Source organism: Ostrinia furnacalis, unplaced genomic scaffold, assembly GCF_004193835.3.
Source record: "Ostrinia furnacalis isolate ACB-3 unplaced genomic scaffold, ASM419383v2 OfSCF5055, whole genome shotgun sequence".
Classification (NCBI taxonomy): Eukaryota; Metazoa; Arthropoda; class Insecta; order Lepidoptera; family Crambidae; genus Ostrinia; species Ostrinia furnacalis.
This window is the reverse complement of record NW_021135294.1, coordinates 47,520-119,608: the sequence shown is the minus strand read 5'-3', so window position 1 is coordinate 119,608 and position 72,089 is coordinate 47,520. Positions and strand designations below refer to the sequence as shown.

Here is a 72,089-nt window from a genome sequence, read left to right as displayed (position 1 = left end):
AAAATATTTATACAGAAGAATAATAATGATTTCATGCTTTAGAAGATTTTGTTTGTCTTGGTAAATAGAAAATAGTGTAGGCAGGTATTTGACCACAGTCGCACTTGATGTTCAGTGGGATGCAGTCTAGGATGGTATGTCTGTCAGTCTGTGAGTGCCTATATTCACTCTCGCCCTGAAAAGGCCCGTATTATAGTCTAATTAGAAATATTTCAAATAGACATTTCTTTACATTCGATTTACACTCTTAACATTCGTTAGGTCATTTTCCAACATCCAACGGTATTTCAAAGAAACATTATCCTTCCAATTAAGGTGAGATGGTTCCAAAAACAAGTGTCCCCCAAAGATGTTTGCCCCTGATAGTAGTTGCTTAAAACGGACCGGATTATGTTGGTTCCTGGATATTTTTATTGGTATTACTATTGCAAGAATCAAAGGTGAGGCGTTATTATAGTTGGTTAAGGGTTCCGTGACATGAAAAGAAATACCCTTACATAACTTATTATTTAAGTTAATATTTCTTGTCTGTAATTAGGTTTACTAAGTTGAAATTAATATCTACACCTTAGAGATTTATAGAAGCTTCTAAATCACTCTCATACTCATCATCATCATCATCTCAGCCACAGAACGTCCACTGCTGAACATAGGCCTCCCCCAATGCTTTCCATGTTGCCCGGTTGGTAGCGGCTTGCGTCCAGCGCCTCTCTCATACTGCCTAAAGGTAATTCGTATTCTTTTTTCTTTCACCTTACATACAACGCTTGTAAGACCAGATAATAATAAATGAAGTCTGAAAGGATATTTTATTTAGTAAGACTTTCTATCATAATAAATTACTCGTAAAAAGAGATTGAACTTTTACGTAACTAAAATGTCCTCATATAACGTAGTATGGCTTAAGAGATGCGCACATTCGCTTTATAATATTCTACCTAAGTTATGACACACAATGAAATTCAAGGACTTAACTTTGGGTCATAGAGGCTTTATTTCAAAGTTAAAGCGACATAAAATGGATGGAGAGCTATTTCTGTAACTCCACTGCGAAATACAGTTTATTAAATCTAAATACGTACATGACAAAATTGGGAAAGAAATGAAATGTTTTTATCGCTGGTATAGGACGCTCAACAAAAATTGAGGCAAACACGTACTCACACTGTTGTAATATTTGAATACAGAACATAAACGACACATTCAAGTTCAAATATCGAATACACTAGCTACAAAACTCCTGTTATTGTCTGAAAGCGAGACAGACAGCGCTTGTTAGTCCGACTACGCAAGACGTCAGTCCAGACAGCGTATACAGTTACAAATCTATCGCCCGCATTCACAAACGATGCTTGCTTAAGTGAGGCAGAAAATCGAACGCACAGCGTTGAATAGAGCTCTGAGATTGGTTCGTGTGTCACCCTCTACGCGCACTGTAAGACCTCATTGTATTCACCTATGTATACGGGTGTTAGCTTATGTTATGTTATGCCTGGAAGTAAATAGACTTCGGACGCAGGTCGGCCACAGTAAGGATAATATGTTCAGTTGAGGTTTCTTGGATGGCTCAAACTTGGAGTGCAGGTGTGGTTTTGTTCCCCAGTCGACGAAGCACATGATGTCGTACCCTGCGTGCCCAAACAACTGCACGCAGGAAGATTTAATGAAGGCTACTGACAACGCCATTCTTCTGGCAGAGTTCTGGGCCGACGCTGTGTAGGTTTGTTGTCGACACGAAAAGAAGAAGAAGCTTATGCTGATGGCCTCAAGTCTCTTTGCCGACCAATACAAAGCTTAGCATGCTGGAAAAGTATTAACATAACTAATCTCCCAAAATCAAAATAAATACTTAAAAGCTGTAACGGGCAATCGGAAAATAAATCGGTAGATTACCGGGCACGGGTAATAATCCCTGCAACGCGCAACAAGGCTTAACTCGAACCACAAAACGCGAACGGTCTATTAATCCGAATTTAATAAACCTAAAAGCGATGGCAAACCAATTACATTCGTGCCAGATAAAAGAATAATTGCTTAGGCCTGTGTTTACCCAGAAGCGCCGTTTGCCGCCCCGGCGCTCGTCAAAATAAAACCTGTTTGTTAAAGGGTGGGCCGTGGGAATTTTACGGGCAAAAGGTGTGGGATTTGCAACGTTTAAGTTCTAAAAATATCTTGGTAGCATATTTTTGGTTTATCTAATTACGAAAACCAACGATTTTAGTTGATGGTAGATACTGAAAGCAGGATGGAACCTATCATCATCATCATGACATCCACTTCTGAACATAGGCCTCCCTCAATTACTTCCACATCGTCCGGTTAGTAGCGGCCTGCATCCAGCGCCTTCCTGCTACCATTATGAGGTCATCGGTCTACATTGTGGGTCCTAGACTGTGTTTTCCGATAGGTACGTGGCCTCCCCTCCAGAACCTTGCTGCCCCATCAGCCGTCAGTTCTGCGTATTATGTGTAAATAATTTGAATTCATTATGTAGATTTCTGTATTCTTATTCAGAAAATTTCCTTTATATATTGAGCGCCTAAAATCAATTTGCATAGAATACATTAGATTACCTACGTGTTACATTTACTAACACTAGATATTGAATCCCGTAAAATTCACGTTACGCGCTCTATATTAGGGACTCTAGAACTCTCACTTCGACAGGTGACAGTAATGATAGGCATTTTTCCCAAATTCTTTTCCCATTTGAGGAAGAAGAGCTACCTATTTGACTGATGTACCTAATAAACTTCCTTGCTTGACCCTTAGACCACGTGCACATGCTTGGTTAGGCGTAGATCGTACGGCATGAAAAAGCACAGTCTACATAGAACGAACTGCGTGGCGATACCAAATTGGCATGTGCCTAAAACATGAATTTATGCCATCATCATCATGTAACATACATTCGATCTCACAACTTTTTTAGTTCTTTTTTGCTATAGGCAGACAGACGAATAAATAATAAGTAATTGGATCCCTTTAGCACCCTATGGGTGGGTATGGAGCCCTATAAAGAGTTTCGTGAACAACATTTTTGTTCATGTACGCTTTGATACTTTGTGTTACTTTTGATTTTGTCCATTTAACTTCAGCTCGCGCTCCATACATCTATGTGTACACGTTAAGCTAAACACCGTGGAATCTTTTCTGTTGTTTTAGGATTGATTTTGCAACAAAAATGTATACTTTTATATGCTGTCATCTGTACAGTCAGCGTCAATAGTTCGTGACACCCAAAGTGGCCAAAAATTTTAACACAACCTTATTCCAATTGTAACAAAGACGAGTTGCAAACTTTTTGACTACTTTGAGTGGCACGAACTATTTGACGCTGACTGTACATGCACTCGCACTCTCAGTACTTTGTTGAACCAACAATTTCAAACGGCCACGCCACGCCACCTCGGGAAGTGTCGGACGGTTTCGAGCGGTACCAACTTTGTTGATGCACGATAGGAATTTTTCGAGTACGAAAGCAAAGTATGAGCTTTTTGTGTCGTTTGGTGTTTTGTAATGCTGATGAAATTAAACAAAAAACATTGAATATAGTTTTACTGCAAAGCTAATTAATAGAAAATTGACAGAGCTATTTTCCCATTATACATAGGTACTTACATAATTTTGTACTCGTCTTCGTGCCTATTAAGACGTATCAAATGCGTGGAGTGATCTATATATATAAAAATGAAACCCGTTTCGCGTTGTCACGGCATCACGTGTGAACGGCTGAACCGATTTCGATAATTCTTTTTTTTAAATGTTTGTGGAAGTCCAAGGATGGTTCTTACGGAAAAAAATATTAAGAAAATCTCTACGCTAAGGCGGTACGAAGTTCGCCGGGTTAGCTAGTTTATAATATTATTCAAGTCTACAACAAGCCTTTGTACAACTAATCTGTCTGAAGTTTCTACTAGTACCTACCTATTTGTGTGTAAGTATCTCGCTGTGTACTTCTACCGCATTTAGAAGAGAATAACTAAGTAGGTATAACTCTAAAAACTTTCCAAAACCTGTGAAAAAATAACATAATCCAGAAAACGAAGTCTGCAAAAATCAGGGCCTCCTCGTCCCTGTTATTGTAGGGAAGATGTTATTACCCCCTTCTTTCATCCCACCGAGTTTAGTAGGTCACGTGCGGTCACTTGACACGTGGAAGTGGCCTTTATTTTGTAAGCAATAAGACAGACGGTGGCATACAGCGTGGAATGAGCGGTGACATTATTTTACTCTGGGTTGGACGTAGTGTTGTTACTCTAGTCGATATAATGGTGATATAACTTGAAAATGCTAAAATGATATTAGTTAGCTACAATTAATGCTAAAATACATTTAAACGTGTACCTATCCAGTAATACAGATGACAATGAGTATTTCTGAGAGAGAGTATTTCTTATCATCAGCTAGCCCATATGCGACTGTTTTTACCCGACTGCGCTAGAATAAGGGTGATGTTCTTTTACTCCATACTTGACAAATATCACTTTTCAAGGTGTGGTTTTCAATTGAAAAAGCTACATTAAAGCTTTTTTTTTACTTTTAAACCCAAATATTAACATTTTGTGACACCGGACACGGCAACGGCACATTATAACGTTATACAAGGTGTTAGGTAAATGGGTATATGAGCCGACACTAGCCCATGTTAACATATGCATATAAACGGTATGGTGAAGTCAGAAATTTGATATCATAATTTACATTTTTTAAATGTTCATACAAAATAAAATTTATAAAATCAGATTGGTATGAAAATTAAAATAATTAAAATGATGATATAAATTTTCTGACTTCACCATACCATTTATATGCATTTATGTTAACATGGGCTAGTGTCGGCTCATATACCCATTTACCTAACACCCTGTATAACTGACAGCTTTCGAAGAAACTATCGACAGGGCTATCAATAAACAGCGTTGCTTGTTTATCGATTCGATAGAGTATATTCTACATCCCTATAAAACGGCCAGTGGCGCAATCAGGGAGCGTGTAGGCGCTGCGGTAGGATTCAGCTGCTCCGTTACTGCCAACTGTTCAAAAAGAATTAAACTTACATTCCTAATTTGAATTTTGGCATGCGTTCGAATCAAATGTTACCGGTTTTGTAGGAAATTTTAGCGTAGACCTGTGAAATGGTGTACTTTTATTTTTTGTTATTACAAGCTTTATATTGACTTCACTTGTTAGTATGTGTGGGACAAATCTTGCAACTGAATTTAAGACCAGTTCTCCTCAACCGATTGAGCTGAAATTTGGTATACTTATGTAACTACGATGACAATGCAATGTTATGGTACCATTGAGCTGGTCTGATTATGGAGTCAGGAGGTGGCCATAGGAACTCCTAAACGAAAAGGCGGAAACTTATCAAATTTGGGTTCGTTGGATTCGTCTTCTCGAGCACTTTAGTGTTAAATGATCACCAGCGCCCTGAGATTGTGATACAACTAAAAAGTGTAAAATAAAATTATAGTAAAAAAAACTTTTTTAAAAACAAGCTTTAATTCTGATATGCAGTTGTACTAAAACGAAAAAAATAATTGTATGCAAGGTTCAAATAATTTCGAAAGCTTGTAGCGCAAACAGAATAATTATAAGGGGAATAAAATCCATGCGCGATACAAGCTTTCGAAATTATTTGAACCTTGCATACAATTATTTTTTTCGTTTTAGTACAACTGCATATCAGAATTAAAGCTTGTTTTTAAAAAAGTTTTTTTTAAATTTACTAATTCGCCAAAATTGAATTTTTTGCTAATCGATGTGTAATGGCTTGAAATGAATAGTTATTGTTAAAAAATATTTTTTTACTATTTATATTGACATATTATACCCATAAAAAAAACTGTCAGCCACCCGTGCCTGACGCGGCCCGAATGGTATAAATTTCAGTCACAGCGCCATGTCAAGCATTTTGTCAGGCACAACAAAATCACGTTTCTGCGTTTTGGCGGGAACTACCGTGTCGCATCGCTTTTCTCGCTTTAGCCCTCGTGAATACTATCGCTCTGTCCGGTTGCTGTCGGTCAACTGTCAAATTTCGGTCGTGTAAAGTCGAGAAAGACAGCAAGTTATAACTTACTCTCTTCAAAGCCCTAATCAGCCTAATTTTTGTCTATAATGTTTCAATTTTTTACACAAATAATAATTTTAATAATTATGCTTAATAAATTATTCCGAAATATATCGTAAACTTGTGATTTTATTAAGAATTTCAAATATTTGTCGTGTTTTTACTAAAATTTTCATTCAAACCTGTGTTAATTTTTATTTAGGTACAAGAGTTGCAGGCCATGCTGAACATACTTTGTTGGGGGCCACGTCAGTCATTTAAAATAGGAAGTAACGCATTAAACGTGCCAGGCGGCCTACTGCGGTCGTTTGATTTAGATGCTTCAGTGTCAGGCTCCAGTGACTGACATGGCCCGAATAGGTTGCATGTTTGTCAGTCACCGGTGACTGTCATGGCCGCCTACGTGTTAAGTGCTCTACACCTAAACACGACTACGAGATCGTAGCTACGAACTCTCGTAGCAGTGTGTCGGCCAATCGGTTATTCCGTTACCGTTAGGTGCGTACTTTCGGTTCCAATGCACGGAACTACGACACAAGTGGTCCCGGAAGTAATGACGACATCGACTGTACCGGATTGGTTTCGCATGTTTGATGCCATGAATTATGATTGAGATGGTGATCGAATTCTCTAAAAGCCATGATTGGGTTTACTTTAATAAGTAGGTATGTAGGTACTATGTAATATTAATTTTCAGGTCCCTCATAAACTGAAAAACAACTGTTAGTTTGGCCCTAAGGTTGACTGGAAGAGAATGCCAACTGGCATTAAGTCCGCCTTTTGTACAGTGTTATGTGCATGTAAGTTCTAAATTAATAAATCATATTTTCTTGTATTATAGTTATTGCAATATATAGTTGTTGCAATTCACGAAGGCGAGTGAGCTTTACATGTTTGGTGGCTTGCTACTGTTCGTTTTTTAATAAAAGTTTTGATAGACATTCCACTATCGTTATGTGCATGTACACGTACACACACAAGTAAAGCTCACTCGCCTTTGTGAGTTGCAAGAACTATACACCAACATTAATATTTAATTTTGACTTCTTAGGTATAAAAGATCTCTTAACTATCCTGAAATCACGCAGGTATAAAACTAATATCACACCTGGGATGGTATTTTGGTCAATCTATAATTTGTGTGGGCGACACTCGGCTGTATTTCCATTAATCAATAATTAATCATTTTGCCGCATTACTGCTCCGTTTTGCTTGCACGGATGTTTAAATAACAACATTGGGAATTCGACAAATAACGGGACGTATAAAGAAGAATATTAATCATAATTTTCCGCTTATTTGAATCCACCGAACATATCCGTGGAGTAACGAGGGACACAATCCAGTGGATTATAAAGCTTAAATTGCCATAAGCAGGCGAATGGTTCGAATATCCGACAGCCGATGGCAGTACGCTCTCGATTATGTATTACATCCCAACTAATATTATAAATGCGAAAGTAACTCTGTCTGTCTGTCTGTCTGTCTGTCTGTCTGTCTGTCTGTTACGCTTTCCCGCTTAAACCTCGCAACCGATTTTGATGAAATTTGGCATAGAGATAGTTTGAGTCCCGGGAAAGAACAAAGGATAGTTTTTATCCCGGTTTTTGAAACAGGGACGCGCGCGATAAAGTTTTTCTGTGACAGACAAAATTCCACGCGGGCGAAGCCGCGGGCGGAAAGCTAGTTATCAATATAATCACAGTAAAGTGGCCTCTTTCTAGGACCAACACATAGATTAATTAATCTACTATATCGCATTAGGGTAACCTACGAGTATAATGTTAGAGATATGATTCGTTTCGTTTCGTTCCAGCCGCAAGACGTCCACTGCTGGACAAAGGCCTCCCCCAAGGATTTCCACAAAGACCGGTCCTGCGCCGCTCGCATCCAGGTACCTCCCACGACCTTCACCAGATCGTCGGTCCACCTAGTGGGAGGCCTGCCCACGCTACGTCTTCCGGCTCGTGGTCGCCACTCAAGAACTTTCCTGCCCCAGAGATATGATTGTTGTTAATTAAATAAATAAATAAAGATATATATATACATTTTTAGCTCGCGAGTTTCTGGTATAAGTTAAAAAAATCTCTTCAGTAGCTTTTGCGTGATAAGGAAAGAAAGTTGTAAGTGCTTATTTGATTACATAGAGACTTCACAAAACGTTCCCAGGTCTGTTATAGTACCAGATTTTGCTATTTGGGTTGTACTATTATTATCAATCGTAGACAAAACAAAAGCTACATTAATGCAGTCATCATCATCCCAGACAGTAAAACTAAGATGAATTGTTTAATACACAATACAAATTCATAGCTGTCTTGACTGAAAAGACTGCAAAATGATGCAAGACTTTAGACTACGAATAATTTACAGAATGACTGTGACAATGTGCATTAAGCACACACCATTGAGTTAGAACAACGATTGCAGCGATATAATGAAAAGTCACGATTGACCCGCGCACTCGGGTATCACAAAAGGGCTTGATCACCATTAGTAGAGTGCGAAGGCAAGTACCTACAATAATGCACGGGATGACAGGGTTGTCAATACTACATTTTTTTCTATTTAAGATGTTGAAAGTAATGTCATGACGGAAGTTGAAGGTGCTGGCTGAACCCAAGAATGAGTGGAAATTGCTCCACCGATAAGAGAAAATGATTTATGGAGTAAAATTATGAATGAATGATGAAAAAATGCATTACTCATTACCACTAAGAACTTTTTTCATCGTTTCGACGTCTGTCTTCCATTATCATATAACTTTTTATGCAAAATAGAAAATGTATATGTTAGGCAGAATTTCATTTAACTACTTTATAGCTTAGCAGCCAGCAGTTCTACAAGAAGTGTTAACTAAGTTCGTGTTTCCCCATTAAAACATTCCACTTAGTTTACAAAACGGTTCGCCTCTAATAATATGAAAAACACGACAACCCTACAAAGAGTGAGAATTTTAAAACGAATTTTCACACGTGGCGAGCATTTTTTCAGTTGACCTAGTAAACTTCCCAGTAATGCTGAACAAAGCTGAATTTATGACTTTCCATTAGAATCTCTCCTATAAACTAACCTGTTGATGCTCTAATGCATTTTTAATATTAGTATAGNTAGTATATAAATTTTCTGCTTGCTCATAAGCATGAAGTGTATTTCCTTATTATACACTAGCTTTTGCCCGCGGCCTCACCCGCGTGAAATTTAGTTTCTGGGCTATAAACAATAATACTGTAAAGTTTTCATCAAAACCGTTCAGTAGTTTTTGCGTGAAAGAGTAGGTAACAAACATCCAGACATCCAAACTTTCCCATTTATAATATTAGTAGGATCATCGTCGTCTGGTCATTTAGTCTCCACTGCAGGAAGAACGTCTCTTTCTAATTCTAACTCCTCACGCTAGGCAGACGGGTTAGGCACCAGCTGGGTTTGGATCTTATCGACGATTTTAGACGACAAATGTATGGGCTTATCGCGTAAAATCGATAAAATGGCGCGATAACAATAATAATAATAATAATTAATNCCCTAATGCTTTCCATGTTGATCGATTGGTAGCAGCCTGCGTCCAGCGCTTCCCTGCTACCTTTACGATGTTATTATGACAAGAATATTATTATTATCATTTTTAGAATATATTTTGCGTCTGTCTAGAAATTGAATGAAGCCGTTCGGGATGACTAAATAATACAATTTTATTATTAAAAGACAATGAATTTTAATTTTAAATCAAATCAAATCAATAGATTTATTTCAGACACTATAGTCCATACAATAAGGTTAAAGATAATTATTTACTAAACGGTAATTTTCTTTGTATCATTACGATAACTTACAAATAACTTACAAGCTGTTTAAACAAAAGTTTGTAGATAAGAGTATCACATAAAACCAAAAACTGATTCTAGAGATATTGGTACAAAGTGTAGTTAATATTTATGAAATTAACTATCAAATAAATAAAGGCAGCAAGGTTCTGGAATGGAGGCCACGTACCAGAAAACGCAGCGTGGGACGTCCACCCACAAGGTGGACCGATGACCTGATAAAGGTAGCGGGAAGGCGCTGGATGCAGGCCGCTACCAACCGTGCGATGTGGAAGTCATTGGGGGAGGCCTATGTTCAGCAGTGGACGTCCTGTGGCTGAAATGATGAAATAAAGGAAATAATTACCGAAACATTTACCTGTAACTATCTTCAGTTAGCTTTCTATATCTTTTTTTTGTACGCTTATTTTGAAGTCCGACACATAATGACGTTTATCGCAATGCAGCACCAAATCCTTTCTGTTGTGGAAACTCCTTTCGCAATACGGGCATTTGTGCCGCCTCATCCCCGAGTGCACAGACAGATGCACTCTCAATTGCACCGTCGTCGCAAACTCTTTGGGGCAAATTGTGCACTTGTGCGACATATAGTGTCGTTTACATTTATGATATTAGTATCAAATAAATAGAGCAAAAAAATACTGAAACAATTAACTGTAACTATCTATGTTAGCTTTCTACATCTTTCATCTCGCCGCTTATTTGGAAGTCCGACACATAATGACGTTTATCGCAATGCAGCACCAAATCCTTTCGGTTGTGGAAACTCCTTTCGCAATACGGGCATTTGTGCCGCCTCATCCCCGAGTGCACAGACAGATGCACTCTTAATTGCGGCGTCGTCGCAAACTCTTTGGGGCAAATTGTGCACTTGTGCGGCATGAACCCGCTGTGTTTGCGCATATGGATCGTCAACTGGTTTTTAACTTTGTAAGAAGCGTCGCAAATTTCGCATTTGTACGGCCTATCGTCGAAATGCCAAGCCATGTGCCTCTTCAAATGGAAAGGTGTGAAGAACAACTTGGAGCAGACGTGGCATTGGTGCGATTTTTGCTTGGACAATTTGACCATGTGTAAGTCGACGTGCTTCTGGTTTCTGAACACTTTGTTACAGTGTGCACACGTGGCTTGAACTGTGTCGTGCATGGTCTCTTGGTGGAGCTGCGATAGAGAAAGTTAATCATAAAGACAATGCCGGAAATTGGCGTCTTTTTTTTTTCGCGCGGCCATCGACCAAACCTTGTTTTTTGATTACAAAATAGTATAATAAACCAAACTTACTACGACATGTATACCTCTAAACTCAGTCTGAACTGAGTTACGAGCGTTAGAAGTTTGATGATTTACATACTAGATTTGCTTTTTGCGCGCAAGTTTTGTAATAAATTGCAACAAAATAGTGACATTGTATGTTTAAACAAACAATACCATCCATTAAAGGCTCCAGGCATCAGTGTGGAGCAGAATCAGCGCAATAAAAAAATAGCGCAATATTTTGTTGCAATTTCTTACAAAACTTTCGCGCAAAAAGCAAATCTAGTATGTAAATCATCAAACTTCTAACGCTCGTAACTCAGTTCAGACTGAGTTTAGAGGTATACATGTCATAGTAAGTTTGGTTTATTACACTATTTTGTAATCAAAAAACAAAGTTTGGTCGATGGCCGCGCGAAAAAAAAAAGACGCCACCTTCCATACAAAATCTGGCATTGCCATTTGGTGCCTTTTATGAAAATTATCAACTTAGGTACAGTATGTCTAGGCTATAGGTAACCAATAATTGAATTTTTATGAAGTAATTCACTTTTAAGATCGGTTCATACTTAATATCCGCATGAATCACTCATTAATATTTACTATAAATATTACTCTGCGTATAATGCGTTATGCTATAGTCAGATAAAAATAATCAACCCAATTATACAAATTTTAAACCTTCTGTCTGAACGTACCTTAAGGGCTCTAGCCCGTTTAAATCCTTTTCCACAAACATCGCAAATATAGGCATTTTCATTACCAATATCTTGCAAATGAGTTATTATCGTAGCCCTATATAAGAATCTGGAACAAACGTATCAAAATTAATCAATATTCGCTTTCAAGGCAGGGGAGAGATAAGCAGTAATGAAGTTTAAAAATAAAAACTTGAACTTTTTTATACGCAATATTTTTAATTTTTAGTTTTTTTTGTGTTCACGCATTTGAAGTCGGATTTATTTTTTTAAAAGTTAATTATGACTGGTAAAATCCGTTAAAACTTCAGGGTTGCATCATTGCATGTGTTGGCGTAACCCATGCAAAGATGCAACCCTGAAGATTATCACCACTATCACTCACTCCTACACTGACTACCAGAGGTAGGTACTGCCCGTCAGTGTAGGAGTGAGTGATAGTGGTGATAATAATAGTACTTTTTATGAACTTTCCAGGAAAACTATAACGGTTAAGATAGATAGAACAGTTTGTTTAAGAGTAATAGTAGTTTAAGCAGAGTAAATACAAATGATTAGGTCATCTTCATAGAAACGCCCGAGCTGGTTTAAGGTTTAAGTCACATGTATTATAAATTTTCATACCTACTAAAAATTCCTTAGAAGAAAATATTAAAAGTGACTTTAGATGAAGTAATTTCTTGCTTCTGTAATATAATTTGTGTTAACACGGACTACTACGGAACCCTACACTGCGCGTGGCACGACACGCAGTTGTTTAAATAAAAATCCCTGACTTAAATCAATTCCTAAAATGGATTAGTGAAACGCTGGGAGTGCATATTAATCAACTGTAATGTTCGATAGCAATGTTAATATTAGGTGTTAAAGTATTAAATCGCCGTTTGAATTTAGAACTAAAAAAAATATTTTTCTGCAAAATCTAATAAAAAAAAATATTTTAAATTTTCAGACAAAATAAATTTTATAAAATCCGATTTGTATGAAAATTAAAATAATTAAAACGAAGATATCAATTTTCTGACTTCACCATACCATTTATATGCCCATGTTAACATGAGCTAGTGTCGACTCATATACCCATTTACCTAACACCCTGTATATAAATAAAAATAATCACGATTTAAAAAAAATCTGATTTCTTGATTAAAATAAAAAATCATGTTTTTTTTTCCGACCCCGGTTTAAAGTGATAATGGCATCGACCAAAACCACTTAACTGATTTTTGCAGTCAAAAGTTGTTTCGACCGATTATGAGTTTTGACTGTAAAATATTATTTTACTTACGTTTTCCCACAGTGATCACAGATGTATTTTGAAGATCTGTGGTGTCTCTCATGGTCCCTCCACTTTATGTATGTGCGGAATTCCTTATTGCAATAAGAACACCAACCACCGTTCGTTTTGTTCAGGTGCACTGTCCTGTAGTGAAACTGGAGAACTAGGAGAGCACAATGCAATTTGCCACATAAGTGGCAAATATACGATCTAGGACCATCTTTTCGCTGGTGACTAAATCTAAAACAAACTTGCTTATTAGTGATTATAAATAACCACAAATTAACCATAATGCAATTTAAACAATTACTCGTAGTACACGTCTTGGGGGGCACCAAAAATTACTAGCTTTAAGAAAAAATATCAGCGAATTTAATTCCAGTGCGGGCACGGATTTCTTAGGGCAGTGTTTTTCAACCTTTTTCAGAACACGACCCCTTAGTATGAAAAAATATTTTGCGACACCCCGACCGTTCGCTTTTCTTTTTCGTGCATTTTATAATGTTATAAAGATGTTGTAGGGACCGAATTCTTCAATCCATACATTTGTGTACATTTACATAGTTAGATTTCGGAATCTATCTTTAAAACTTCACTGTTTTTTTTACTGAGGTAATTTTTACGACCTCTCGCGACCCCTTTATAGAGGATTCTTTTCGCCGCTACGAAGAATTAAAGACTAACAATATTTATCGCATGAAACGCACTCAAAAACACCAAAAATGTAGGTACTTAGATTATGTGTATAAAGTATGGCAAATGCATCATTTCTCATGTCAGAAACATTTTTAATCGACTCAACCCCTTTTGTTTCCATAACATGTCTCCTGGGTTCCATCTCTATGCCAAAATTCATTCAGTGAAAAATGTGACTTAGATTAACACTCGATATTTTAACTAAAGAGCCTCTTTATTATTACGTACCATCTATCTCTATGCCAAAATTCATTCAGTGAAAAATGTGACTTACATTAACACTCGATATTTTAACTTAAGAGCCTCTTTATTATTACGTACCATCTATCTCTATGCCAAAATTCATTCAGTGAAAAATGTGACTTAGATTAACACTCGATATTTTAACTTAAGAGCCTCTTTATTATTTAGCTTAGGTGGCAGAGGCAAACAAAGGGTTCGATTCGCGCCTTAGGCAATTCGATTATTTCATATTACTTAAAAAAAGGTGACGAACACTCATAACCACACACCACCAGCTGGAATTCGCTGCCTGCTGCTGTATTTCCTGAACACTATAATCCGGGCGTTTTCAAGGCGAGAGTGAATAGGCACTTACAGGGCAGATATGTACCATCCTAGACTGCATCTCACTTAACACCAGGTGCGATTGCGGTCAAATACCTGCCTTGTCTAGCATAAAAATAAAAAAAAAACACAGGCATTTTAGCTAGTTTTTTATACCTGTGCGTCTCCATATCAGCAAAATCTCTGCCAACGTAATCACACAAGCCGCAAGATAAATCATCCTTGGTGCTATGTTCATTTATATGTTTATTTAGTGATTCAGAATCTGGACACCACGTTTCGCATAATCCTGAAATAAATTATATGGATAATTTCCCGTATTTTACCAAATTGACGAAACATACAAGCCANGCGACCCCTTTATAGAGGATTCTTTCCGTGGCTACGCAGAATTAAAGACTAACAATATTTAACGCATGAAACGCACTCAAAAACACCAAAAATGTAGGTACTTAGATAGGGGGCGTCCATTAATTACGTGAGACTTTTAGGGGTGGGGGAGGGGGTCCAGAAAATCCTCACTTAATCTCATGTGGGGGAAAGGGGGGGTGTAGAGAAATATTACGTAATTTTTTTCCACAACAAACAGAGTAAATTCTCCGTCTGCATTTGTGAACACAGGCCCAGTTTTTAAATCCGCAGTTTGCTACCAATGCTTAAATATTAACAAAATGTAAACTAATAATTAAAAATTGTACTAAAAGTAAAAAACTGGGCCTAAGTTGTTTTGTTTTATCATTTCACTTAATTTTTTTACGCAGGTCGGGTTTTTTTTATAAAATCTAATATTTTCGAAGCATGGATTATGTTATTTACATTGCAAATAGGCATTTTGGAAAATTAATGGACGCCCCCTAACGTGTATAAAGTATGGGGAATGCATCATTTCTCATGTCAGAAACATTTTTAATTGACTCAACCCCTTTTGTTTCCATAACATATCCCCTGGGTTCCATCTGTCTCTATGCCAAAATTGATTCAGTGAAAAATATGACTTAGATTAACACTCGATATTTTAACTTAAGAGCCTCTTTATTATTACGTAGGTGGCAGAGGCAAACGAAGGGTTCGATTCGCGCCTCAGGCAATTCGATTATTTCATGTTACTGAAAGGTAACGAACACTCATAACACAGGCATATTTAGCTTGTTTTTTATACCTGTGCGTCTCCATATCAGCGAAATCTCTTCCAATGTAATCACACAAGCCGCAAGATAAATCATCTTTGGTGCTATGTTCATTTATATGTTTATTTAGTGATTCAGAATCTGGACACCACGTTTCGCATAATCCTGAAATAAATTATATGGATAATTTTCCGCATTTTATCAAATTGACGACGCATACAAGCCATGAATTGTGGTGTCTTCATCATCATCATGATTTTAGCCATAGGACGTCCACTGCGCATCATCTATTTTAATCACATACAAGGTAAAATCTCGGTGACATAGCCCGACGGATTAGCAAGCTGAAGTAGCAATCGGCAGGGCACATAGTATGTAGAACTGATATCCGATGGGGCAGCATAGTTCTGGAGTGGAGGCCGCGTACCGGAAAACGCAGCGATGGGATGACTACCCACAAGGTAGACCGACGACATCGTAAAGTTAGAAAGAAGGCGCTGGAGGCAGATCGCTACCAACCGGGCAAAATGGAAAGCATTGGGGGAGGCCTATGTTCAGCAGTGGACATCCTACGGCTGATGTGATGAAGATGATGAAGGTAATATCTAATAAAAAAACTGTTTTAACCGACTCAAATGAAGCCACAGGCAAAAGCTAGTAAATTACAACTTACCACAATATAACTCTTTTTGTTCCACTTTTTTCGGTACTGGTACATCTTTGCAATCAGGTTTCTTCAAATGCTTCTTATAGAATTTCAACCGTTCTGAAAATGTAAAAATTTAAACTACTTTGTTCCACCCATAACACTCAATTTTAATTGTATGTACTGAAAATATATTTTTATAGACAAGCAACTCGCCTTGTTTGCCAACATTGCGGGTACTATGTAGTATATTGTGTATGCTGCATGTAAAACTTGTAACAGAAACACGTTAGTTATTAGTACCTACCTACTTACAAACGTATTTTCACTTAAAATACATGTTTCTGTAACAAGCTCTATTGCGAGTAGTAAATGTAAAAAAAAAGTTTTTTTTTCTTGTAACCTAAAATGGCTTTAAATTCAATTAACAATAGATTAGTCTCAAAGAAATTATATCTGTTAAAATAATTAAATAGTGTGTTTAACTCACTGTACTGCATGTTACATTTTGGACACGTATACACTTTATTTTTTTTATCGTCATTTTTGATTTCTTCCAAATTGTTCGTTTCTTCCAAAATTTCAAATTTCTCAAATTCTGTAAGGTCAAAGTCACTATCCGTTTCCGACTGAACCCCATTAGCAGGGTTTTCTTCTTCCAAAATTTCAAATTTCTCAAGTTCTGTAAGGTCATAGTCACTATCCGTTTCCGACTGAACCCCATTAGCAGGTTTTTCTTCTTTCTTTACTATTAAAATTTCACATGATTCCTTGTCATCTTCAGGCCAAACATCACTATCAGAAGAAATTAAATTTACTTCCTCACATTCTTCTTGTATAGGTAATAAGCTAGATTTGTTCTCAACATCTTGTTGACAATTCTCTATCTAAAATAATAATTTAAATGATTTTACTAGTGGGTGCATTTATGGCAAGTTGATGTTATGTAATACATTCAAAAACAAAAACCCAACTGCGTAAAAATGAACTAAAAAGATAAAAACAAGCCTTTCAGTTTTAAAGACAAAAATTTTTTTTAATATTCAGACAATAATATATTTTTATAGCAAGTGCTGGTAGTTTCTCACTAATGTCTGCAAGCAAACTTGTAGTCTCCGTACTTTTGGTATTGGCACCTTTTTGCTTGTCCGATTAAAAGTCCACGGATAAAAAAAATAGGCAGGGTTGCATTTAATTTTTATTGCATGATTTTTTAAATAAAAATCACTGATTTAAATCAATGTCCGAAAATGGAATTAATGAAACACTGGGAGTGCATTTTAATCAACTGTAATGTTTGAAAATAATGTTAATATTAGGAGTTGAAGTATGAAATTGCTGTATATCTAAACATTTTTGCGAAAATTATAACTTGTCAAAAGATATTCGCATATTTTTAATGGAAACGGACAGAACTTAATAGGACAACCTGTTTTTGACGAATAGTTTTTTTTTGTTTCAGTAAAAATATAACATACCATCATCTTTGCATACATGATTTACTTTTTCTGTGGTGTTCCCAGCACTTTACATCAAAGAAAATAGGTGATTGAGCTTACCACACTCCCTGGTGTAATATTAGCTATTGTTTTCCACAATTTATCAGATTTTTGGGCTTGTAGTTTGAATGTGTTAAAATCTTTCATTTTACCAGCACAAGAATTACATAGTATCCGGGGTACATCCTCGGTAGATATCTAAAACAAATTATTAAATTAGATTGTAACAAAACAGACTATCATGGTTTATTATATTATCATGCATGAATATTTTTAGATATTGAATACCTACTTACTGTATTGTTTGATGAAAAGTCTACTTGGAAAGAAAACTGTCTCTATGTCATTTGTGAGTAAAGTAAGGTAGGTAAGTTTAAGTCATTCATCAATAGTAACACACATAAATAACCCAAAATTGGATACCATGAATTAAGTTCACAAGTTAAGGTAATCATTAAAAACAAAAGAAAATATTTTTGCACTTGATACTGTCATTATTGCAAATACTATACTTTAAGAAGAAGCACCCATATTTAGTAGATGCACAATGTATACGCCATGCCCATCTTACACACTAAATCTCGCAGAGAATAATATGGTACATTTGTAATGTATTCTGCTTTATTTTACACACTTTTGAGAGTATTGTAATTAATTGTTTTCATTTGTTAGAATAAGAAGAATACCCATATAAAAAGTTATTACACAAATCTATAAGAATTTGAAGGTTATTTATTATAACCTAAATTACTTGAACTCACAATTTCAAATATCAGTAACTTCTTGACGAACGAGCTAAGTATTTTAGTGATACACACTAAAATAGTATTTTTTTTATCCTACACCTAAATAATGTGAAAAATTACTTACAGTCAAACCAAAACAAAACTCGTACATTGCTAGCCATCCTCCACTATCGTCAAAGGTCACAAATTTTGAATACTTTGAGTCTTTAACCAGACAGATACGACAAGATTTATAAGGAAAATAATCTTTTGGCATTGCAGCTTCTTTTTAATCTAAGTAATTTAATAATAAACAAACATCCGGACCAACACAAAACAACCAACAACATTCGTTCGTAATTTTTTTGACAATTTGATTGTTTGACAATGACAGTGACAATTTGACTTTTTTTAAGGAAAAAGCAAAGGCATTATGCCATACAGTCTTCAGTTTTTTTATTATTATTAACCTATTTAAGCTTATAGGTTTGTTTTTGTACAAATAATGCACAAAATAAAAAAAGCATTTGTATGTATTTTTATTATTTTTATTAATTAAATAATGTGATTAGCCAATATCTCACTGGAAAGGAAAGGATAATGATTTTAATGTATGATATTATTACGGAACTATTCCCACCTCTCTTTGACCCACGATCAGCGGAAGGTCGCGGGAAGAACGTGGATGCGGGCACAGATAAGACAGATGCGGGCAGCGCAGGATCCTTGGAGGAGGCCTTAGTCCAGCGGTGGACGTCATTTGGCTGAAAATAACGAACGTCGCGTGGCGCTTTGCTAAGACTTCACACGGACTTCTTCTTACTAATATTATAAATGTGAAAGTTTGTGTGGATGTCTGGATGTTTGTTACTCTTTCACGCAAAAACTACTGAATAGATTTTGATAAAACTTTACAGTATTATTGTATAAAGACCAGAATAACATAAACGCTATTTATGACGATCTGTACTACTTTGCCTGGCCCATTCCCATTTTATTTGGGGTCGGCCCTCCGCGTCATGCGTCTCCAGGCGGCTCGGTCCTGGGTTGTCTTACTGTTAACTTGGGCTTCTTTGAGGTCGTTATTGATTACAGACATCCATGTAATTCGGGGTCTTCCTCGTCCGCGGGGCTTAGTTTGGATGTCTAGCACTTTTCTGGTCATATGGTCGGGTGGTCGCCTCATGACGTGTCCGTACCACCGCAAACGGCTCTCCTGCAATTTAGCTGGGATAGGTCTCACTTTAAAGGTGCCTCTTATGTGTGTGTTTCTTACATGGTCCAGCCTAGTTACACCACCTGCCCATCTGAGCATCTTCATCTCAGCGCAGTGCAATTGGTTTTCGTACTGCTTTTTGAGCGGCCAGCATTCGGATCCGTATGTCATGGCTGGTCTGACGGCTGCTCTGTATACTCGTCCCTTTATGCGCACGGGCATTCGGGTATCGCATAGCACGCCGGATAGTTCTCTCCATTTCATCCACCCAGTATTTATGCGATGGGTGACATCAGTGTCTATCGACCCATCTTTACTGATGACTGACCCTAGGTATTTGAAATGGTCCACTTCTTTTAGCTGGGTGTTCTGCAGACAGATGGTGTGTTTGCTGTTGACGCCACTAAAGTTGCAGTGCATGTACTCGGTCTTCTCTCTGCTTATTCGCAGACCAGATGTTTCCAGAGCTTCCCTCCACTTTTCTAAAATCTGCTGTAGGTTGTTCACATCTTCACTGATCATTACGACGTCGTCCGCATATAGGATGTCCCATGGCGGCGCTCGTTGCAGATTTGAGGTGAGATGATTCATAACAACATTAAACAGCAGAGGACTGAGTGCGGAGCCTTGGTGCACCCCAACCTTCACGCCAAATTCTTTGCTTGTTCCGGCTGGACTTCGCACTTTGGTTGATACTTGGTGGTACATATCTTTGACAATCATTATGTAATGCTCGGGCACACTCTGAGCCCTTAGCGCGTGCCAGATTAATTCTCTCGGTACCCGGTCGAAAGCTTTCTCTAGGTCGATGAATATCATGTGCAAGTCTGTCTTGTTGTCTCTGTACTTTTCCATTAGTATTCTGACCGAGTGTATGGCATCAGTTGTGGATCTACCGGCGACGAATCCGCATTGGTTTTCAGTAACGCTAGTTATTTCAAGTAACCTTTTATTAATGACTCTTTCCCATATTTTGAAGGAATGCGAGATTAGCTTTATAGCTCTGTAGTTGCCGCAGAGTCTTATATCGCCTTTATTTTTATAGAAAGGGACGAGAAAGCTCTTTCGCCATTCATCGGGAATTCCATCGACCAAGAACTTGTTGAATAGTTTCGTCAGGAACAGCACGCCGATCTCTCCCATTCGCTTCCAGAATTCAGCAGGGACATCGTCAGGGCCAGAGGCTTTGTTATTTGCCATTCGTTTGATTGCTAGAGTTACCTCTTCAGGCTCTATACATGGGATAGGACCTTCTGTAGCAGGGATATCTTGTAGTGCCTCGCTAGGGAATACCTCATTTAGTAATTCTGTGTAGTATTCTTTCCAACGGTCCCTGATGTCTTCGTTTGATGTTAGCAGTTTTCCTTGCTCGTTTTTGATAAATTTGTTTGTGGCAGTATCCCTACCACTTTGGTGTTTACGTTTCGCCAGCTTGAATATTTCTTTATCGTTTGAGGCAGTCTCAAGTTTGGCATAGAAATCATCCCTGGCGGTTGCCTTGGCCTGTGCGACGGCTCGTTTTGCGATTTTCTTAGCTATTTTATAAGCCTGGTGGTCAACATCGTCTTTTGTCTGTTGCCATAGTTTGAAGAGTGTTTTCTTGGTCTCCAGTTTTTCTCTCACTTCTTCATTCCACCAGCTAGTATCTTTGTTATTATTGATGGCACCTTTAGATACACCCAGATGTTGTTTTGCTTTTTCATTACAGTATAATTGAAAATCTCTCCACATTGCGTCGGCTGTATCATCCTGCTGCTCCTGGAGATGTTGTGCAATGTCTTCACACAGTCTGAGACCTTCTTCACCCTCCAATTTATACCAACGTGTTCTTATGATTTTCTCCTTCTTGACTTTGTATGTTTTTGGTATTTTAAACTCTGCCACTAATATTCTATGTTGTGAGGTAAGAGGTTCCCCGGGTATGACTTTGCAGTCTTTGCATGTCTTTAGTTGTTTTCTATCAGCTAGAATGTAATCAATCTGAGTGCATGCCCCACCACTCTTATAGGTTATTAGATGTTCTACAGGTTTCGTGAAGAAAGTATTAATAATTGCAAGATCGTGTGCCAGTGCCATTTGAAGGATATTCTCTCCCTCCGGGTTGATTTTACCATAACCGAAGTTGCCATGTATTCTCTGGTAAGTGGTAGTTGTCTTACCAACGTGACCGTTCAAGTCGCCGCCGATGAACTTCGACTCACAGTTTGGTATCGACTGCAGCAGATCACTTATTTCTTCCCAGAAAGATTCCTTTTCCGAACTTGGGGTTCCGGACTGGGGAGCGTATGCGCTTATGATGTTCATGCACGTTTGATCGTCCAGGGCAAGTTTGATTGACATTAGTCTTTCGCTTACTCTGTTTACCTCAACTACGCGATCTTGAAAGTGTTTGTCTACTATAATGCCGATTCCATTCTGCGTCCTTGTTCCATGATAAATCAGCTTGTAATCATACCCGATGTTACGCGATTTGGACCCCTTCCATTTCGTCTCCTGGATGCAACAAATGTTGATGCGTCTTCGGTGTAATACTTCGCTGAGTTCTGAGCTGCGTCCTGTCATCGAGCCCACGTTCCAGCTCGCTATGCGCATCGTGGGTGATATCTCGGGTGCTCTGATGACATTAGCGTCGCTTCGGGGGTACGCCCTAGTATTTACTGCATTTCCATCACTGTTATCGTCGCTTGAGGGGGACGCCCTAGTATTGTTTGCCCTTTTCTTAACTGTACTTTTCATGATTTGGANTGAGGGACACAGGGTTAAGGTGAGATTCATCATCATTTCAACCACAGGACGTCCACTGATGAACATAGACTTCCCCCAATGATTTCGAGATTGTGCTTCCTGCTACCATTATGAGGTCGTCTTGTGCATGGACGTCCTACGTTGCGCTTGCTGGTACATGACCCCCACTCCAGAACCTTGCTGTCCCATCGGCCGTCAGTTCTCCGTGCTATTTCAGCTTGTTGCTAACCCCGTTGGTAAAGTAAGAAGATTCACAGAGCAAACTAAAGTTAGAGAGCCCGCTCTTTCGAACTATCCGTTTTTAAAACTAGTGGTTCACTACGCGGAGTTAGCTGCTCCCGTGCCCTCCCCCGTATTAGCGTCAGTAACTCCACCCACAAGTATAGCGTCAGTAAATCCTCACGACGGACATTAATGGCTAAGGTGAGATTCACAGAACAACTATTCTGACTATTCCCACTCCCTTCTCGTTCCCTCCGCTACAACTTCTGTATAGCCAGGATCTACAGCTTGACCGCCAATAAAAACCCATCCAGTGAATGCCAAGTTTGTCCCGGGTTTCACAGAGCAAGTAATTCACACTAATGTACAAAAACAGGCGAAATTTATTGTTTTCAAAATTTGGTTGTACCTACAAACTGTGTGAAGCTGTGTCTTCTAAATTTAATTTATGTTGTAACTACTTACCCAAATATAAATTTCACAAATAACTTTCAAAAAATAAAAAAATATTTTTCAGATGCTCGTAGCTCTTTGCACCGCAGTGAACCTCAGCACCATCTAGCTACCTACAACCACAGACCTGGCATGAATCCCTGAATACCCGACGAAAACTATTTGGCGTCATTTTTCTTGGCCCGATTTGTAAATTTAGACTAGTTATCCCACTAACTCAAATTTTAATTGTATAATGTTGCCTATTTTTAGATTAATTGTCTTTTATTTTTATATTACTGGATTTTCTGTGTTAAATGATTGGCTTATGTAGTTGGTTATATTTTATTTGTTATTGTAATTTATTAAAGTGTGAAGTGTGCTTGCTGTCGATACCTTGTTTTATTTATATCCAAAGATTATGTTCTTAGGAGACTTAGTAAAATCGAATTATGAAAGTTTTCCTAAAAATCAGATTGATGTCACAGTACTAAATGGTTTAACCACGTTTAACGTTAATCACGAAAGACAAATACTCTTTTAAAATGCGAACAGCTAGGGACTGAAATTCGCTGCCTGCTGTCTTTCCGGAACACTATAATCCGGGCCTTTTCAAAGTGAGAGTGAATAGGCACTTAACATCTACAGATATTACCATCCTAGACTGCATCTCACTTAACACCAGGTGCGATTGCGGTCAAATACCTGCCTTGTCTTGCATAAAAAAAAGTTATAGTTTCGGTTAAAGTTAGGTAGTGTAACTTAGCCTATCTTCTTAAAAGACTATAAAATATTGCGCACAATGGGGCCATTGGGCAATCAAGAGGCTAAGTGCGATTCAACTGCCCTGCAAAACTAACTAAGGAGACTAGAAATGGTATTATTCAAAGGTTTATTTGTCAAAAAACTCGTCATCAGACAACCAAGCCATCCCTCCACTTCCTCCTCGAAGGGAACAGCTTCTCGTAGATCAGGTTAACGTCAGAAGGGTGCTGGGACAACTCCGTTTCAACATGGCTCCGGCGCCCTATTGGGATGTAGTCGTAGGGAACCTTGTAGAAGAAAAACATTAATTAAATAACCGTTAGTTTTACCTACCTATTCCTGAAAAGATTTTGATAGCTTGATAAGAATTACTGTCAGTAAGCTACATTTGGTTTCACAGGACTGGGAAGGTTTTGGAATAAATTCCGTTCGATAGAAATCCAAAGAATATAATTTTATAAGAATACACGCATCTAATATTGGTGGATTGAGAAAGTCAAACACTTAGGTAGGTTACAATGAAATTAATCAGATATATTATGAGATGTGGCTAAAGGCATAGATATAATTTGAAGTAGATAACTTAATCCCGTTTTCACCATCAATCCCTAATTTTTAAGTGAGCCCTATGAACACAAAATTCCTGTTAAATGTTACCATAAGGTTCACTTAAAAATTTGGGATTGATGGTGAAAACGGGCGTAAGTCAATTTTCCGAATAGAGGTCAAGTTCACTATCAAAACAAACAATACCTAAGTAGGTCTAGTAACATAACCATTTGTTTACCTGAGGAATAGCATCAACTATCGCCACAAAAATCACAAATAGCAAAAGAAAATTCACTTTTAATCCCGCCATGTCGATGGTTGCTCTGTTATCACATAACTGTTTATAATTAAAAGCACAGCGAAAATTCCGCAATTAACTGCTTCACGGTTTGAAAATTATTAGGTATTTATCACGATGTTACTGTGGTAAAAAATTGTACGCGTGTTTCGGATTAAAACTCACTTTATCATCATCATCACTCAGCTATAAGATGTCCACTGCTGAACATAGACCTCCCCCAATGATTTCCAGATTGGCCGGTTGGCAGCGGCCTGCATCCAGCGCCTTCCTGCTATCTTTATGAGGTCATAATTATCCACCACCTCGTGGGTGAATGTGCCACGCTGCGCTTGCCGGTACGTGAACTTGATTCCAGAATCTATCACTACGGTACTGCTGGAACCATAGTGTTAACTCCACTCTAGGATATGATGGATAGGATTTCCACTCTTCTCGTGGAAATTGTGAGAGGCGACTAAGGGACAAATATTCAAACATCAGGCCTCTCCAACCCGTTTGACCAGTGTGGGAAGTATGGGCCAAATTTTAAGTTTGTTTCTGGTAAATTAGGGAGTCGTGCTCCTGTAGTGGATACTAAATGACCATAATACGATGATAATGACTTCACTGCGGATCAGAGAAAAGATAATTTTATTTTTATCCCTTTCCCCCTCTGCAAATAACTGCTGTCCTATCCCGAAGGACGTCTGGAAGAGGTCGCTAAACTGCTACTTTTGATGTCCCAAACATAGTAGGTACTTAATTTGTTAAACTTTACCCAAAGATTACCATGGTGTGTGATCTAGTAAAGCCTGGTCCGTGAGCACGTAGAATTTTGTCTAATGACCCCAAGCTACCCATCCTTATCGCTCGCGCGTAATTATATTGCTGTCGCGACTGTGCGACGCGCGCCCGCAGTGAGTGTGCGAGCAGGCTTTAGTACCTAATAAGTATGATAAAATAAGTAGGCTTACGATATTTCTATAAGTATTTATAAAAATCCATAAACATAGATTTATGTTTTGTTTTATTCAGCCAAATCAATAAAATTGTAAGTATTTTCATTGTTATCGAAATGTTGAGTAACGCATGCGTGAATAAATTATAGTGAAATGAAAATATTTCATCTGAATCGCTCGTTGCTTGTGTATTATATTTACTTTATTTATAATGCATTATGTGCTGTAAGTATTAATTTGTACCCTATGTAGACCTACTTTGACTACAAAATACAATCATACTTAGGTATAGCCATAGGTACCTACTTCACTAATTAATTACCCTCTGCTCGGGTAAGAAAGCAAAGTCCTTACAACAGCCACCACAAAAAACAGTTTTTCCTTCCTATCCTGTTATCATCATTCTTACAATGGATAACATGAGCTATAAATAAAGCCTACATTACAGCCTCAACAACCAGAAATCAACGACCAGTATGAAAACTCGACCAAAACCGACGTCATCACCATACTACCAGAAGAAAAGCCTATAACAATCGAAGAAAATGAAATAGTAACTCCAATGAACGAATCAAGTCGGCGAGCAGATCTGATTATTGTACCCGAAACACTTACTCAGAAGTTGTGCAAAATAATAACCAAACCTTTCGTTAACTTCGTTGCAACCCCCAAAGTGAACTCTGTCCTTCGGAACATAGGGACGTGCATCGTAAATGGTGCTATGGAATTGATCACCTATTATTTTCCAGCGCCACTTATACCACTTATAGCTACTGCAGCAGGCATGGTGATACCATTCGAACCAGTAGTGATGTTGCGAGAGAAAATGCCCGTGACCAGCTATAGAAGAGCTTTTAGGACAGCTTTGAACAGCTTTTTAAGCACTTTTGATAGGTATAGGCTGGATGATGAGGAAGATGATCCTTATATGACTAGAAGGTTTAATAGGAGACTCATGAACGATTCTGGGGAGAAGACTGTGACTAATAATAAGTTGTGAATCACATTAAAGGTTACAAAATATTTTATACTTTTATTGGAACTGTTGACCGAATAGTTTACAAAATTCTTAAAAACATCTTATGACACAAGGCAAGGTGAAGTTAGAGTGGGCATTATGAATTTAAATAAAAACAAAAAAGGTCTTGTAACAAAATACAGCAAAGCAAAGTAGGAACCAAAGGAATTCCTAATCCCATCTATGATTTTTGGATCACATAGGTTTACAATCAGATGAGTGCTAAGTATTCAATAGCTTTGGTAATACCTACCTATTTAAGTGAAACTTTCGTATAATTTTTAACTTATTTAGTCCAAAAAAGTAGTCATAGTTACAACTCCAAAGAACGGGCAAAAGAATGACGTTTTCGCGATAGTTCGAGTACCATTTGACGCTCTCAAAATATTAGTACTTGGTATAGACTTAAGCCTCTTTCTTCTTTTGGGCAGCCTTTTAGTAACTGTGCTGTTTTGTTTACTAACATTTCTATTTGTTGCTGTAACAATTTCTGTGTCATTCTTCACATCAGATGGTGTTTCTGACTTTCTCAAATTCTTTTCGACTTCTTCAAAACCACTCCAATAATGTCGGAAGCCATTATGGTCAATAAACACCCGTTTTGTCGGAAAATCAGTACTGTCACGTCTCATCATAAAGTTGCGGAAATAGTCTTCGACTTTGTGCAATGTTGGCCTTAGAACGTTGTATTTTTCATGGTTAAATTTGACTTCTCCGACCTTTTGGAGGTCGATGTGTTGCGGGAATTGTGCTGATATTAAGTGTAACTGGAAATCAAAAATGTATCGATAAAGGTTTTGACTTAATTTTAATATACCAAGAGTAAAAAAAAGATGTAATAAATACCTTGGACAATAGAAAAGGAAGAAGAAATGCAATCATTTCTCACAAGCTACAAACATTTTATGCATGAAAAAAGGTATGTTATTTCAATCAAAGATTAATCTTCAGAGTTAATTGAGCAAATAGAAAACTGATCAAGAGAAAGAAATGGAAGATCAAGGTAAATGATACAACAAGAATAATTTTACTTAAATATATTTGCAACATATTCTTACTAAAGCGTAAAACGAGACAGCTCCCCCAAACATTCCATGTCATTAGCAAAATAATATTCGATGGCTATTAATCATTAAATTATAGAATATACCAGGTCCAATCACACTCAAAAGTGTCTTTATAAAATTCCAGACAATATCTGGAATTATTCCAGGTATCACAGAGCTCTTTACACGAGACGTTTTGCAGGGAAACCACCAAGTACCGACGACTGCTGTATTCTTATGAATCTGCTGATTTTTTATCACGAAAGTCAGCATAAATGCCAAAATCGTCAGGTGTAAAAAACTGCGATGAATCTACAGAATATACAGTTGGATAACTTTTATACAATTTGCTAAAACATTTTTTCCCCAAAACAAAATAGTTGACAATAAACAAAAAATCAACGCATACAAAAAACTTAAAGCATGATTTCGCCATCAACAAAAATTATAACAAATCTGTCGAATAACCAACCCATTTACGTCTCGCCATTCGGTTCAATTGCATCGCCAGTAACAACTAACATTAGTAAAAGTGCATCGTGTTTAATGAGGTGTTCACGGCAACAATCAGTATTGTCCCTTTTTGATATGAATTTAAGTCTGTTTTCATTCATTTTCACCAAGGTCTTTTCATATCTTTATTAACCAAATAACACACAATTAAATAATTTGCGTGGTATTAATGACATTTTTTGAAAGAAATTGAATTAGTTTAATCACTTATTTCCCGACCAAAACCAAAGAAAACAGACTGCAAATAAACGGAACTCTCAATCAGATTCCGTAATAATGAATATTATATGGAATTTTCCTGGAATTTCTGGAATTCATAAAAAATGTTTTTTTTTCAATTATCATGATATAAAATACAGTATTCTATTTATGAATGAGTACACAATAAACTAGTTATTTCCCTGGTTTACTCTTGATTGTTCTAGGAACTATAGGCGATAACACGCGTTTTGTGAGATTACGACTATAATCTAATTAATATAAAAATATTTCATTAACATAAATAATAATTATGCGATTTATTATTGGCTTATACCATTATAAGCAATACTTGTGACGAAATTAATTGAAAATGTGTATTTATTTATGAGTCTAGTTGGTTACAAGGGTTCTAAAGGCTGGTGTACACTCTACGATGCGAGTTTATTATTAATATTTTAGGAATTTCGAAATATTTCATACACGTTAGGCATATTTTAGAGACTAATATAATATTTTTACAAATAGGACTTGTTGCATGCGAGTGTAACACCAGCTGGGAGATTACAATATATTATATGACTGATTTTTAGCTGGGTCTGTTTGAAATAGTGGGAATTTTTTGTCAATTTCTCGTATTTTTCTACCTTTAAAACCGACTCAGCTAAATTCAGGCTAGTGCTTCAGGCAAAGTAACTTCGCTTCGAAATAGCATATTTTGATTGTTAGTTTGTATCAACAAAGACACAAAATTGAATATTATTGAACTTAGTTTCTATTATTTTGTCATTTTCTGTATTTTGGGATCTATTTTTTTTATCAAAATAATGCTATTGAATTCGATCTGATTTGAATTCACTGTTTTTGCTACTCAGTTTCTTAAACCCTGTTATTTTATATTTTAAGACTTGTAGTTTAGAATAATAATATTGTCACTTTTAATAAATTGTTAAAATAGTTTTTATAGGTATTATTGCTTTGACATATCTTCGATAACGAATGTTACTTTGCCTACAAGTCTGTATTTACATGACTTGTCATAAAAATACTAGAACTAAACCATCTTGATACTTTTATGACAGCCGTTGACTAGTAATCTGGTGGATATGTCATTATTTTACAATATTATGTTATGTATCTAAGTTCAGTGGGTAAAATCTATATTCTATTATTATGTATCATTAAAATTACAGTTTTACATATTACGGTCTTGCCATTTTCACATACAAATTAATAGCAAACGAATGTTAAGACTAGAAAATTTATAACCTAAAAATTCAGTCAAGTTGTTGTACACTAAGCGTGAAAATCAAGCTATGTAATAAAAGTGGGCGATCAGAAAATTGAGTTACAAAAGAGTAAAATTTAATTTAATTTAACCAACGTTTTAGAAAAATATCAGAGACAAAGATCGTTTCGAAAATTTCCTATTCTCATTAAGCTCTTGAAATGAAATGATAATATAAAACTACTATATCTATATTTTAGAAAGGAAGAACTTTATGCAACACGCTTTTTTTCCAAAAAAATAGAAATCGTTTATTTACATTAACAATTTATTATTAAAAAGTCGAACAGTAATGCTAAGAATTATATTGCAAGAGTTCATAAGTCAAAGTGTCGAATTTATATTTTTACATACACATAAATATGAAAAAATATACTCTATTTGAATTGCTATTTAAGTAGTTCCTTGAGACAGCAATTTCCATTTATGAAAATATAATTAATATTTATATTACAAATATTTACAATGAATGAGTAAGATGAATACTGATAAAAAAGAACACTGGAATTAACATTAATTAATAATTAAATGGTAGCAAAATTTAATGGATAGTCTGATGCTAATCTCAGCCATTCTTTTATGTCACAGTACCAAAGTGGTACTAAACTATTTAAATTTTTTGACAGTAGGATAGTGAACTTAACTGTCAAAATTCTTTATACACTTCAGAATCAGCCCCAATGCGTTAGCTGATATTTACCAAATTCTACTTTACATTAAACCTATCATATTATAATACTATCACACTTTTTAGAAATGAAACTGATTAGCAAATCATCGGAAGACAGCGTCTCTTTATTTAATAAGAGATTACTGCTTAAAAGAATGAGTTTGACTAAACCTAGCCAAAGATTGAAAAAATACAGAATATCCACTTGACTCACATGGGCATTATGTACATACATACTTATATTAACCGATGAGACTTAGATAGTTGACAGTTTGACACCATAAAACTCCTGAAAATTTAGTTTCCATATGTCCAATGTCAATCTGTAGTATTTAAACTTTTAATTAAAGTAATGCGAATTTAAGAAAATTATCACCTAATCTGTTTACACACAATATTTACAGCATCATTCACGGAGTCAATCCATTTTTTTAAATATCCAATGATTCATTTATTTGATTTTAGTGCCACAACGTTTGTGTCACAAATTCACTGATTGCACAGAATTCCAGTTGTAAAAGTCTCTGCCTTCGTTGTCAAAGATTATAGCAGTACAGACGTGACAGACATTTTAACCTATTTTTTTACATTTTAAGAGCATTTAGAATGTAAATTGTTAAAATTAAAATGTCTATCCCTTGTTGTTGTTTAGTAAAGACTCTTTTATACGATTTTACGTACGTTTTGAATTTACACCCGTGTAAAAGAGGTTATACTAAATTTTTATGAATATAAAGGCACATTACACGTAAATGTTTGGCGTAGGAACGTTTACTATTGCTTTACATGATAAGAATGGCAGATTTGTACATCACATCAGGTGATTTGGTAAACTGTGTTCTTTAGTGCTATATTTAAGAGCGAAATTAGTATGTACAATCGTTTCATACGGGGTGTCGAATCCATGTTGTTACCCTTCAGATATGTTTTATTAAATATAATGTGAGTTTACCTAATAAGCATTAATTGAATGACATTATTATAAAATATTATATTGTACAAAAATGTTATTTAATTCGTATATTTTTGGCATTAATTCGCTAACTTACTTTATATCAATGTACAGAGACAAAAATATACACAATTAAATGTACATTGGTGAAACGTCGGGTTTTTTTACTGAATTTTTACAATGATTTGATGAAATAACTTTTCCATTTTCACCCCGTATAGAATTATATTCCAAAATGCGAAGATTTAAAAATCGTGGCGCTTTCAAAAGTGTAGCCAAATTCTAAGATCTTAATCGTAATAGACAAGAAGTTAATGTCTATGCACATGCCAAAATCAGACTTATCATTTAATCATAAGGTACGAATTAGCCTGGCATTTTAAATGAATTTGTTTTTATAAGATTTTTTAGTTTAGTGAAAATGGAGTTTTATAATATTTTCTTATAGAAACAAATTCATTACACTAACCACAAGAATAACAAATTATGAAAATTGCATCAGATTTGGCTGTCAACTTTTAAGTTTAAGATATTTATTTAAACTTTTAGAACCTGTACTTGACCACTTACTGTGTGTAGTGCGATTTTGCATTGAACGTAGTGGCTAGCTAAATCTTTGAAGATTTTAGTTCTTGAAACTATCTGCTAAGGACGCTGTACAATCTATTATACATTTAACAGGGTTCGAAAATATCCGATATTTATTATAAATATCAAAATATCGGATATTTATGATATATATCCGATATATATCAACTTTGATATATATCAATTTTGTATGAAAGCCATAGTATTATTTTATTGTATTATTCATGAATACTATTGCATATGTGTTACATAAACATGTTTTTAAAACTTAAAATCAGACAAATAAAGCAAAAACATAAAATATCTTTGAAATACGGCAAAATCAACAAAAAAATTAAAAATCTTATGTCAAAAAGTACAAATACAGTAACAAATTTTAAAAGTTGATATATCAACAAAACCGGCTTGATATATATCGGATATATATCCGATATATATCTTGATATATATCCCTTGATATATATCCTCGAACCCTGACATTTAATGTCATTTTTTTACGCAGTCGCTAGAGTCTCAGCCATAGGACGTCCACTGCTGAACATAGGCCTCCCCCAATGCTTTCCATGTTGCCCGGTTGGTAGCGGCCTGCGTCCAGCGCCTTCCTGCTACCTTTACGATGTCGTCGGTCCACCTTGTGGGTGCAACCGTCATCGCTAGTAACGTTTGATGTAAACTCGCACTAAGTCCGCCAAAGTTTCACAATGTTACTTACTTCACGTCAAAATTTCCAGATCTTTTAAATATCTTCAAACTCACCAGCTGACAGCCACCCAACACTAATGCCCGTTTTCACTATCAATCCCTAATTTTAAGTGACCCCTATGAAAAAACAATCTAGTTATGTGTCACTTAAAAATTAGGGACTGATGGTGAAAACGGGCATAAGTCCTTTACTTTTAAATCTTCAACACTTATTGGGCACTTTGGATCCGAACTCGTGCAATATATCACACGCCATTTCGAGGTCGTTTCGAGTGATGCCAAGAGCGCGCACGACTATTTCCTTTGGGTAACCCTCGCCGACCAAACGCGCTATGTAGTCCAGGTTTATGTTCTCGTAGGAGACATTGTCGCCGTACTTTCTGCCGTGCTTGTCGTGGGTTAGCGGGTTGAACTTTTTTGCTGGAAAGAAGAGATAAGATGTTAGTGAATATTATCATCATCATTGACAGTCCACTGCTGGACTATGAGCCTCCTCCACTATGGTGGAGGGTTTTGCCATAATCCCCACGCTTGGCAGGCGGGTTGGATATCGCAGTTTCAAATTGATGTTTTTCAGAGAGCGCTGCTGCCCGTTCTCTGTTTGATGTGTAGTCCCTAAGTCGCCTCTTACGACACGCGGTAAGAGTAGGGGTTGGTGACAAATGTATTCTACTGCCGTCACCACACGGCTTGCGATAACTTATGAAGTATGGAATACAAAGGATTTATTGATTGGAAGAAAATTACAGAGTTTTCTTGTCAAACTGGGAAGAGTAGAACAATCTTTTCAATTTGTTGTAATTTCACTTTTAAATTTTACTGATGTTAACAACGACAAGTTTATATTGTACCTATTATAGTACAAGTTCGAGTGGTGTTCCTTGCATAGACCTTTACAAATCTTTCATCTCGTTTATTCGAGGCATTACAGTGCACCAAAAGTAAATACTTCTCATCCATTTCAAATTTCTGAGTTTATTTGCAGGACAACATAAAAATATGTAAATCTCTACAAGCTATGTGATAAAACTATTTAAAATCACCTATCGGCTCAACTATAACATAATGCTTTTTGCGAAGAATTGCCAAATAAACATTAGTGACTACAAATGAATACTTACGCCCAACAGCCAATTCGTTCTTCTCCACGCTGACATTTTCATACGGAGGATCTTTCGCATCCTCTGAAGGGAATTTGGGCATCGTCGTCGACTTCGTGGGCTGATGGTCCACACTCCCACTGGTGGTCGAAGGCAGCGACCTTTGTCGCGGCGGCGCGCGATTCTCAACCCTATCCCTATCGAAACTAGATCTATCCACCCGGTCAGGCCTTTCTGGGGGATGCCGCAACTCCACGTTGTGTCTCTCACTCGAAGCATTCCTTTCTCCGAATATTCTGTCATTCGAAAATCGACTCTCGCTAGCTTGTATTCGTTCTAAGTTGATCCTATTTTCGGGTAACAGTAAATGCCTTTCTGGGCGGTCTAGTCTATCTGGGGTGACGAGTCTGCTGTCTGAAACGCTAGGGGTGATCGCTTGCCTACATTCTAGATTGGCTAAGAGATGTTCTGTTTTGCTAATGGTCCTGTTTTCTATGGGGTTAGGCAAGGGTCTGTATTCGGGGGTGTGTCTGTCAGTAGGTCTTTCTATGTGGTGGTTTCTGTCGGGTCGGTCGGTGGGTTGGTCGTCGGAGGGGTGTCTTTCGGGGGGCGGCGCGGGGAGGGGTCGGCTCCCCGATTGGGGGGTGCAGGCCCGACGGGGTTTTTCGAACGCTCGGGGGTCTGGTGGCACCTGAAAGTGGAACGAATTGTTGTTATTTCGAAATATACTTTAGAGACAAATATACGAGTTCGTTCGTTCGTTTCAGCCAAATGACGTCCACTGCTGGACAAAGGCCTCCCCCAAGGTTTTCCACAAATATACGAGTACTTTATGCAAATACTTTCTCAATCATTCACAGATGTTTTTTTTTTAAATAAACAGGACGTCCACTGTTGAACATAGGCCTCCCCCTATGATTTCTATATTGACCGGCTAGTAGCGGCCCAGCACTTTCCTGCTACCCTTATGAGGTCGTCTATCCACCTTGAGGTAGGAGGTCCTATAGTCAACATATGACTCACTTCATGTCCTGTGTCAATGATTCAAATTCGGAGCATAAGTACTCAATACAAACAAAGAAACGATAATACATCTTTATCTATAAATATTAGTGAAGATAACTCACTTCATGTCTCGTGTCGATGATCCCCGTAATGGTTTCCGTGGAGCCGGTGATGAAGGAAGTCAGCCGGTGCCTTGAATCCGGTTCGGGCTCCAACGACGACCGCCTCCTTGGTTCCGCTGTGGAGAATGGTATGTTTAAATCTTAGTTTTATGATATTTCCAACCTCTTTTATACTCTTCTTAAAAGTTCGTTGTGGGTTTCAAAACATAAAAATGCATAGGTATAAGATTTTCTGCAAATAGTGTTTTAAAATCGTTCTTACGTCCCAGCCTTACTTTAACCCCACCACTGCTACGGGACGATAAATGGACCAGTGTGCTGAGAAGAAACGGCGCAAGAGACTAATGCCCGTTTTCACCATCAATCTCTAAATTTTAAGTGACCTCTATGAAAACTAAATTACAACTGACTTAAAAATTAGGGATTGATGATGAAAACGGGCGAGTTACACAGTACCTAAGCTTTCTCTTGTCAAACTTTACTGGTTGGATCTCATTTCTCGTTGCTTCTCATTGGAGGCCAAGAAGTTCCTCTTACGCAATCACTTGGAGCGCAGTCCCATAATAACTTACATTGTATAGTATGAGCTGTAATATTCTGCACACTCGAAGCTGCCACAGACTCTGCCGTGGGGGCAGAGGGGGGGCTCGTAGCTCCCCATATGCGTTCTCATGGGGCGCAGTCCCATACTAACTTACATTGTATAGTATGTGCTGTGATATCCTGCCTGCAAACTAGACGCAGCCAGTTTCTTGCTTGGGAGAAGGGGGGGGGGCAGTCCCATAATAACTTACATTGTATAGTATGCGCTGTAATATCCTGCACGCTCGAAGCCGTCAGTATCGCCGGCGACAGACTCTCCCTTGGACTTCCTAGGGGGCATCTCCCCATAGGCGTTCTCATGGCTTTATCAACTTACATTGTATAGTATGTGCTGTGATATCCTGCATGCAAACTAGACGCAGCCAGTTTCTTGCTTGGGGGAAGGGGGGGCTCACAGATCCCCCAAAATTCGCATTCCAGTCACTTACATTGTATAGTATGCGCTGTAATATCCTGCATGCTAGAAGCGATAGGGGCTTTTCCTTTTTTCCTTGGGGACAGAGGGGGGGGGGGCACCACAGCCCCCCTAGTTTCACACTCCTGTTAACTAGTAACTTACATTGTACAGTATGTGCCGTAATATCCTGCACGCTCGAAGCCGCCAGTATCGCCGGTTCAGCCGGGGACAGACTCTTTCTAGGGGGCAGAGGGGGGGGTCCGTAATAGCTCCCCATATGCGTTCTCATGGGGCGCAGTCCCATAATAACTTAATTATGTAGTATGCGNATCAACTTACATTGTATAGTATGTGCTGTAATATCCTGCACGCTCGAAGCCGCCAGTATCGCTAGTTCAGCCGGGGATAGACTCTTCCTAGGCTTCCTTCATAGGCGTTCTCATGGCTTTAATAACTTACATTGAATAGTATGCGTTGTAATATCCTGCTTACACACTCGACGCAGCCAGTTTCTTCCTTGTAGGCAAGGGGGGGCTTAGTCTCCCAAAATTTACAGTCTAGTCACTTATATTGTATAGTATGTGCTGTAATATCCTGCACGCTAGAAGCGATAGGGGCTTTTCCTGGGGGACAGAGGGGGGGCACCACAGCCCCTCTAGTTTCACACCCCTGTTAACTAGTAACTTACATTGTATAGTATGCGCTGTGATATCCTGCACGCTCGAAGCAGCCAGTATCGCCGGTTCAGCCGGGGAAAGACTCTTCCTAGGTGGCAGAGGGGGGGCCCGCAACTCCCCATAGGCATTCTCATGGGGCGTAGGGGCGGGGGCCCGACGGGCAGCGAGCGGGGAGTGTCGCGGTGACGCGGCTGGGGATCGAACAGACGGCCTGAGACCGTCTATTGTTGACGTCGCTGCGTTGAATTCTGCCCAGTCCTAAAAAGAGATAAAAACTCATAAAACTAATTTATTTCTGTACTTAAATAGGCTTAAAAAAAGCACTTTTACACGTCCCAGTATTAACCCTACCACTGGTTCAGGACAATAAATGGGCCAGTGCTGAGAAGAAGCAGCGCAAGAAACTCAGTCACTATTGTCAGCGAGATATTTTGTAAAATGTATACCAGTGATACCTAGTGGTGGAAGTGATAGACAGGGACAGATAGTGATTGAAGATTTGCAAGCACGTTTTGATATTCTTTCTTTTTATCCACAACGAGGAAGCTCTTGGCCTGTATCTCACCTGATGGTAAGTGATGATCAGACCGAAGGTGGAAGCGAGCTAACTGCCGGAACACAACAATGCTGTTAACATTGTTGTCATGGCGACAGACTTAGGTAAGATTCTAATAAGCAAATGAATGAATAATTTTGATCCTTATGAAATGATTGCATCCATTGGAAATAACCCCCCTAAATAAATAACTAGAAACCACTGGTTTGTATTGGTTAGCTAACAATGTGTTTCAACAAAAATGAAGCCGTATTTATTTATACTTTTGCACAAAAAAACTGTACAGTTGCGGACTTAATTATTTAGTGCATAAAAAAAGATGCAACCTACCTTTGTATTCTGAAGAGATGCGCCACTATAGTGCATTTCAACACACAGTAAACCATGCATAGTGTTGTTCTAGGTATAGAAAATCTGTTTCAACGTGCACGTATAGGCATAAAGTTAATTTTTACATTGAATTTAACTGTAAATAAAGGCAATAAGGTCTAAATATAGTGGCCATAGTATTGCCATTATCTTATGTAAAATGTAGCTAATATTATAATATATGTATAATGTGTGTGTGTGTATCTAAAATGTATCTTTGAATTGAATCTTGAGCGTTGTATCAAAATGCATGATTTAGGTCTATTATTTGGTCTAGGCAAATCTATACTATCAAAAACAAAAAGATAATTAATTTTAGAAGTCAAATAATTGCTTTTCATTCATAATTATTTGTCAAATCTCATTAAAAAACCACAATAAAACAGCCACACAGAAAAAAAAAACACAAAAGCACATATCACCAAGCGTATAATTGTCAACATTCAAAAACTTACAAATAAATAATGAACGAAGTCGGCAAAAATAATAATAATGCAAATAATAAACTAAGCGTAGACAATACTTAACTTAATACAACTTAACTTTAGTTTTGTAAAGTCACAATTAATACTATTGCATTACTTAGTACGTTTTGTGTTACAAGTAGGTAAGGGACACACTTTGCCCATAGACAACTGACCATAGATAAGAAAATAGTCGAGTTTAGTCAATTTTCGACTCTATTTACGTGCAATAAACGTCATATTACTTTGTCACGTTATATTATGACGTCTTATTTTAAGACTCGTATGTCAATCATATTCATTGAAAGGCCATTTTGTAAAGACAGAGCCGCTTGCTAGTCACTTTTGACATATTTGATCGCTATGACCGAAGCGATTTCAAAAATAATGTCTAGAGGGGCATCAATTTGTATGGAGAAGGTAATTCATTGTTTGAAATTTAAATGTAGATCTCATACAAAAATTGAGGCATTTAACAAATCAGATTTTTTGGCACTTACCTACATTTTTAAAATCTTGTGTGACCCTATACCTACTTGTAAATGTTCAATATATTTCAATTTAATATTATTTTGTATAAATTAGACCTATCATTTCATTAATTACCTAATACTACTGTTTAGAACGAGACTATTTTGAAATATAAACTAGAAAATAAATATAAATTTTCAGTCAATCATATTCGTCAAATATTATACAAATAAATCTACAAGACTGAATTAAATTGAATTAAGTCTTAGAATATGTAAAAAAAACTGTTTAATTTCCTATTTTACTTTGAACTAAAATTATTACGATATTATTACTGTTAAATAAATAATATTTACAATTTAAGTAACAAAAATTAATGTGAAAAAGAAACAAACTGAAAACCTATGGAAGTAAAAAATAATTATACTTAAATGATAAGACTTTGTTTAACTTGTAGAAATTTTTGTGCGTAAATAAGAATATAATCTTTAAATGGTTTATTCATTTTAATTTGTGATGATGAAACACGATAAATCCACATAATGGCGTTAAGAAGAAAATGAAAATAACAAATAAAGAATAATTATAGGATACTTCTTATGTAAAAAGCTTTGTTTAAAAACATCTAAATTAATTCGAATGGAAGAGATCACTCAAAAACCATTAAAATTTACAACATACAATTTTATATATTGATTAGAATTTGATAATAGATCATTTTTATTATAAGTACATTTAGCCATTCAAAAATGGGCCCTAAATATCAATATAATAAAACACATTGTTAATATAATGTTCAAATATTACAATGTATTTCTGTAATTGTCATATTTAATACTTTATTTGCCGTTTTAAGTTTATTTTCTCCCTTTTGAATTCATTCAAACAAAATTAAATATTAAATAAGCCAGCATACAAAACAAAACCATATAAAAACAAAACGTAAGCCCGTTGTTTTGGATAACACGGTTGTAACAACATCAAACATAAAAATAACTCAAAGCAAAAACGTATGTACAGTCAAAAGCATAAATTCAAATATTATTATAAGTCAGCATTATCATTCGTCATAACGTGAACCGAGAATTTAATGCCCGTTTTCACCATCAATCCCTATTTTTTGATCCCCTCTGAAAACCAAATTCCTATATGTGTTACCATAGGGGTCACTTAAAAAATATGGATTGATTGTGAAAACGGGCATAAGGCAGGCAGATTTTTTAAAATAACCAATAAAAAAATCTACACTAATATCTGCTATCGATTTAAAATAATTTAAATTACTTCAATATTCAGCTCATTTTGATATTTTAATAATCCTGTTGACTGTACCAACACAAAATAAGGAATTTGTATCACACAATGTTACGTAGTGCAGTCATGATCATAGAGTCATACAACATAGCGAAGGAATGTGACCGTTGTGACTGCGTCATACAATAGCGTCAATAATGATTCCGTGCAAACTAAGCATGCGGTGACTTTCTCTGGTGCCTCTGGAAAACAAACAACACACTTTAAAGGATGGGCTACATGCATTGGTCGATGCATTGGTCGGTTGACGTCTTATTTACATTATAGCACTATAAAATGGGTTTGGATATTACCAGTATTTGGTAAAACGTGTATTTACTATACCAGATAGAGAAAGCATTCTACGTGCGTCTCTTTCTACGTGCTACGAACTGTCAAAATAGCTCTTAGGGGTGATTTTTCAATTGTCGGACAACTTTTAACTGAAGAATAAAACTGACACTTTGACATTGTTCCCATACTGAAACTGTCAATGTGCCAAACTTACTCTTCAGTTAAAAGTTAACCAGCGTATGAAAAATCAGCCTAAGGGCTGTATCAATGAGGTATTTGATATCACCAGTTGGCGCTACTTTATTTGTCACTGGCAAGTGACAGGATCTTATTTGCCAGTGGCTGAAGCTGTAAGATGACTATTTGCAGTCACCAGTTGGCGCCACTATAGAGTAAGGTCTTGTCAATTGTTAGTGGCGCCAATTAGTTAGTCTGTTTTCAAACTTAATAGCAAACTAACGAAAAAGAACCAAATTTTCATAGATAATTTAAAATTGACATTAGTCTGTGAATAGTCAGTCCAGTTTAAGATACTTTTAGTCAACAATTTTTCTGTAGATCTGACCGATAGATGATAAAAAATATTGACAGAAAAAAGTAAATAAGTTTCAAGCGACCATGACAAATGAAGGCAAAATACAAATGATAAAAGCATTTTGAAACACCCAAAAACTGGCAACACAAAAACCAGACATGCCACACGCAGCGGGCATAAAATGCAAACCATGCTTCGTTGAAAACTATTTCATTATCTTTTAATTAGAAAAATTAATTAGTTTTAAAGAAGTCATCAGGTCATTTAGTCCACTGCAGGAGCCTCTCTTTTTACTACGGGAATATTCCCACCTCTCGTTCCCACCGCTGCAACTCCTGTGTAGTGAACCAGTGAAGGTCAAGTTTGTCCCGGGGGAAAGTTAAACTGTCATTGGACCCGCAACGAAATTAATTACTAGAGGCAAATGGAGGATTTGGCCAGACAGGTTAGGGAGCCCGTGAATTATGTTTGAAATACTAAAGCCTGGTCCGTGAGCACGTAGAATTTTGTCTAATGACCCAAAGCTGCCCATCCTTATCGCTCGCGCGTAATTATGTTGCTGTCGCGCTCGCACACTCACTGCGGGCGCCCGTCGCACAGTCGCGACAGCAATATAATTACGCGCGAGCGATAAGGATGGGTAGCTTGGGGTCATCATCAACAGCCCTTTACAGTCCATTGCTGGACTATGAGCCTCCTCCACTATAGTGGAGGGTTTTGCCATAATCTCCACGCTTGGCAGGCGGGTTGGAGATCGCAGTTTAAAAGATTGATGTTTTTCAGAGAGCGCTGCTGCCCATTCTCTGTTTGATGTGTAGTCCCTAAGTCGCCTCTTACGACACCCGCGGGAAGAGTAGGGGTTGGTGACAAATGTATTCTACTCTGCCGTCACCACACGGCTTATGTCATTGGACAAAATTCTACGTGCTCACGGACCAGGCTTTAGTAGGCAATATTTAACTTCTATATTTTTGTCTATGAAACCTACTGCATCTAAGAATAATACCTTATTTGAAAATGAACTCTGCTGCCAAGAATATAAGCGTCAAATTACCTCAGCATCGTCGATGTCATCAGTCAGGCCGTTGAAGGTAGTATTTCTAGAAGACCACCCATTTGAATTGCTAGAAATTGTCACTTCTGCACCTGAAAACGCAGTTGGAAAAGTTCTGTCACTCGAAATTGCAAAATGGTCTTTAAAATTAGGAGCACAGAGTTCAATTTCGGAACTCATCGTCATCATTTACTTTGCTTCATGCTAGTAACAAAATAATTACATAGACCCGTAACATAAGTCCTATTACTACAATTAAATTTAAGTTTGTACAAACGGCTTCATAATACAGTCGTTGTAAGTCACTCTGTCCCATATATTGCCGATATAATTTGAACCTTATCAACTTAGTATAAGGTCGAAAACTAATCTATACTAATATTATAAATGCGAAAGTAACTCTGTCTGTCTGTCTCGCTTTCACGCCTAAACCACTGAACCGATTTTGATGAAATTTGGTAGGGAGATAGTTTGAGTCCCAAGAAAGGACATAGGATAGTTTTTATCCCGGTTTTTGAAACAGGGACGCGCGCGATAAAGTTTTTCTGTGACAGACAAAATTTCACGCGGGCGAAGCCGCGGACGGAAAGCTAGTAAAAAAATAATGTCACTTACTTGATCCATTGCACCCTGAAGAGCCAGAGGAACCGGATGAATTTGACGATACAGCTTTGACTGCAGTCTTCGTGTTTCTGAAACAAACAAAGTACAAATTAATATAATAATAAATATCCTTGGACATTTTACACTGCGCCGTTAGCCCCAAACTAAGCAAAGCTTGTACTATGGGTACTAGACAACGGATATAAACATACTTAAATACTTTTTTTTGTAAATACATACATAGAAAACACCCAGACCCGTCACAGAAATTAAAATTCATCATTTCAATTTCTGCCCGGCCGGGAATCGAACTCGGGACCTCTCGGGCATAGTAGTCCGTTCTGAACCACTACACCAAACGGCCGACATATAAGTAATATGATTGAGTGTAATGTCGTCCATTTCTAGATAAAGACATGCAATTCATTTGACGATTTGCAAGAACTAATTTAATTAGTCTAAACCAGTGTTTTTCAACCTGTGGGTCGCGACACCCTGGGGGGTCGCCAAGCCTCTATAGGGGGGTCGCGAGAGGTTGAAAAACTTCCTCAGTAAAAAAACAGTAAAGTTTAAAGATATATTTATTCGAAATCCAATTATGCAAATGCATAAATGTTGTATGTATTTAAATATTCGATTCCTACAACATATTTGAAACATCATAAATGACATGAAAAAAAGCGAGCGGTCGGGGGGTCGCAATACATTTTTTCATACTAGGGGGGTCGCGTCATGAAAAAGGTTGAAAAACACTGGTCTAAACAAATAAAGAAAATTTTGATTTTGATTTTGAAAGGCCTCCCCCAAGGATTTCCACAATGACCGTTCCTGCGCTGCTCGCATCTAGGTGTTTCCCGCAACCTTCACGACATCATCGGTCCACCTAGGGACCCTGGAGTCGTATGATGATGATGATGATGATGAAGACTTACTTGGCGTCCTGCGGCGGCGGACGAGGCGGCACAAAGGCGTCGACCACGACCTGTTCCGTGCCCTTTATCTCCGCTCGGCAGAACGGGCAGCCCTGGCCTTCTGAGTCCTGTAAAATACGGAATACTGTTAATATTGACAATTATACAAAATATACAAAATCTTTATTTGTGAATCATAGGTAAAATGGTGACATGTAACATGTATATCTATCGAGTTCTCAAGGCATCGACGTTTTTATTGTCGACCAGAAAGAACACTAGGATAGAAGTCAAGACGTGAACAATTTACCTTTAAAACTATTTTTAAACTATTTTTCTTTCTTTCTTGAACAATTTGAGAAGTTATCGTCCAAATTTTTATTTTTATGCTGAAAGTGTGACGTCACAAGTGCATATTTTGATTGTTGTAGTTTTACTTAGTGTTTTACTATAGTGTGATTCGCGCCTATGAGCATAGGATGTGCGCTACGACAATTTTTAATCGGGCCATTTTATTGATCTTACGTGATAAACCCATACATTTGTCGATAAGATTTTATCACGGAACGCATCCTCGCCAGACTGAAATGTGGTGTATAAACTACGTTACTTACAATCTGCCAAGCGGTGAGACAGGGAGTGCACAGCAAATGTCCGCACGGCTCTATTCTGATGTCCTTGTCGTTCTCTGCGCAGATTTTGCACAGCTGGAACGTGCTACCTGGAATTTGAATAAAGAAATTATAAATAGATATAACACACTTTATTACTACTGTACTACCAGCAACAGTGTTAACTACCCACCCATTGACGATCATGTCGTCTCGTTCTATCGCAAAGAATCACCATTTGATCATTTGAGAGAGAGCAAAAATGGAAATGTAAATAGTATACCACACAAAATAGCAATAATAATTTTTCGTTAATTAAAAACATACTAATTTGTGGAATACAAAAATATCTAATCGTTACTTTTAACATGTTATCTGTGTTTGTACAAAACACAGTACTTCAATTTAGCGCATAACTTGATACAAGCAAGATACAATCCTGAAGCACATCCAGGGGCGTAGTGTGATTTTACGTCAAACGCATTCGATGAAGATTGTAGTTTCTTGAAAGTTTCCGCTAAGGGCGCTGTACAATCCGTCATACATTTAATGTCATTTTTTTACGCAGTCACTTGTGAAGACCTTTGATGTAGTTATACGCTAGATGTATACAATTCAACGAAGTTCCCCAACAGATTTTGAACTTTATTTCTTTGGAATAAGGTTTAAGGTTACAAACCCATTTCGCAATACAGCTCGTACTGCTCCTGCGTGACTGTGATGTGATCCTCCGCCGGCGATATGATCGCGCTGCTGAGGTCTGGGTTCACATCCCGCCCGTCTGGATATAGGTAGCTGGAAATTATAAAGGCGAATATTAGTGCTTAAAATTCAAATTCATTTATTTGCACAGAAATATGGTTCAATACAGAAATACTAAGTAATAAGCGGACCAGACACGAATCGGTAATAATGACAATACGTTGAAGTATAACCTCAATGGATGCAGGCCGCTACCAACCTTCCTCCCCTTGGTGGTGGCGCCTCCTCCGGCATTGCACAGGCTACCACCGCCGTCGGACGGGATTGGCCTCGTGGTCCCGGCTAATCCTGTCGGCCCCCCATTAAGTAGGGGCGTGTTGGGTCCCGCCGTGTAGGGCGGGACATCCGCGGAAGGCGCCTTGGTCGTTTCTAGTACCCCAAGGCGCCGACCACTATGCGGCAGAGGGAACACCCCAGGTTTTTAGTGGGTTCGATCCCACATAACCTGCCGTCTCCGGGCGGTAGGTATGGATAGGCCATTTTCCTGGGTAAAAAAAAGGCCGCTGCCAACCGGGCGATGTAGAAATCATTGGGGGAGGCCTAAGTTCAGCAGTGGATGTCCTGTGGCTAAAATGATGACGATTAAAGTATGTCATTAATACTGACCATGTGGTGGATGGAATAGAAATGAAGGAGTGACCGTTTTATAGTGTGACAAAGTTATTTATATTTTTATATATGGAGAGATTTATTTATCCATAAATGGCATTGTAGTCCAATAAAATTACATTTATTCAACTACAGTAGGTTATTTACATTTCCTCCAATAATTTAATCTTAGAGGTATGAATGTAGAATTTCGAGTTTTGTTTCACACTCATTGAATTAACATAAACACACTCAACAATATTGCACAACTGTATGTTTATTCATGTCACATCTGCATAAGATATCTGCATCGCAATCCGATGGTGATTCATAACGATATAATTATGTATTGTATAAGTATGTGTGTCCATTTATGGCCCAATTGCGAGGTTACCTGAGTCATGGGCCAATAATGGGCAGCGAGAAATGTGTAGCATTTGGTTTGAAGCTACAAGATAATACGTTAAATAATTATGTAAAATGTGTGCAATTGTTTATACTTGATCAAACAAAAATAATTGCTCTGCTCAAATGAAACCATTTTTTCGAAGGGACAAAGTTCAATGAGGGCTATCGTTTTAGCGCTCACCAGTTAGGGGCCNGAGGTGGGTCCTTATCTTACCTCTAACTGCCGGAACACAACAATGCTGTTAACATTGTTGTTATGGCGACAGACTTAGGTAAGATTCTAATAAGCAAATGAATGAATAATTTTGATCCTTATGAAATGATTGCATCTATTGGAAATAGCCCCCCTAAATAAATATAAATAACTAGAAACCACTGGTTTGTACTGGTTAGCTAACAATGTGTTTCAACTAAAGTTTCAACAAAAATATAGCCGTTTTTTATAAAAAAGATGCAACCTACCTTTGTATTCTGAAGAGATGCGCCACTATAGTGCATTTCAACACACAGTAAACCATGCATAGCATGTTGATATAGGCTTAGAAAATCTGTTTCAACATGCACGTATAGGCATAAAGTTAATTTTTACATTGAATTTAACTGTAAATAAAGGCAATAAGGTCTAAATATAGAGGCCATAGTATTGCCATTATCTTATGTAAAATGTAGCTAATATTATAAAATGTAATGTATGTGATTCTAAAATGCATGATTTAGGTCTATTATTGGTCTAGGTAAATCTATACTATCAAAAACAAAAAGATAATGAATTTTAGAAGTCAAATAATTGCTTTTCATTCATAATTATTTGTCAAATCTCATTAAAAAACCACAATAAAACAGCCACAAAAAAAAAACACAAAAGCACATATCACCAAGCGTATAATTGTCAACATTCAAAAACTTACAAATAAATAATGAACGAAGTCGGCAAAAATAATAATAATGCAAATAATAATCTAAGCGTAGACAATACTTAACTTAATACAACTTAACTTTAGTTTTGTAAAGTCACAATTAATACTATTGCATTACTAAGTTACGGTTTGTGTGTTACAAGTAGGTAAGGGACACACTTTATCCATAGACAACTGACCATAAATCGAGTTTAGTCAAGTTTCGACTCTATTTACGTGCAATAAACATCATATTACTTTATACCGTTATACTATTATGACGTCTCATTTTACTTAATACTCGTATGTCAATAATATTAATTGAAAGGCCATTTTGTAAAGACAGCCGCTTGCTAGTCACTTTTGACATATTTGATCGCTATAACCGAAGCGATTCGATATCGAAATTAATGTCTAAAGGGGCTTCAATTTGTATAAAGAAGCTAATTCATTGTTTGAGATTTATTTATTTATTTCATGTAGGTCTCTGGTAAAAACTATTAAGGATTTAAATAACTCCCATTTCTTGGCATTCAAAGCCATGTGTGACCTTATACCTACTTGTAAATGTTCAATATATTTCAATTTAATATTATTTTGTATAAATTAAACCTATCATTTCATTAATAACCTAATACTACTGTTTAGAACGAGACTATTTTGAAATATAAACTAGAAAATAAATATATTTTTTTTTTTCAGTCAATCATATTCGTCAAATATTATACAAATAAATCTACAAGACTGAATTAAATTTAATTAAGTCTTAGAAATTGTAAAAAAAACCGTTTAATTTCCTATTTTACTTTGAACTAAAATTATTACGATATTATTACTGTTAAATAAATAATATTTACAATTTAAGTAACAAAAGTTAATGTGAAAAAGAAACAAACTGAAAACCTATGGAAGTAAAAAATAATTATACTTAAATGATAGACTTGGTTTAACTTGTAGAAATTTTTGTGCGTAAATAAGAATATAATCTTTAAATGGTTTATTCATTTTAATTTGTGATGATGAAACACGATAAATCCACATAATGGCGTTAAGAAGAAAATGAAAATAACAAATAAAGAATAATTATAGGATACTTATGTAAAAAGCTTTGTTTAAAAACATCTAAATTAATTCGAATGGAAGAGATCACTCAAAAACCATTAAATTTTACAAAATACAATTTTATATATTGATTAGAATTTGATAATAGATTATTTTTATTATAAGTACATTTAGCCATTCAAAAATGGGCCCTAAATATCAATATAAAAAACACATTGTAATTTGTATAATGTTCAAATATTACAATGTATTTCCGTATTGTCATATTTAATACTTTATTTGCCGTTTTAAGTTTATTTTCTCCCTTTTGAATTCATTCAAACAAAATTAAATATTAAATAAGCCAGCATACAAAACAAAACCATAAAAAAACAAAACGTAAGTCCGTTGTTTTGGATAACACGGTTGTAACAACATCAAACATAAAAAATAACTCAAAGCAAAAACGTATGTACAGTCAAAAGCATAAATTCAAATATATTATAAGTCAGCTTTATCAATTTCTATCGATTTAAAATAATTTTAATTACTTCAACATTCAGCTCATTTTGATATTTTAATAATCCTGTTGAATGTACCAACACAAAACAAGGAATTTGTATTACACAATTTTATGTAGTGCAGTCATGATCTATAATATACGACCCATTTTCTATCTTAAAACCAACGCCATAAGATCGAAATCAGATCTGAGAGCAGTTTAAACTTTACATATTAGCCCTTATGGTCATAAGTCTGCACTACGATAGTCAACTTTAATGGGTCATAAATAAATAAGGTTTTATATCGGTCCTTGTTGTGACGCCATAAGATCGAAATTAGATTTGAGAGCATTTGAAACCGGACTTTATACAGGGTGTCCCAAAATTAGCACGTCACACTGACACTGAAAATAGCTGGGCTTAAGACGCATTGAACAAGACTAATATATCGATAGAAAAGTTTAATCAGTTTTGAGATATGACCAATTTTAGTTATTAATGTCCAAACATAACGAATTAAGTTAGCACCCATAACACAAGCATATTAGTTGCTTACTTTGGGGCTACATGGCGCTGTGTGAAATTGTCCAAAGATTTATTATTATAATATTTATTTATTTATTTTATTTATTTATTATTCATTATTGAGCAATTACATATTTGATCCAAATAGCGTCCTAAATCCTTTTTAGGTTTGTCTAGACACAGTATAGAAAAGTTTGATGAGTTTTGAAAAATGTGTGATATTAGTTATTTAAAAAATTGGATATAATAAACTTGTCCGATGCATCTTAGCTCATCTACCTCTGGTGTCAGTGTGACGTTATAATTTTGGGACATCCTGTATTACTAAAATAGTAAGACACGGGTCTTATCGCAGCCGAAACGTCAAGCCGTGAGTACATAATGTAACTCATTAATAAACGTCGCGTTAAGACCCGTGTCTTACTAGTTTAGTTGAAATGGAACGCGAAAGTTTAAAATCTTATATCCTGTATTACTGTTCTTAAAGTAACAAGCTTACTATACGATAGTCAACCTTAATGAGTCCAATATTAGGTTCACAACTGCACAGTCATACAAATTAGCGAAGGAATGAAACCGAATTTAACATAATCGCTCATACAGTAACAAGCTTGCTATACGATTTTCAAATTTAATGGGTCCAATATTAGAAGTTCACAACTGCACAGAGTCATACAAAATATCGAAGGAATGTGACCGTTGTGACTGCGTCATACAATAGCGTCAATAATGATTCCGTGCAAACTAAGCATGCGGTGACTTTCTCTGGTGCCTCTGGAAAACAAACAACACACTTTAAAGGATGGGCTACATGCATTGGTCGCTTGACGTCTTATTTACATTATAGCACTATAAAAAGGGGTTTAGATATCACCAGTATTTGGTAAAACGTGTATTTACTATACCAGATAGAGAAGGCATTCTACGTGCGTCTCTTTCTACGTGCTACGAACTGTCAAAATAGCTCTAAGGGCTGATTTTCCAATCGACGGACAACTTTTAACTGAAGAATAAAATTGACACTTTGACATTGTTCCCATACTGAAACTGTCAATGTGCCAAACTTACTCTTCAGTTAAAAGTTAACCAGCGTATGAAAAATCAGCCTAAGGGCTGTATCAATGAGGTATTTGATATCACCAGTTGGCGCTACTTTATTTGTCACTGGCAAGTGACAGGATCTTATTTGCCAGTGGCTGAAGCTGTAAGATGACTATTTGCAGTCACCAGTTGGCGCCACTATAGAGTAAGGTCTTGTCAATTGTTAGTGGCGCCAATTAGTTAGTCTGTTTTCAAACTTTATAGCAAACTAACGAAAAAGAACCAAATTTTCATAGATAATTTAAAATTGACATTAGTCTGTGAATAGTCAGTCCAGTTTAAGATACTTTTAGTCTACAATTTTTCTGTAGATCTGACCGATAGATGATAAAAAATATTGACAGAAAAAAGTAAATAAGTTTCAAGCGACCATGACAAATGAAGGCAAAATACAAATGATAAAAGCATTTTGAAACACCCAAAAACTGGCAACACAAAAACAATACATGCCACACGCAGCGGGCATAAAATGCAAACCATGCTTCGTTGAAAATGATTTCATTATCTTTTAATTTGAAAAATTAATTAGTTTTAAAGAAGTCATCAGGTCATTTAGTCCACTGCAGGAGCCTCTCTTTTTACTACGGGAATATTCCCACCTCTCGTTCCCACCGCTGCAACTCCTGTGTAGCCAGGATCTACAGCTTGACCGCCAATAAAAACCCAACCAGTGAAGGTCAAGTTTGTCCCGGGGGAAAGTTAAGCTGTCATTGGACCCGCAACGAAATTAATTACTAGAGGCAAATTGAGAATTTGGTCTACACTCCCCACGCTCGTCAGCCGGGTTGGAAAGCCTGTATTGTATGTTTAAAATACTAAAACCTGGTCCGTGAGCACGTAGAATTTTGTCCAATGACCCCAAGCTACCCATCCTTATCGCTCGCGCGTAATTATGTTGCTGTCACGACTGTGTGACGGGCGCCCGCAGTGAGTGTGCGAGCGCGACAGCAACATAATTACGCGCGAGCGATAAGGATGGGTAGCTTGGGNTTTTTTGTACAAAATTATTAATGGGCAAATCGACTGCCGGGATCTACTGTCTCAGGTTAATTTTAACACTCCTTACAAACTGGCTAGACCGTCTAGGTAAGAGGTATATGGCTTTCCGAGCAAAAGAGTTTAGGACTAACTTGGGCCATTTTTCGACAATCAATAGAATCCAATCGCAGTTTAGCCGCCTGTCACGGTCATCTTCTGGGAGCATCGACATAATATCATATTCACCTCGTAAATTTAAAGCTGTATTGCATGACTTGTTCGTTTCGGATAAATAGTCTATAGATTGGACTATGATTCCGAAACGAACTGTAGACTCTAAACATGATTTATGTAAAAGAGAAAAGAAAATTGAAATTGTGTTTGCCTTCTATTAGTAGTACACTTATTTGCATGCCGTGGCAGCCTTTAAGTAAGGCAACACCACATAATGTTTGATGTATTAAGGTTATATTAGATAAGGTGTATGCTTTGTTGGCTGTCCTTAAAATAAATAAATAAATAAATAAAATGCGCTACCTAGCAAATATTCTCTTTAACTGTTATTTCATGTGTGGCTTGTATAAATTCCCTATCCACTTTCCACAAAATTTAGTTGGATATAACCTGCATGCAACGTATGACGTCAGCACTTTTATGTGCATATTTAATGCCACCTGGAGGGAAAGTACTCTTAATACTGTAGACAGAAGAAAGAAGAAGAAGATTTCCAAATAAATGCTAGCCCGGGAATCGAACCAACTAAAATCTGTTAAAAATTACACCCTGTATTTTTATTGCATCGATCGATAGGGTTAAGAATAAGGATGAAATCTCTCTAACAACAAACCTAATAAATGAAATGAAAGGAAAACCAATCTATCTACAGTATTAAGAGTACTTTCCCTCCAGGTGGCATTACAAAATTCTACCCTGTATACCTACGCCGACACCGTATATTACCTTCAATGTCGGCCAAACGAGAAATGTCGGCGCTTACATTATTAGGTTTGGGATCATTGGATTATGAACAGAGGATACGTAAATTGTAGCAAGTGCTTCTAGGCCTGGAGATAGCGGGACTTTATACCTACGCCGACACCGTATATTACCTTCAATGTCGGCCAAACGAGAAATGTCGGCGCTTACATTATTGGGTTTGGGATCATTGGATTATGAACAGAGGATACGTAAATTGTAGCAAGTGCTTCTAGGCCTGGAGATAGCGGGACTTTAGGTTCACCATTGTTGTTCACCATTTTTGAAGGTGGCTTTGCCCCGATTTCGAAGTTAGAAATATTTTGATAAGAAGAAATAGATACTTAAATGTTGATCAATTGAATGAGTATCTATCACTACTTCGGTCAAGAAGACTAATCTAAAAAACTTAATTCATTCGTTTATACGAGCTTATACAGGTGTGGCTATATTTATTTCTATGTACACGAACTAACTGGCCAAAAGAGACCCGGATAGTTAGAAAACTGTTATAGGGTTGCCCGTTGTGAACCTACAATAATAATCTGTAATAATATCGAAAAGTAATAACATACAACTGACTCCCATACCTTTGGATGTAGTCAGATTCTATCCCCAGAGAGTGCATAGGCTAATAATGGGACAATAAAGTGGCTGTTTGTCAGGACTTATGGGTTGGTTTTTGGGTTAAAGATGGAGACTTAGCTGCTACACCTGTTTAGTTTAGATGTTGTCTGGGACTTACCGGTACCTACATAAACAATTGTGTACTATTTTTGAATCATCATCATTTTCAGCAACATGTCCTCTGTTGAACATAGATCTCCCCCAATGATTTACAGATTGTCCTGTAGGTATCGACCTGCATCCAGCGCCTTCCTGATACCTTTCTACCTTGTGGAAAGAATCACTATAGTAGATTGTTTGTGTTTGAAAAGGCATGAAGAATTAAAGTGTCTTATGTACAACCTGTGTTTTAAATTTTATCTTAGTCAGCTCTCGGGCTATCATTTGCGTTAAAGCAAAATAAGGAGGCTGTATTCATGAATGTAATATCGTTAATGTTGAGAACTTAGAGCCAAAATGGTTTATCAAATGATTTTCAAAAGCTGACACTATCAACATGGCGACAAAAATACTATTATGTCTGTAACCAATTACGATATAATATCTCTACATTCATTATCAAACTAAACTTAATTTAATTTAGAAATGCTCCTATGCAATTCAATGAAAATAGAATTTGTATTTTCTGAGTACATAAAATACAAATTCTATTTTCATCGCAGATTAGTAAATCTGAGATGAGATCCAGACTTACGTTAATCCTTCAAGTACCTTTAGTAGGTTTAGTTTCCAAAAACCTTTATTTACGTCTGATTCATTTAGTTCTGATATTAAAGCTTAATGGCTTTCACATTTGCATACAGTTTGTGCTAGAATTAATTACGAACACACCGCTTGTAGCAGAAACCACTGATGTTACATTGAAATTCAGCGGTCACCTAATGAACTGCTAGCTGTACGCTACGGCTAACAAACTCAAACACGATTCCAATCCGGCGTCGTACAAAATGACTGGATTTGCATACTGCGTCCCGGCGAGGATTTTACTGGTGCTTTAAATTCACTTTATTGGACACACACGTTAGTCTTTTGCATCTGTTTGTAGCGAAACTCTTTCTCGTTCGTTGATGAATTTATCCTCTTTTTCCGAAATGTTTTCTTGTCTATCCAAGAAATTCGTTGAGATATAACATTTTTTACTGAATAGCCTAAAATCCTACCAGTGGATGATGGGTATTGAACGAACGATCTAACAAAACCGACATGACGTAACAAAAAAAAAAAATATGACGTTGTACAAAATGTTGTTGTATGGAGTTAACACTTATGAAAAAAGTTCGTGATATTATTTCACAAAATAGGTTACTATAATCTGCATACTAAATTTTGACGAATCCTTTCCCTCCAAGCTACGATTATCGCTGATCTGATTTCGATCGAATATTGAATGGAAATATTGAGATGTATTGGGATTTTTACCGTGGATATGGCAGAAATTCCGCAGTATTTTCGTTTCTGAATTTTTCTCGAGGAATTTTCCCTTGAGCCGCTAATGATCGATCAGTTGAATTCAACATCGCTCAATAAGAATTAATACGAAGNAAAAAGTTTGGCAGGCAATGTGCTGCTCGTAGTAGTTACTAAGCCATTGCACGTTTTTTCGTGTTAATTTTTTTCTAACATTTTACATATTTTATCAAGAAGACTGTTATGTCCACATAATTTAGAAAGAAAAAAAAATTTAGTTAATTTTTTTTTTAGGTTTAAGAGGTACAAAATGTCTATGTCGATTTTTATGTGATTTTTACGACTTCATGAAAATTTTATTTTTTAAATGAATTTTAATTAATGTTTCCATTTCTGTTGTTTCTAATTCATAGTATATTAACCATATCATGTTACCAAATAAAAAATATATTACTTTAATAAGTATTAGTATATTTTTTCTTCATTTGAAATATGGAGTCCCTGGGTCTCCACCTTACACTTAACGTAAGTTTTAGTCACCATGCAAACTGAGGGTTAAGCTATTTTTATGTTGAATAAAGGAAGAATATTGGTGAAAAAATCACTTTGATTTTTGGGTATTTCACGTTCTTTTAATTTGTGATTTCTTATTGTAAAATGCTTAAATCTAAAAATTTTCTCAGATAACTATTTGCCCAAGGATCTATGCTATAGGATATAAATGGTTTTTAAATCGTTTTCACAGTATTTTTATAAAAATTTCAGCTTGTAAACTGACGCTAAAGTGGAAATTCACAAAACCTGTGTGGACTTATCTTGATAGAATTCTTAAATACTAAACTAATCGCAATATTTTCTCAATTAACTATTTAGACGACGAAATTGCCTAACTATTTATGCCTATAACATATTTGTAGTATTACTGGTTAATGATTGTAACGAGTTGAAAAAGTACTGTTTTTGCGCCAAACGGCGTAAACGCTCTTAAGATTTGCACTTTGAAAGGAAACCAAAGAAAGTAGATTATTAAATTTTTATCATGTAATTACGGTATCAACTGAAATCGCCGTGTATCCCGTTTCCGCGAAACTGGGTTAATGTGGAGGACGGGACGGCTGATCCCATTGTCGGAATTAAATTTTCATTTCCACTTTCAGTTTGTACAGGCGACAGCATATCAGAGTAGGTATACATTTTTGCTGCAAACTCAACCCAATTCAACTCAACTCAACGCAATTACATAAGATAGATCAAAACAGTGTTAGCTTGATGTGCTCTCGTCTGTGCAGACATGTCATGGTATTATGCCGTTGTAATAGGTTCGAGTTTACAACAAAAACGAATAGTCTGAAGATTCTGATGACTGTACATTGAGGACTTTCATTTCCAGTTACAGACTGTATGTTTGTTGAGGATGAATATAGATAGCTGGTAATTTTCCAGTGATAAAGCTACAAATTAATTTGTTTTTGGAACTATTAAGTTTAGTTGTTGATTATCATCATTATCATTCTACTGCCGTCATAAGCCTCTTTTTCTTCTTCTTCTTCCTCTCTACTGATGAGCCCGATCCTTGTCTATGTTTTTCCACCATGGAAATGCCAGAACTTCTATCTTGTATGTTCTGCTGACCCAGATAACCTCGATTCTTGGCTATTTTCTTCTAGCATGAGTAAAATTTAGTACACTTTCCTTACTAAGACTCGGTCTTCAGATAAATATTAATTCTAGAACTTCTCATGATCAGCTATCAGTTCTTTTGCAGTTAAAATTATTAGAGAATGATATAATTTCAAGTAAACCTAATTTGTTGAGATCATCTGGGAACAAAACCTAGTAACTTGGGATAGAAAGAGTCTAACACTAACAATGCTGACGTTAATACCAATAACATCAAAATGGCTGACAAAACCAACATGGCGGGCTGACTCGACTGCTTTTAATATTGCTGATTCAATGTGGACTGTGTTCAAACAGTGCCGAAGTTAACCTCCTAAGTCCCCGCGTACTTGTACAAGTACAAACTAAGCATAGTAGTTCAGACCTGACATTTAAACTACATAGCAAGAGTAACTGCCTAATGTACTTACCCAAGTACAAATTTTTCTTTCCCCATTTACCGGGTAGTTTTTTTACAATGGCAAAAATGATACGACCATACTCATTCAATACTCTATGGTCAATTCCGCCACGGTAGACAGGTAACGTCAACTGTCAGTGTCAGTGTATTTTTTTCTCAAAATGGTCACGCGGTCGGATTGCCGGCCGGCACGAGGATAGTTTATCTNTGAATTTTGTCCAATGACCCCAAGCTACCCATCCCTATCGCTCGCGCGTAATTATGTTGCTGTCACGACTGTGTGACGGGCGCCCGCAGTGAGTGTGCGAGCGCGACAGCAACATAATTACGCGCGAGCGATAAGGATGGGTAGCTTGGGGTCATTGGACAAAATTCTACGTGCTCACGGACCAGGTTTTAGTATTTTAAACATTACGCGCGAGCGATAAGGATGGGTAGCTTGGGGTCATTGGACAAAATTCTACGTGCTCACGGACCAGGCTTTAGTAGGCAATATTTAACTTCTATATTTTTGTCTATGAAACCTACTGCATCTAAGAACAAGTTAACAATTGAAAATGAACTCTGCTGTCAATAATATAAGCGTCAAATTACCTCAGCATCGTCGATGTCATCAGTCAGGCCGTTGAAGGTAGTATTTCTAGAAGACCACCCGTTTGAATTGCTAGAAATTGTCACTTCTGCACCTGAAACACATTAAATGGAAGTATTATAATACTGTGACATTTTACGTAGTCGCAATAGGTACTATTTTGCTACAAAAATAAATGCAAAAGTAAATCTGTGTGTCTATTTGTTACTTTTTACACCAAATCCACGGAACCGATTTTGTTGAGGATAGTTTTTATCAATGTTTTTGAAACAGTAACGCACGCAATTAAGTTTTAAAAATGAGGGTTTTCGCGATTTAAAAATCCGCCAGATGGCAATACGTAGACGCGAGGTCCAAATGCTGCGTGATTGGTGGATTTTGACATATCTGTCATTGACGCGGGCGAAGCTAGTCATTAATTAATATTTTTGTCTGTCAGTAATCATTATCAAATAATGCTAATGGTTGTGTTACTTACTTGATCCGTTGCACCCTGAAGACCCAGAGGACCCGGAAGAGTTTGACGATACGGCTTTGACGGCAGTCTTCGTGTTTCTGAAAATAGCAAAGCGTGGCTTAGTTAATAATAAAAAAAAAAATTTAATCTTCTTTGACGGCGAGAGTGGTGCTTACAATAAAATGAAAAGACTGTGATGGACTGCATGAGTGAAAATGTTTGATAAAGTACGAAAGAAGTAAAGCTCACTCGCCTTCGTGAGTTGCAAGAACTATACAAACAGAATGCAACGGCATGGCACATGAAGAGGAGTATATTATTGGACTTACATGTTGATCTAGTTTCGTGATTTATTGTTTATCTTACTACTCCAACCTACCCAGGTCACACCAAAAAGCGAGCAGCCAGTCCACCAGCTTTGACGTTGGTGATTGGAGAATTTGAGTCCGTTAAATTACCACGATTTTACACTACATGAGCGCTAGCTGATACAGTTTTATTTATTCCTCTAAGCCAGTGGTTCCCAAACTTATTTAGTCTACTGCCCACTTTGAGAATAATTTATTTTTTAGCGCCCCCCATTTTTGTAGTCAAGAGTCGAGCTCAGTCGGTGTCTAAGAGTCCTCCTAGTAGATGACGCCTCCCAAGCCTCTACACAACGTCCCGATTTTTTTTCTGGGGCTCTTACCTCCCCCCTTTAAGCCTGCAGCGCCCACAAGGGGGCGTTATCGCCCACTTTGGGAAAGACTGCTCTAAGCCCTTGAGGTACGGAACCATAAAATAGTAAAGAAGACTCACTTAGCGTCCTGCGGCGGCGGACGAGGCGGCACAAAGGCGTCGACCACAACTTGCTCTGTGCCCTTTATCTCCGCTCGGCAGAACGGGCAGCCCTGGCCTTCAGAGTCCTGTAAAATAGGGAATATTGTTAATATTGACAATTATACAAATATACAAAATCTTTATTTGTGAATCATAGGTAAAATGGTGACATGTAACATGTATATCTATCGAGTTCTCAAGGCATCGACGTTTTTATTGTCGACCAGAAAGAACACTAAAAGGATAGAAGTCAAGACGTGAACAATTTACCTTTAAAACTATTTTTAAACTATTTTTCTTTCTTTCTTGAACAATTTGAGAAGTTATCGTCAAAATTTTTATTTTTATGCTGAAAGTGTGACGTCACAAGTGCATATTTTGATTGTTGTAGTTTTACTTAGTGTTTTACTATAGTGTGATTCGCGCCTATGAGCATAGGATGTGCGCTACGACAATTTTTAATCGGGACATTTTATTGATCTTACGTGATAAACCCACACATTTGTCGATAAGATTTTATCACGGAACGCATGCTAGCCAGACTGAAATGTGGTGTATAAACTATGTTACTTACAATCTGCCAAGCGGTGAGACACGGCGTGCATAGCAAATGCCCGCACGGCTCTATTCTGATGTCCTTGTCGTTCTCTGCGCATATCTTGCACAACTGGAACGTGCTACCTGGAATTTGAATAAAGAAATTATATTTTTTATTTTACTATAATGAATAGTGAGCCACATTTCCAGCTACCCATTTCCGTTTTTTCTCTCGCTCTCATTAAATGGCGATTCTTTGCGATAGAATGAGACGACATAGCCGGAAATGGAACTGTAGCCCATAGTACGGAATATTAATCAATATTTGTACAGAACACAGAACTTTAACCTAGTACAGGTCTACTAAAGCCCGGTCTGTGAGCACGTAGAATTTTGTCCAATGACCCCAAGCTACCCATCCTTATCGCTCGCGCGTAATTGTGTTGCTGTCGCGCTCGCACACTCACTGCGGGCGCCCGTCGCATAGTCGCGAAGCAAGCACTTCTGAACTCTCCCTGACGTTTGACGTCATAAAAACACCCCTCCCGTGCCGCTTCCTCAGTTAAGAACGAAGTTTTCCAATGGATTTTGACCTTTAGTTTCAGCCGAATAACGTCTACTGCTGGACAAAGGCCTCCCCCAAGGATTTCCATAGCGACCGGTCCTGCGCTGCCCGCATCCAGGTACTTTTCCGAGTTATTTACCAGATTTTTGGCCTTGCGCCTTTAACCCAGGAAAATGGCCTCAAATGGTGGTGGTACTCAAAGCTACTAAAAACCTGGGGTGTTCTCTGATGCATAGTATTCGGCGCCTTAGGTTCTAGAAACTACCAGGGCGTCCATCTACGCCACCAATTAATGGGAGGCTGACAAGATTAGCCGGGACCACTACGTCTTTTGAACTTTATTTCTTTGGAATAAGGTTTAAGGTTACAAACCCATTTCGCAATACAGCTCGTACTGCTCCTGCGTGACTGTGATGTGGTCCTCCGCCGGCGATATAATCGCGCTGCTGAGGTCTGGGTTCACATCCCGCCCGTCTGGATATAGGTCGTCCGTCCACCGAGCAGGTGCTAGTCTAGCAAGCAGTGATACTGACCCATTTCGCAATACAGCTCGTACTGCTTCTACGTGACTATTGTGAGGTTGTCAGTTCATCGAGCAGGTTCTAAAGTCTTTTTGCTTTCTTCATACAGCAGTTGCCAGCCATCATCATGAGGTCGTCGGTTCATTGAGCAGGTGCTAGTCAAGCAAGCAGTGATACTGACCCATTTCGCAATACAGCTCGTACTGCTCCATTGACTTTTATGAGGTCGTCGGTCTATCGAGCAAGTTCTAAAGTCTAAAAAATAGTTTGTGTCATTTTTTGTCTTTTTTATCCAGCAGGTGCCAGCTATCATCTTGAGGTCGTCAGTCCATCGAGCAAGTAATAGAGCAAGCAGTGACACTGACTCATCTCGCAATACAGCTCGTACTGCTCGTGCATGAATTTTATGAGGTCGTCGGATCTTCGAACAAGTTCTAGTCTTTTTGCTTTATTCATACAGCAGTTGCCAGCTATCATCTTGAGGTCGTCAGTCCATCAAGTAATTTCAAAATCTTGTCAAATAATAGTTTGTGATACTGACCCATTTCGCAATACAACTCGTACTGCTCCTGCGTGACTGTGATATGGTCCTCCGCCGGCGATATAATCGCGCTGCTGAGGTCCGGGTTCACATCCCGCCCGTCTGGATATAGGTAGCTGGAAATTGTAAAGGAGTATATTAGTATATTAGATCGTTTCATCCACGAAGACACGCCCACCACTTTTTGGTCGAGGGAAGCGCGGGGTGCGGGGAGTTTTGTAATGTAATCTCTTCGTCGGAGATTTTAGTCAGTGTACTTATAATATTAAGGCTGCCCTTCAGGGTTGCTCTTTCCATGTCCAACGAGACATACATGACGAGACCCTGGCTCATAGACAATCTTCAACAAACGGACATACTTTTTATCCTGTTTCTTCGTCAGGAAATGCAAATAAATTGCATACCCACTACCCCGGGGGAAACAATGGGTTATGCGAGGTTCTCCCTGCCAGATGGGCAGGGCCTACTCATTAAAACCTGATGGTGTTCTTTACTCCAAAGTCTTTGGGGCGGATCTGTGAGTTATTCACCGGGCTAAACGGTGCGGTCTAGACATTCTTTTTGTTTATGCCCTGCTGACAAATCCTTAATTATTACTGAATTAATGAAAAAAACTAATAGAAAATTTATATTTACTCCGACAATGTAACCTTCGAGAGATGGATAATAGTGGTTCGACTTTTGTTTCTCGCTCATTGAATCAACAATATTGCACAACTGTATGTTTATTCATGTCACATCTGCATAAGATATCTGCATCGCAATCCGATGCTGATTCATAACTGTGTACAAGTATAATGTATAAGTATGTGTGTCCATTTATGGCCCAATTGCGAGGTTAGCTTACCTGAGTCATGGGCCAATAATGGGCAGCGAGAAATGTGTAGCATTTGGTTTGAAGCTACAAGATAATACGTTAAATTATGTAAAATGTGTGCAATTTTTTATACTTGATCAAACAAAAAGAATTGCTCTGCTCAAATGAAACCATTTTTTCGAAGGGACAAAGTTTAATGAGGGCTATCGTTTTAGCGCTCACCAGTTAGCGCCACTGTAGAGTAAGGTCCTGTCACTTGCTAGTAGCGAAGACAGTGGCACCAACTGGTGAGCGCTAAAGTGGTAGGAGGACTATCGCATTATTTTGCACTCATCAAGATGGCGCCACTGTAGAGTAAGGTCCTGTCAATCGCCAGGGGTGCCAACTGTTAAGTATAAAAACGATAGCCCTCATTATTTAAAAATCCATTCCATACTAATTATGGGGATAAGTAGTCGTATTCGAGTAGTAGAATCCACCCTATTTGTTTGATCAACTAAAAACAACCTGTATACTTTTATGTAGAACACAGGACAACTCACACTCTGTAAGTCAATGTCGTAAAAGGCGACAAAAGAACTAAGGCACAAATATGCACACACAGGAATGATTTCAATCCGTCTGGCCAATATGGTCATAATTTCTCTGCCAAGAGCGAAAGGACTGACATGAACATTGAACATGAAGAAATTATACTCACAATCCCTCTCTGTAGCCATCAAGGAGTGCTTGCACCAGGCTCTTGTTCTGAGGTATCGTCTGCAGGATTTCCCCGTCGACTGTGACGTAGCCTATCGCCCATTGGCCGAGTCTTGTACATGATAACCTGAAACCAAAATATATTTCAGTAAGTATGTGATGTGATGACGATGGTTTTGTTTCTGAGGATGTGGACAGACAAACTCATAAAGATAGCAGGAGGAACGCGCTGGATACAGGCCACTACCGACCGGTCAATCTGCCAATCATTAGGAGAGGCCTAATTTCAGCAGGGCATGTCCTGACGTTGAAAAATTGATGTGGTACTTTTACGATATTATTGAGATTTATTTCACCTGAATAAAGTACATTAAGATAACCTTTTTCAACTGCATCTATTACAATTAATTAAATAGGGATTCTTGGATGGCTCAAACATGGAGTGCAGGTGCGGTTTTGTTCCCCAGTCGATGAAGCACATGTGGTGCCCTGAGTGCCCGAGCAACTGCACGCAGGAGGAAATGAGGAATTAATGAATGCTGCTGACAACGCCACTCTTGTAGCGGAGTTTTGGGCTGACACGATAGCAAGAAGAAGATTAAATAGTAAGAACCTCTCTGGGTTTTCGGCTCCAAAATCCTAGACGTTCACGGTTCTTGTCCTGTTTGTCTAATTTTTTCAGACATCCCCTGCAAAGTCAATAAGAAGAACATGTCCTCACCTAAACACATAGCTTCCAGCCTTGTTTATGTACTTCTGCAGCCGCGCCTTGACCTCGTCGTACGTCAGGAACGCCACGTAGCCGGGGTGCGTGACCGCTAGCAGCTGCCAGTTCCTCAGCAGCGTGCTCCAGGGTTGGAATAGCCTGGAATTTGAGTGGAATATTTATAATTTTCTGGAATTATCACATAATTTTCGGAATTGTCTGGAATTTTCATAATTTTTTTTGAAATTGTCTGAAACTGGAATTGCTAAATGGCTACAGCAATTACAAATCACTGTTCCGGATACCATTTTGCTTAAGTGAGGGATATATCACACTCAAATATTAAAAGCAGCTGTGTGTAGATTTGAGTTAAACATAGTAACCAACTTGTCACGTAAAAATGTTCCAACTGGTCAAGAATTTTTAATCGCACATTTAGCCAATCAATGCACAAGTATTTATATTTAGACCCCTTATGTGAGTTTCGTAAAGGTAATACCAGGCAGATATCTCAATCTCAATCTCAACAACAGTACATCCACTGACCTCGTGAACACATCAAACTCAAAGTTCGATATGAAGTCGTTGCAGGTGAGGTCTATGGTGGTCTTGAGGGCCATCGTCTCCAGACCCGACGAGATGGGGTGCACGTTGTTCAACTCCTCGCGAAAGATCTTCCATGGCACCAGGGTACTGTGGACAAGAGGATAATTTTATTAAACGAAGAAAGATACGGGACTATTCCCACCGCTGCAACTCCTGTGAAGCCAGGATCTACGCCAATAAAAACCCAACCAGTGAAGGTCAAGCTCGCTTCCACCTTCGGCCTGATCATCACTTACCATTAGGTGAGATACAGGCCAAGAGCTTTCCCGTTGGGGATAAAAAAAATCTTCAATTGGCCCCGCAACGAAATTATTCAGAACAATTAATGAAGAAAGATAAATTGATGCTCCTTTTTAAACACTATAACAGACGTTAGAGGTGAAAGTAGCCCAATTAGGTATCAGATTGACCACTCGAGGAATCGACCAGTTCGATTCCGTCGAGTTTTATATGCAAGTCCTGATTGACACTTAATTACTAATATTTTTTAATTAATTCGTCAAAGGCAGAGGCACAAAATGACGTCATTAAATACTAATAGACATGTCCGAGCCAAGACTCGGCAGAATCAGCCACAACAACACAACTTAAAGTTGTACATTAAAAGAAGTACATGGAATGGTTAAAATAATGAAAGTTTATACCAAATAGTAAACAATCAAGAAGATAGTTGAGCATCTGAACAAATTGCCCGATCTGGCCACGCTGCTTCAATGAGCTAGGATTTGGCAAGTCCAGAAGTGTCCCTTATGAAAAATTCACCTTTTAAGTCTAGTGCTCATATTGCGAAGTGCACATTCTGCGTCAGATCTTCTTCCTGGGGTTTTTAACTGGCGTACACCCTAGGCGCATGTATGTATCCAACAATTACAGAAAAAAGTCTTCAGCATTATCCAGCAAAGATCTAAAAGACCAACCCTCCTGGCGTTTCTAACTGGATTAAGCCCTAGGCGCGCGTATTTTGCAATTACCGGAATTAATAACCCAATATCAGAGGGGCCGGCTGCCCGTGACAGCAGACAGACAAACAAATTGCCCGGGCCGGCCACGCTGATTTAATGAGCTGGGGTGCAGAATTCGGCAAGTCCGGTCAACTCATCGGGCTATACATTTTTGATGGAGAATCGCACCTATTTCCAATAAAATAAGTTGTTTAAGTTGACGTGCCGTCATCTGTATGTACTGCATACGACGGTCTTTCAAATTATAAACCACTGATTTACATCACAATCAAGTTTATTCTACCAGTTAGCCTTTGAGCCAAACAATAAAAATTAGAGAGTTGTAAAAACCACAAGTAAAGGACACAAAAAAGTAGGTACCTACTCTTTTAATTTTTTGAATTATGAGCATAGTCCTATGACTATTCAAAACCAAGATAAGTAGGTTAAAATACGTTGTAAAATTTCCACCAAGTCTGCCGCACATAACCTACCCTGTCCCCGCAGGGTAGGTATGCATTCAACGCATATTCAACGCTTTTTTTCCCGTATAAAAAAGATTAGCAGACCAACAACTAAGCTAAGTCGCATAGCTTGCACAGTTTTGCGTAGTGTTTTACGCCCGTATTCACAAACATTACTATGAGGTCTCTCAGTGGGCGTGGACGCACAGGGTGACACACGAACCAATCGCAGAGCTCAATTCAACGCTGTGCGTTCGAATTGCTGCTTCACTTAAGCTAGTATCGTTTGTGAATTCGGGCGTTAGTCTGCAACCCGCATTAAGAGCGTTTACGCGAANCCAGCCTTATTGATGTACTTCTGCAGCCGCGCCTTGACCTCGTCGTACGTCAGGAACGCCACGTAGCCGGGGTGTGTGACTGCGAGCAGCTGCCAGTTCCTCAGCAGCGTGCTCCAGGGTTGGAATAGCCTGGAATTTGAGTGGAATATTTGGAATTGTCTGGAATTTTCATATATTTTTTGGAATTGTCTGGAATTTTCGTAAGATATTTAGATTTGTCTGGAATTTTCATAAGATATTTAGAATTGTCTGGAATTTTCATTACAGTCTGTCTGGATGGAATCTTCATGGATTACTTGAAATTGACTAGTATTTTCACGGAATAAACTTAAATTTTCCTATAATTTACCTCATAAAATTGCTAAATGGCTACAGCAATACAAATCACTGTTTCAGCTACCATTATGCTTAAGTGAATGATATAACACTGACTCTAACATTAAAAGCAGCCGTGATAGATTTGAGTTGAACAATTGATTTAGCATCTAACTCGTTAAAACAAAAAAGTTCCAGCTTTTACTTCTGATTTGACTATCAATGCACAGCAGCGTGGGACGTCCACCCAAGGTGGACCGATGACCTTTTAATGGTATCAGGAAGGCACTGGATGCAGGTCGCTACCAATCGGGCGATGTGGAAATCATTGGGGAAAGCCTATGTTCAGCAGTGGACGTCCTGTAGCTGAAATGATGTTGATAATGAATCAATGCAAAAGTATTTATTTTTTAATATCAGGCCCCTTGTGTGAGTTTTGTAAAGGCAATACCAATACCAGGCAGATATCTCAATCTCAACAACAGTACATCCACTGACCTCGTGAACACATCAAACTCAAAGTTCGATATGAAGTCGTTGCAGGTGAGGTCTATGGTGGTCTTGAGGGCCATCGTCTCCAGACCCGACGAGATGGGGTGCACGTTGTTCAACTCCTCGCGGAAGATCTTCCATGGCACCAGGGTACTGTGGACAATGAGGATAATGTTATTAAATGAAGAAAGATACGGAACTATATCCACCCTCGCTCCCACCGCTGCAACTCCTGTGTAGCCAGGATCTATAGTTTGAACGCCAGTAAAAACCCAGTGAAGGTCAAGTTTGTCTCGAGGGAAAGATAAACTAGGTATCCATTGGACCCTCAACGAAATTAAGACTTTAGAAGTGAAAGTAGCCCAATTAGATTATCAGATTGACCACTCGAGGAATCGACCAGTTCGATTCCGTCGACTTTTTAAGCAAGTTGTCCGATCATAGCATACGACACTTAATTAAACGAACCAAAATGACGTCATTAAATATTAATAGACATGTCCGAGCCAAGACTCGGCAGAATCAGCCACAACACAACTTAAATGTTGTACAATAAAAGAAGTATGAAACGGTTAAAATAATTAAAGTTTATATCAAGTAGTAAGGTATCAAGAAGAGAGCGTGAGCCGGCCATGCTGCTTCAATGAATTAGGGTGCAGTATTTGGCAAGTCCAGAAGTGTCTCTTATGAGAAATGCGCCGTTTGAGTCGAGAGCTCATTTTGCCAAGTGCACATTCTGCGTCAGATCTTTTTCCTGGCGTTTTTAACTGGCCTATTTCGTCCGTGCCTGGTATTTCTAACTGGCCTACTCCCTGCCTGGCGTTTCTAGCTAACCTAGGCCCTAGGCTAGGCGCGCGTATTTTGCAACAGTTACAAAAAACAATCTTCAGCACAACCCACCAAAGATCTAAAAGACCAACTCTCCTGGCGTTTCTAACTGGCTTAAGCCCCAGGCGCGCGTATTTTGCAATTACCGGAATTAATAACCCAATATCAGAGGGGCCGGCTGCCCGTGACAGCAGACAGACAAACAAATTGCCCGAGCCGGCCACGCTGATTTAATGAGCTGGGGTGCAGGATTCGGCAAGTCCGGTCATCAGCGCATCAGGCTGTACATTTTTGTTGGAAAATCGCACCTAATTCTAATAAAATAAGACACCAGTGTTAAAGTTACGTGCCGTCATCTGTAGGTACCTACTGCATACGGTCTTTCAAATTATAAGCCACTGATTTACATCACAATCAAGTTTATTCTACCAGTTAGCCTTTGGACCAAACAATAAAAATTGTCTGGAGCACACAACTAAAAGTAGGTAAGTAGGTACACCACATTTTGTGAATATTACCATAGCCCTATGACTATTCAAAACCAAGATAACTACGATAGAATACGTAGTTATCTTGAAAGTGTTTTACGCCCGTACTTATTCACAAACATTAATATGAGGTCTCTCAGTGCGCGTGGACGCACAAGGTGATACAGGAACCAATCACAGAGCTCTATTCAACGCTGTGCATTCGATTTGCTGCTTCACTTAAGCAAGTATCGTTTGTGAATACGGGCGTTAGTCTGCAACCCGCATTAAGATTTGCACTTTGAAAGGAAACCAAAGAAAGTAGGTTATTAAATTTTTATCGCGTAATTACGGTATCAACTGAAATCGCCGTGTATCCCGTTTCCGCGAAACTGGGTTAATGTGGAGGACGGGATGGCTGATCCCATTGTCAGAATTAAATTTTCATTTCCACTTTCAGTTTGTTTGTACAGCCGACAGCATATCAGACTATACGTTTTTTCTGCAAACTCAACCTTATTATGGCTACATAAGATCACAACAGTGTGAAGCTTGATGTGCTCTCGTCTGTACAGACATGTCATGGCATTATGCCGTTGCAATAGGTTCGAGTTTGCAACAAAAATTTATAGTCTGTGCTGATGACTGTACATTGAGGACTTTCATTTCCAGTTACAGACTGTATTTGTGTTATGGATGAATATAGATAGCTGGTAATTTTCCAGTGATAAAGCTACAAATTAATTTGTTTTTGGAACTATTAAGTTTAGTTGTTGATTATCATCATTATCATTCTACTGCCGTCATAAGCCTCTTTTTCTTCTTCCTCTCTACTGATGAGCTCGATCCTTGTCTACGTTCTTCGACCATGGGAATGCCAGAACTTCTATCTTGTATATTCTGCCGACCTAGATACGCTCGAACCTTGGCTATTTTCTTCTAGCATGAGTAAAATTTAGTACACTTTCCTTACTAAGACTCGGTCTTCAGATAAGTATTAATTCTAGAACTTCTCATGATCAGCTATCAGTTCTTTTGCAGTTAAAATTATTAGAGAATGATATAATTTCAAGTAAACCTAATTTGTTGAGATCATCTGGGAACCAAACCCAGTAACTTAGGATAGAAAGAGTCCAACACTAACAATGCTAACGTTAATACCAATAACATCAAAATGGCTGACAAAATCAACATGGCGCGCTGAATCGACAGCTTTTGATATTGCTGAATCCAATGTGGACTGTGTTCAAACAATGCCGAAGTTAAACCAACGAATTAGGGCTTGTCTGTGTCTGTTATACAGGGTGTCGCTTTAAGTATGGATTCTATTAGTCAAATGCAACATCTTTCCTATAGAAGCAACATCTAAATTTAAAAAAAAAAATTGCTGTTACTTATAACAGTTTGTATGGAAAGGTTTTTTTTGTGAGATTTGAACTTCCTTTTCTCAACAACTTTGTTGCATTTGTGCCGTAAAATTCCTTCCTTTTTGTTTAATCCATACTTAAAGCGACACCCTGTATAATTTTGAACACGTTACTAATAACAAAATTCCAAATAACGAAAGATCGAAAGATATAATCAGTAATACGCGATGTACCTACTATTACTTTTCTGCTTGTTTCTTTCGTCAATGCTTGTAAAGGTACAACAACCTTACAGTAATGATGCCTCTGTTTTCTATTTTCTAAGTAATTGGTGTTTTTCTTGTTGCAATTTTTTCATACATCTGGAACATTTTTGTTTTTCTTTAATTTATCCTTTAATAAGTTTGTAATACACTACCAAAAATTCTATTACTCTTGCTTTAAGTTTCTTGTCCTAACTAGTTTATACTAGGCACAAACTTCGATACCTAAGTCAGAATTGATCAGCATCAATCAAAAAAGCTTATCTTTTAGAATTTAGAAGGATCAACATAGATAATACTTGGTCCACCTTAATATAACTGTAATTTGTGTAATAGCATGTGGTCTAAAATCCAGGGGATTATTGTTTTGACAGTCCGGGCCATTATACGTATCATCCTCCAAGAAGAGGCATTACCCTCCAACTCCTCAAAGTTCTAACGCGATACATAATTACATAATACTGTATGTAACGCGTACTAATCACACAACCGTGTCACATCCCACCCGTCGCTACCTGTATTGCTAATGTGTTTTTAAATACCGTCGGGTAAGTATTGAGAAGCATAGAAGCATAACTGTTTTGTCATCATCGTCTCATCCTTGAAAAAACAACTGGTCAACAAAAACGCCAAAAGCGTCTAGAAAAGTGAAGCTATTTGATTTTGTGAGCAAGTCTACCAGCACCAACAAGCGGCACTTTAAGCTGTCATTTTCGACATCTTACCAAGTTATAATAGCTAATAGGTAATTTTGCAACAAAGAGTATGATGCACTGTCATGTCATCATCAACTGAACTCCTCTTATCTTCTGATTAATTTCGTTGCGGGTCCAATGACAGTTAACTTTCCCCGGGACAAACTTCAACTTCACTGGTTGGGTTTTTAATGACGGTCAAGCTGTAGATCCTGGCTACACTGGAGTTGCAGCGGTGGGCACGAGAAGTGGAAATAGTTCCGTGTCTTGTCATTTGTATACAAACACGAGGATCGTAAACGTGTTGTAATCATGACTCATATTGAAAGCTCGATGGCTGTTCCAAAAGGGTTGCCACAAAATTGTTTGGAATACAATTTCTACGATTTTTTCGTTCCCTTCACCGGGATGAGTTCCCATTCCCGCCGGCCGTTACCGGTCCCGACCAGTCCTTTTATACTTGGCTTATACGGTCTAAAAATAAAGGGAGGATCGGTTTATATTAAAACATGTCAACTTAGCAACTCGACATGTTCAACGTAGGTGTATATTTGAAGGTAAAACAATTCGTTCGTCAGCCAAATAACGTCCATTGCTGGACAAAGGCCTCTCCCAAGGATTTCCACAACGACTGTACTTCCCGCTACCTTCACCAGATCGTCAGTCCACTTAGTGGGAGGCCTGCCCACGCTACGTCTTCCATCCCGTGATCGCCACTATAGAACCTTTCTGCCCCAACGGCATTCAACTCTATGAGTAACTTAGCGACAAAAACAATATCAGCACTGAAATATTAGTAATCAAAAGTTAAATTCGATGACCATGTTTGCGACCCAGATTACGAATCCAGCGCATAGCGGTTATGGGTTCAAATCCCATATTATGTGGCAGATATGATTCAGTACCAATTTATTGTCCGTTTAATTTTGTTCTTTAGATTGAATTTATAAAATGTATTCATCATCATCTACCTACTCATCCCGCGGGTGTCGTAAGAGGCGACTTAGGGACTACACATCAAACAGAGAATGGGCAGCAGCGCTCTCTGAAAAACATCAATCTTTTAAACTGCGATCTCCAACCCGCCTGCCTAGCGTGGAGATTATGGCAAAACCCTCCACTATAGTGGAGGTGTAAAGGGCTGTTGATGATGATGAATCATCATCATCATCAACAGCCCTTTACAGTCCACTGCTGGACTATGAGCCTTCTCCACTATAGTGGAGGGTTTTGCCATAATCCCCACGCTTGGCAGGTGGGTTGGATGGAGATCGCAGTTTAAAATATTGATGCTTTTCTTTCAGAGAGATAAAATGTATTCACGAGCATAATTTAAGTTAACACATTAATAAAATGTAGTAAATTAATAAAAAAATCTGTCAAAAACCCTTTAGGAATACCTATATTATTATCTGGATTGTCTGGAACAAATCGCTTCTTAGCCAGTTTTGTTTGGTATGCTCTAGCTAGGAGTATCTCTCTATCTGAATAAAGTAGCCCAGAGCTAACAGACTCATTATTAATATTTTGAGGATGAATATAACAAGCTGTACTCAACTGAAGATTACCCTCAACATGTTCTAAGCTACACGTTCTTGTGTATAACAGCGGTTCATGAGAGTTCGTGGTTTATTGAACATTAATTAATTAAAACATTGTATCGCGGTGAATAGCTACGTCATTAGTTACATTACGAAACATAAACGCTGTGTTATGTGGTTCGGCTAACGGAATTCAATTAATTCGTATTTGTACATAATTGCCACTGGTTTATAGTTTGACTCATTGTAAAGATATGTGCAATGTTTAGTAGAAAACTATTACTTTATAAAGTCTATCAATTTTCTTTGGTCATGGAAATATGGAATTTGTAAAAGTCGTCATTATCATCAGGTCATTTAGTCTTCACTAAAGGAAGACGATCATTTCTAATTTACCAAAAGGGAGGCTGGATACAGGCCGCCACCAACCGGCCATTGTGGAAATCATTGAGCGAGCCCTATGTTCAGCAGAGGACGTCCTATGGCTGAAATGATGATGAAAAGGGAGGATTTGGCGTACATTCCCATGCCGATCAGACGAAGCCTGATGTTCGCATAATTTCGTATTTGTATGAGTAGAATGATGAAAACCATAAATTTGATTAATCACCGACATTTCGAAGAGCATTCTCAAAATTGCTAGGCAACCGATGATGATAGTACTCACTCGTGAGCTATGACACTAACTGCTTTGTGTTTTTGGATCTGGCAATCCTATGCTCGAAGCTTAAATCAATTTGCCTTTACAATAAACTTCAAAAGGACTATCAAACTGCGGCATAAGGAACCGATAAATCCCAATGGTGTTGGTATAATAAAGTATTTTATAGGGGCGCAGCGACCGTTATTGTTTGAGAAAATATCTTACGAAGTGAAATTGATACTGTAAACAGGCTTAGGGAAAATATTTTGAAAGATGCAGAATGTTTCATGGGACAAAAAATAGGGAATAAAGTGGTCAATTTTGAAAGAACCACAAAAATGATGAAAAAGCAGGAGATCGCGCTATAGGGCGCTCCTCAGGGGAGGTTTACTAAGAAGAAGAAGAACATCATCACGCTAACGTAATGATGATGATTCTAAAGGATGGCAAAACATAATGAAGAGTATAACAAAAAATTTTATTCCAAAATAGGCAACAGTCTTCATATTTTTGATGAAGACATCTGTTCTAAACAAGTCGGCATTGTTCTAAGAACTTGACAAGATGAATGAATCAGTATAAGAAAATAGAAAATTCGTAGGTGCCCAATGTTTTTCAAGGGAGCAATACTGCGATTGATTTTAAAGTAAGTCCAGCCAAACACACCTGTGAAACAATTTCGATCAGCCTTCAGCTTTGGATCTAAATCTCCTTCGCAATTTGGTGTAATCAAGATTTATTTGTCAATTAGAAGTTTAGCTTAGTCATTAATTACCTGAGACCTTGTAGGAAACAACTTAGATATAGTCATCTCTCTCACTCAATCCAAATTGTTGATGAGTGAGTGAGAAGGTCATAGACAAAATCTTAAAATCGCTGTGCTTGTAGATACCATACATACTTGTTGTTCTTGTATTGATACTATACATTTGGTCTTGCATTACTAAGCCAGGCCGAATCCGTGCCACGGAGCGTATAAGGAAATGTGTTTATTAAGAATTCATACAATTGCTCGGTGCCATATTAGATCGATAGCCCGGGCAAAGAGAAAAGAGCCATACCAAACTTTTAAAATACAATAATAATTGCATGGAAGGGTTATATTTTTATAAAAGATTTGAAAATATCGATGAAAAGGATTGTTACTTTTCATTAATCATAAATAAATAGGTTAGATTGTATAGTAGTGTTTAATTTACAAATACGAGTACAAACAAAACATAATAAAACCTAAACTTTCTAAGCAAGTGAAAAAACAAATCTAAAGAAAATCCCTCACACTACATCTTCATTTTGTATGATCAAGCAAGACGAAATAATCTGAGCGAAATTTCAATTTAATCGAAAACACCTGTTTTACCCAGAAATTAAGAAAAACAGAA

General features: G+C 37.6%; 3 protein-coding genes across 3 annotated transcripts; all 3 read right to left on the bottom strand.

The window, feature by feature from the left end:
• Positions 1 to 10,517: 10,517 nt before the first annotated feature.
• On the bottom strand, positions 10,518 to 18,749 carry LOC114360498 (zinc finger protein 675-like). The gene is made up of 8 exons (XM_028315220.1): positions 18,540 to 18,749; positions 17,730 to 17,867; positions 16,661 to 17,057; positions 16,198 to 16,290; positions 15,557 to 15,689; positions 13,144 to 13,374; positions 11,856 to 11,964; positions 10,518 to 11,064 (listed from the first exon to the last, which is right to left on the bottom strand). Exons 1-8 carry the CDS (start codon positions 18,669 to 18,671, stop codon positions 10,573 to 10,575), a joined length of 1,725 nt encoding a protein of 574 aa, XP_028171021.1. The 5' UTR covers positions 18,672 to 18,749; the 3' UTR covers positions 10,518 to 10,572.
• An 8,121-nt stretch (positions 18,750 to 26,870) lies between these two features.
• LOC114360497 (uncharacterized) lies at positions 26,871 to 28,150 on the bottom strand. The gene is made up of 2 exons (XM_028315219.1): positions 28,107 to 28,150; positions 26,871 to 27,381 (listed from the first exon to the last, which is right to left on the bottom strand). Exons 1-2 carry the CDS (start codon positions 28,148 to 28,150, stop codon positions 26,871 to 26,873), a joined length of 555 nt encoding a protein of 184 aa, XP_028171020.1.
• Positions 28,151 to 32,396: 4,246 nt separating this feature from the next.
• On the bottom strand, positions 32,397 to 65,056 carry LOC114360496 (E3 ubiquitin-protein ligase CBL-like; the record flags this gene model as incomplete). Its single annotated transcript, XM_028315218.1, has 14 exons — positions 32,397 to 32,957; positions 33,659 to 34,328; positions 34,765 to 34,880; positions 36,453 to 36,699; positions 41,478 to 41,569; positions 42,093 to 42,169; positions 43,013 to 43,119; positions 43,606 to 43,712; positions 59,526 to 59,641; positions 61,043 to 61,168; positions 61,763 to 61,906; positions 62,294 to 62,440; positions 64,091 to 64,225; positions 64,910 to 65,056. Coding segments are annotated over 14 exons (2,449 nt in total), but the record flags the coding sequence as incomplete, so codon positions are not given.
• Between the last annotated feature and the right edge of the window lie 7,033 nt (positions 65,057 to 72,089).

Bases quoted from the DNA above. Each gene is read 5' to 3' on its own strand.
- LOC114360498 (XM_028315220.1), bottom strand. From the start codon at position 18,671: ATGCCAAAAGATTATTTTCCTTATAAATCTTGTCGTATCTGTCTGGTT. The intron at 16,291-16,660 runs GTGAGTTAAACA...TTACATTTTCAG, and splicing joins AAAATGTAACATGCAGTACA to AACGGTTGAAATTCTATAAG. The intron at 15,690-16,197 runs GTAAGTTGTAAT...AATTTATTTCAG, and splicing joins ACAAAAAGAGTTATATTGTG to GATTATGCGAAACGTGGTGT.
- LOC114360497 (XM_028315219.1), bottom strand. From the start codon at position 28,150: ATGTTAGTTGTTACTGGCGATGCAATTGAACCGAATGGCGAGAC. The intron at 27,382-28,106 runs GTAAATGGGTTG...ATTAAAATTAAG, and splicing joins ATTGAACCGAATGGCGAGAC to TCAAAACCTTTATCGATACA.